The 71776-nt window shown below is 41.8% G+C and overlaps 3 protein-coding genes across 7 annotated transcripts; 1 reads left to right on the forward strand and 2 right to left on the reverse strand.

The window, feature by feature from the left end:
* The first annotated feature begins 9004 nt into the window (after positions 1-9004).
* On the forward strand, positions 9005-29131 carry LOC122008676 (protein SEMI-ROLLED LEAF 2-like). The gene is made up of 22 exons (XM_042564498.1): positions 9005-9292; positions 9499-9635; positions 10235-10377; positions 12082-12156; positions 13108-13223; positions 13758-13872; positions 13966-14094; positions 14729-14776; positions 17661-17737; positions 17909-18105; positions 18177-18472; positions 18656-18805; positions 18892-19293; positions 19398-19547; positions 19869-19941; positions 20616-20743; positions 21081-21281; positions 21385-21519; positions 21593-21715; positions 22087-22314; positions 22759-23284; positions 29015-29131. The coding sequence occupies exons 3-21, from the start codon at positions 10243-10245 to the stop codon at positions 22921-22923; spliced, it is 2943 nt and encodes a 980-aa protein (XP_042420432.1). The 5' UTR covers positions 9005-9292; positions 9499-9635; positions 10235-10242; the 3' UTR covers positions 22924-23284; positions 29015-29131.
* Positions 23452-23953, reverse strand: LOC122010726 (auxin-responsive protein SAUR32-like). Its single transcript, XM_042567221.1, has one exon. The coding sequence runs from the start codon at positions 23951-23953 to the stop codon at positions 23525-23527; it is 429 nt and encodes a 142-aa protein (XP_042423155.1). The 3' UTR covers positions 23452-23524.
* Positions 27696-32202, reverse strand: LOC122008677 (WRKY transcription factor WRKY51-like). Of its 5 annotated transcripts, none has more exons than XM_042564503.1 (5): positions 31440-32202; positions 31228-31353; positions 30988-31133; positions 28953-29055; positions 27696-28049 (listed from the first exon to the last, which is right to left on the reverse strand). In XM_042564503.1, exons 1-3 carry the CDS (start codon positions 32117-32119, stop codon positions 30989-30991), a joined length of 951 nt encoding a protein of 316 aa, XP_042420437.1. In that variant the 5' UTR covers positions 32120-32202; the 3' UTR covers positions 27696-28049; positions 28953-29055; position 30988. The 5 variants fall into 5 exon arrangements, with proteins under 5 accessions (XP_042420437.1, XP_042420436.1, XP_042420435.1 ...); XM_042564502.1 differs by having other exon boundaries at positions 27696-28398; XM_042564501.1 differs by having other exon boundaries at positions 27696-28398; positions 29417-31133.
* Positions 32203-71776: the final 39574 nt, after the last annotated feature.

Here is a 71776-nt window from a genome sequence, read left to right on the forward strand (position 1 = left end):
AAGAGGAAGTGCAGATTCACCCAACCCGATCGGAGGCCACGACTTTTATAGCGTCCGATCTGGAGGAGAAGCAGAAAGGAGAACTGATACAATGCCTCCGAAGAAATCATGATGTCTTCGTTTGGTCGACACATGAGCTGCCCGGAATTTTGCCGAGCATAGCGCAGCACGAGCTACATGTCCGACCGGACGCACGGCCAGTAAAGCAAAGAAAAAGGGACTTCAGCGCCGAGCAGAATTCCATCATCCGAGCGGAGGTGGAAAAACTTCTGGAGGCCGGCCATATACGCGAGGTGCAGTTCCCGAGCTGGTTGGCTAACGTAGTATTAGTCTCCAAGCCAGGCAACAAGTGGAGAGTGTGCATAGACTTTCGGGATCTCAACAAAGCTTGCCCGAAAGATTTTTATCCTCTGCCCCGGATAGATCAGGTGGTGGACTCTACGGCCGGCTGCGAATTAATCTGTATGCTCGACGCCTACCAGGGCTATCACCAAGTGCCGCTCGCCCGTGAAGATCAAGAAAAAGTCAGCTTCGTGACGACCGACGGCACTTATTGCTATAATGTGATGCCGTTCGGATTGAAGAATGCGGGGGCCACATATCAGCGCTTGATGAATAAAGTATTTAAAGAGCAGATCGGGCGGAATCTAGAAGTTTATGTGGACGACATTCTCATTAAGTCCGTCCGAGCGGCCGATCTCTTCAAGGATATGGAAGAAACCTTCCGAACGCTGCGCAAATATGGAGTCAAGCTAAATCCCCAGAAGTGCCTGTTCGGAGCAAAAGGAGGGCGCTTTCTGGGGTACATAGTGACCGAGCGGGGAATCGAAGCAAATCCCAGCAAGGTGAAAGCTCTATAAGATATGCCGCCTCCAAGAAATACAAGGGAAGTGCAGCGTTTGACCGGTCGGATAACCGCTCTGTCCAGGTTCATCTCCAAAACCGCCGACCGGAGCCTTCCTTTTTTCAAGATCTTACGCAAAGCTACAAAATTTCACTGGGATGAAGAATGCGACCGGGCGTTCGAAGATTTGAAGGCATTTCTGAACTCTCTCCCGGTATTAGCCAAGCCGACTGCGGGTGAGCCACTTCATATGTACTTGTCTTCAACCGAGCATGCAATCGGCTCAGCTTTAGTGAGGTCGAGCGGAGAAGAGCCTGTGTATTTCCTTAGTCACATTTTAAAAGATGCTGAATCTCGCTACACTGGGCTCGAAAAGCTAGCCTTCGCTCTGGTCCTCGCCGCTCGGCGCATTCGTCCATATTTTCTGGCGTATACCATCATTGTCAAAACCAATAGTCCTCTCGGGCGCGTATTGCTAAACCCAGAGGCATCCGGACGGCTCATCAAATGGACGACGGAGTTAAGTGAATTTGATATCCAATACCAGCCCCGCTCGGCGATCAAAGCGCAATCCTTGACCGATTTTGTGACTGAGGTGCAAAGGCCAGAGCCGGAAGCTATGTGGAGAATATATGTGGATGGGTCGTCCACTCGGCTCGGAAGCGGGATTGGAATATTGTTACTCTCCCCTCAAGAAGAGAAGATGCACTTATCCATCGGGCTGGATTATAAAGCTACCAACAATGAAGCAGAGTATGAGGCCCTCATAGCCGGCTTGCAGGCAGCTCGGCATGTGGGAGCCGGTCGGGTAACAATTCACTCGGATTCCCAGTTGGCCGCTCAGCAACTCTCTGCACCTTCGAAATCAATAGTGCTCGGCTCAAGCTCTACGCTGAAACCTTCGAGAAGCTCAAAGCTGATTTTAGAGAAGTTATTGTCCAGAAGATACCCAGAGCAGAAAATCAAGCAGCCGATGAGTTAGCCAAACTCGCGAGCTCAATAACATCGGTCGCCATTCAGCAATCAATTGAAAAAGTACTGTTGGTGGCGCACGTCGACCGGATGGAAGGCCTCACATTTCCAAGCGACTGGCGGACACCCATCATAGAGTTCCTCCGCTCGGGAGTCACACCGTCCGACCGGAACGAAGCACAGCTGTTGAGAAGGAGGACCGGTCGGTTCACACTCATCGGCGATCAACTTTATAAGAAGGCTTTCTCTCGCCCTCTGTTGAAATGCGTGAGCTCAGAAGACTCGGCTTACATCCTCCAAGAGGTACATCAAGGATCGTGCGGAGGGCATCCGGGCGGACGATCGTTGGCCAAGAAGATCCTCTTGGCCGGGTACTTTTGGCCGACTTTACAAGCAGACGCCGCTCGGACCGTGTCGACGTGCCTTTCATGTCAGAAGTGCCATAACTTCAACCACCGACCGGCAGAGGAAATAAAGGCATCAACAGTTTCATGTCCGTTCGATCAATGGGGAATGGATATTGTCGGTCCATTTCCGATGGCGACCGGGCAACGAAAATTTTTACTTGTGGCGGTCGATTATTTTTCCAAGTGGGTAGAGGCCGAGCCGCTAGCCAAGATCACCAAACAGATGGTCAAAAAATTTATCTGGCAACACATCATCTGTCGGTTCGGCATCCCTCGCCAATTGGTTTCAGACAATGGGCGGCAATTCACAGGGAAGATGCTGGAGGAGTGGTGCAAAAGCTACGGCATCGAGCAACACTTCACATCCGTGGCCTATCCCCAGAGCAACGGTCAAGCCAAAGTAGCCAATCGGGAAATTCTTCGTATTCTGCACGCTCGGCTCGACCATTTGGGGGGAAGTTGGCCGGATGAAGTGCCGGGCATCTTATGGGCCATCCGAACGACGCCGAAGGAAGGAACGGGCGTCACGCCGTTCCATTTGGTGTATGGCGGCGAGGCGGTCATTCCGGTCGAAGTTGGCGTTGAGTCCGTCCGGATCCAGAGTTATGATGATGGCAACGCCGAACGGAGGAACATGGAGCTGGATTTGGTCGACGAGGAGCGAGCCAAGGCGTTCGTTTGGCTGATGACATACCGACAGCGGATGAAGCAAAATTACAACCGCCGCGTAATCCCCAGATCATTCCAGGTCGGCGATCTCCTCTGGAAGAAAGTAAAGCCGGTCGGCGACGTCGGCAAGCTTGAAGCTCCTTGGGCGGGCCCCTTCAAGGTTATTGAAAAGCTCCGCTCGGGAGCTTATTATTTGGAGGATGAAGATGGGCGGCAGCTGGATCGACCGTGGAGTGCGAATCATCTCCAGCCTTATCGAGTGGGGTGAAAGGTGCACGAATGTAAATCATTTTTGTATATGTTAGTCGCCCGTGTCCTTGTAATGCAGGAAGCAAAATTAATTCAAAGAATTGCCAAGGGTTCTGCCGATCGGCAGTGTTGAAGTTAGCCGTGAAGACCGTCGAGCTCCGACGTTAAAAATCGAGAGACGAGCCGGCGTCTATAAATGTCCGAGCGGAAGGCCGTCGAGCTCCGACGTTAAATATCGAGAGACGAGCCGGCGTCTATAAACGTCCGAGCGGAAGACCGTCGAGCTCCGACGTTAAAAATTGAGAGACGAGCCGGCGTCTATAAACGTCCGAGCGGAAGACCGTCGAGCTCCGAAGTTAAAAATCGAGAGACGAGCCAGCGTCTATAAATGTCCGAGCGGAAGACCGTCGAGCTCCGACGTTAAAAATCGAGAGACGAGCCGGCGTCTATAAACGTCCGAGCGGAAGGCCGTCGAGCTCCGACGTTAAAAATCGAGAGACGAGCCGGCGTCTATAAACGTCCGAGCGGAAGGCCGTCGAGCTCCGACGTTAAATATCGAGAGACGAGCCGGCGTCTATAAACGTCCGAGCGGAAGGCCGTCGAGCTCCGACGTTAAAAATCGAGGCGGCGGCGTCTATAAGCGTCCGGCGAAGGCCGTCGAGCTCGGCGTTAAATATCGAGACGAGCGGCGTCTATAAACGTTCGAGCGAAGGCCGTCGAGCTCCGGCGTTAAAATCGAGAGACGAGTGGCGTCTATAAACGTCCGGCGGAAGGCCGTCGAGCTCCGGCGTTAAAAATCGAGACGAGCTGGCGTCTATAAACGTCCGAGCGGAAGGCCGTCGAGCTCCGACGTTAAATATGGAGAGACGAGCCGGCGTCTATAAACGTCCGAGCGGAAGGCCGTCGAGCTCCGACGTTAAATATGGAGAGACGAGCCGGCGTCTATAAACGTCCGAGCGGAAGGCCGTCGAGCTCCGACGTTAAATATCGAGAGACGAGCCGGTGTCTATAAACGTCCGAGCGGAAGACCGTCGAGCTCCGACGTTAAATATCGAGAGACGAGCCGGCGTCTATAAACGTCCGAGCGGAAGGCCGTCGAGCTCCGACGTTAAATATCGAGAGACGAGCCGGCGTCTATAAACGTCCGAGCGGCTCGCATTGCGAAAATCTATCGAAAACTCCTTTGAGGTAAGGCGCGAAGCAAAAGATAATTAATTGGAATTAAAAATGCGAACAAGTAAACGCGCGCGCCGAGCGGCTACTCAGCCGCATGATGAATGACGTTATTAAAGACAATCGACTTTAGTCTGACAGAGCGTGGTGCCGAGCGGAGGAGCTTTAAAGATTAGTTATAATGAGAGGAAAATTTCTTGCCAAAACAAAAGCTGAAGGAAAGGAAAAGATTATCTATTAAGCACAAGGCTAACCAAAAAAGTTGGGCCGAACGGCCTGAATACAAAAAAGTTCATAAGAAACACTCCTCATGCGTCGAAATCAAAAAGAGCATCAGGGATGACGCCCATCACGGTCGCGAGGTCCTCGGGAGGAATGGTCAGCTCGGCGGGCAGATGGCCTTTGGCCTTTAAGTGATCCACAGCCGCTTTGATCGCCTCTTCAAAGGTGAGGGAGATCTTGTCAGTAAATTTCTCCCCAAAGGCATCCGAGTGGACGAATGCCTTCCTCATCTCGTCGGAGCGAGCCGACTCCCCCTCTTGATACTCTTTGAGCTCGGCGTGGGCAGCGTCGCTGGCAGCTTGGAGATCCTTCAATTCTCCATCAAATCTTAGGAGATCGGCCGAGCGGCCCTCCTTCTCGGTGGCCAGAAGAGCATCCAGATCCTTGATGCGTTGCTCCAGCCCTCTGATATCCACCTTCATTCGGTCCATGTCATCGATGGCCTGGCGCTTCCGGGTGATCGCCGTCTTGATCTCTTTATCTCGTTGTTTGACCATCGCTTCAAGCCGAACGACCTTGCTCGCCAGATCGGAAGCCCGTTTCCGTTCGGCTTCCAGTGATTTTTTGGCCTTCTCCAGAGCGGTCGTCGATTGTTGGCTATCCCCCGCGGCTTTAAGTTTTCTCAGTTCATCCTCCAGCTCGACCAACCGATTGCTAATGGCAATCTGTTCCACCCAGTTCTACGAGCAAAGGTGAATAGGTTAACAACTTAACTCAATTACACGAATAAAGAAGAAGAGCATACCCCGGTAGCCTGTTGGAGGTTGCTGTCGTCGAGTTGCCCGGGAGTCATCGCTTTTATGCGGCGCCGAGCGTCCTCCCAAGCTTTTGCAAGAGGGCCCGTCAAGGTGATCTGCTGCTCGGGAACCACTGGCCGATCAGCAGCAGCCATGTATGCCTCTGAGGGGAGGCGCAGAACGGTCTTAATTAAATTCGAGCCGCTCGGCTCGCTCTGAGAGGCATCGGCCTTGTCGGTGGAAGAGGAGGGAAGCTCGCCCAAATGCCTAATACGGCGCAGAGTTCTAGAAGGGCTGGATGGCGGCACCTCAGAGCTGGCCCTCGGAGAGCCATGTGGGGTCGGAGTGCTCTCGAGGGAAACCGTCCCGGACAACACCAGAGCATCCGCGCCCCGCTCGGACTGTGGTTCATCAAGTGGAGTGGAGGCAGGCGCAGATTCCGATCGTCGGCGCTTCCGAGTGACTAGCGGAACATCGTCGGCTGAACGGCCCTCCACCTCGGCTTGGGTAGAAGGATCTGTGCCGCCCGCTGCCTCCTCTTGAGAGGTAGTGGCTGCTAAGGCTTCAGGGGCATCCTGAGTCCCCTCGCCTAACTCGCCGGTCGGAGCGGCTGGACCAAGGCCCCGCTCGGCGACCTCCTTGTTCGTCGCCGCCTCAATCTGAGCGGCTTTCAATTTGAGCTTTTCGGTTGCCTTAGCGCGCCACATGACTTCAGCTGCAGAAGCAAAAAATAAATCAGTTAGAACAAAACAAACGGGAAGATAGGGGAACTTACTCATGCTGCAGGGCAGATCGGCTGTGGTAGAGGACAAGCCGAATATGTGCATTACTCCCGGGAGGAGTAGCTTGTCAATATGATAACGCTGGCCAACTAGCCGTTCGGCTGCATGAAGGTAGGCCGCGTCGCCTCTAAATTTGCCGAGCTCCGGTTGCGCTGGCATTGCCGTCTGCCACTTGGTGCGAAAAGTTGGCCGCTCGGGAAAACGTATATAGAAGAAATGTTCCTTCCAATGTTTGTTGGAGCTCGGCATGCTATCGAAGAGGACGAAACCTATCCTAGATTGAAAAACAAAAGTACCCCACTCGGCCTGCTTGGGATAGTAGAAGTAGTGGAAAATTTTTGGGTCTAAGGGGATGCCGTTCAGTTTGAACAAAACTATCACTCTGCTCAGCAGCCTAATAGAGTTGGGAACTACTTGGCCGAGCGGAATGCGAAAATAATTGTAAACTTGTAAGAAAAACTTGTGGGGTGGAAAACACAGTCCGGCCAGAAATTGGTCTCGGAAGAAAAGAACGGTGTCGGGCGGCGGTTCATGAGGCCGATCAGCCGGTGTGGCTAACACTATTTGGTGATCGGTCGGCAGGTCATAGGTTCGAGTGAGGCGCAAGGCGTCCTCCTCATCGAACCGGCTTTCCATGGTCGAATACTAAAGACCCGGAGCACCGCCGGTTGACTGCGAAGTACTAGTCATAATCGAAAGACAGGAATGTGGGACAAAAGGGGAAGGTTCAAGCAAGGAATGGAGGAAAACCGACTGAAGGAAACGATTAACAGCAAGAAGAAAACGTTGGGAACGAGAAAGAGGGTCTTACGAGCAAGAAAGATGATCGACGAGGGCCTGGGGTTGCTGAAGAGTTGAGGGGCGAGGTCGCCGGAGAAAAAAACGGGCAGAGGAGCGCCGGAGGAGGATGAAGCAACAATGCGGCGAAAACGAAGTCGTGAGCTTTATATCGCCGCCCGGGAGCAACCTCCACCGTCTGATCCAGGTCGTTGATAACGAGGTCATCATCCAGCCGTTCATTTCAAACGGCGGCTGTCCCATCGGAAGTGACGCCACCGCCATACGCTGACAAACGCACGATCGCCACGTGTCAGCAGGATATTGGCCGCAGTTAATGAGCTCCCCTTACCATGCGCAACGCACGTGATGGGTAGTAGGGGAGAGCATCAGGCATGGATTCCAAGAGAACACAAGGCATGGACAAGATACCGCCGAACGGATGAGTATCCCCATGCCTGGCCGAGCGGCCTAATGCAGTGATCATTGCTCGATCAGATCGGCAGTCCAGTCAGTCGGACTTCGCCTCCTTCGACTAGACTCGAGGGGGAGGCAAGTGATCCGACGGTTAGAACGGGGGACCTCCATTCTGAGGGGTCCCTGCCATGCTGGAGGCAAAATGCCAAGTGGCCGACCGGATAGGCAGACCAACCGGTGAATAGCTGAGGCAATAGGCGCCCCGACTAAAGTTGGGGTTCCGACGCTCAATGAAACAATGTCTAAGAGCCGAGCGGAAGGCACTCGCCCGGACGTCTCCCCAGCATTTCAACGCAAGCGACATGCGAGACGTGAGGGGTGTGCCGGCCGGACGGCGCAAGGGATGAAGGTCGTCCGGACGATGGTCTCCGTCCAGCCGGCCGGACGTACGTCCCGGCCGGCGGTGGGTAAAGGAGAACAGGAACCTCTTCTGACAGTCGTCAAGTCATATGGCTAAGCCATACTCCTAGTCTGACAACGGGGTGTCTTGTTGTCCCATCGAAGGCGCGATGGGACTGTTGCAGTATGGCGTCAGGTAAGCTTTCTGACAAGTACATACCGAGGCATGGGCTGCGGACACGTACGTGCCTCGGTAGGCGTGTAGAGGCTCTTTCACCGCTCTATATAAAGAGTCGCAGATTTCGCCGGAGGTACGCATTCTACAAGCTTTGGAGCCCCTTTCTTTACCGCTTGCTTGCCTGACTTGAGCGTCGGAGGGTCGCCGCCGGGAACCCCTTCCCGGCCCGACTTCTGTGCAGGATCGCCGGAGCTTCGCACGACCAGTCGAAGACCCACATCAGCAACCGGAGAGCGCCACGTGCCCAACATCCGTTGAGTCAACCGTTCGGATAGGATCAAGTATGTTATGCCTTATAATAAGTTTATGATAATTTTTTTTTTTATCAAAGTTCTCAATTTATGAATTTAAATTGATATATTAAATAAAGAGGCTCTTAAGAATAAATTGGTTTTAGTTGAAATTAAGAGTAGTAAATTTTTGAATAGTTAGAATAAATATCTAATGTAGAGAAGGGTATACTGAAAATGAGATAAGTAATTTTGAAATTACGAAAGTTGGATAATACTGAAATTCTTTAATTTTTTTTCGCCTATTCAGTAAAATGCCATTTATTAAAAGGATAATACTAAATGATCAGAATTTAATCATGCATACATGTATAAGGGTATTTTAATAATAACATATTTATATATTAATTACATACATGTACATACATACATTATAATTGAAAAATAGAAATTTCTACCGGGTCAGATTCTTACCAACAAGATTTACTATTATTAAAATATCAAAAAGAATATTTTATTTTTTAAAAATATCACTTTAAATATTGGTCAAAAGTGACCAAATTTAAAAATATTTTTTAATCAATTTAAAATAATTTTAATATTTTTGATATTTATGTGAATCTTTGTGGGTAATAAAATGGCCTAGAGCATTTATGCAGAATGGTCCACTCAGAATGGAAATTTTTCCTTGAAATTTCAGTTTCGCCACTAGATTTTTAGTGCTTAAAACAGAGGGTTTGGTGGATAAAAATGTAAAATGAGGAGGTAAAATTGAAAGTAAGGCAGAGGGGTTTGAATTTTAAGCTCGTCGTTCCGTGGCGCGGCTGCAGTTGGATCTCCCCGAGTTTTGCTCTCGATTGCGTTATTGTTGGGCGAAAGCAAGTCTCCGCGGATGGAGGAGAGGGCCGAGAATTCTCCGCGACGAGGTCAAGGGCGTTGCCACGATAGAGCTCGAGTGAGAGACGCGGAGGAAGGGCGAGGGAGGAAGACAGCTCTCCTCCCCCTTTCTCTTCGTCTTCCCTGCGAGTTGGAGCAAGATCCTGCGCTTCTTCGCAGGGCCTTGGCCGTCTCCGTCAACCTTCGACCCGGTCGATTATTGGTTGAATTGATTGCTAGGTACGTTTCCCGGCTTCCGACGCGGAGATGACGACCTACTTGTGCTTTTAGATTAAAAAAGCAATGGTCTTTGACGTGCCATCCTTCATTGACCTAGTTTTTGCGAAAAGAGTGAATTTTTTCTTTGTTGGTTTGATTAGCTAATGCATTTTTGAGAAAGTATACGAGCACTTTGAGTGACTAATTTGTAATTTGTTTACTTTTAGGATGAGCGAATTCCCTGCCAGTTGAAGAGGAAGGATTTAATTAACTGTGTCAGATAGGAGAAACATCCTAAATTTTATGCGCCAATAGAAGCACTCTTGGGTGATGCAAAGGTCGTGTACATAGATTGGCTAAGAAGGTTAGGAAGCTAGTCAGGCAATAGCTCTTACCTTCTTTTTTTTCATGTGCATCTTTTGAAGGCCTACTATGTAAGTGTTCAAGAAATCCTGCTTAAACTGCTTCCTGTTCTAAACAAAAAAAGAAAAGGTATAAGAGTGTTCTTGGCTTCAACATTCCTCTGTCTGTCTTCAATCCTTTTTTATTGATTTAACTAGATGTTGTATGTCTACATATTGTTTACTAGTCCTTTTAGCTTGACTCAATTTTTTCTGACTATCGGATGCATCGGCCATTCATACTCACTTTAATCACTCTTCGTTTATACTTTGCCAAAATTTTGATTTATCTTGTAGTTATCTAACATGGTTAGGCAATGATATGTAAGTTGAGAATCAGCAATTATGGTTTACAAATGCCGTGTAAGTTTGAGAATCAGTAATTTATGTTTATGATAGTAAGTAGTTTTTAGAAGAGCAATTATGGTATAGTAATGCAATGTAAGTGGAAAATTAACAATTATGGTTCATGATAGTAAATAAGTTTGAGTTGAACTGGCACAATAACTAAAATACATGTTTTTCTACTTATTTTCTTTAATTCCACAATTTTTTCTTGTAGTATACAAGATGGGTGTGATATCAAGGAAGATTTTTCCTGCATGTGGCAACCTTTGCTGTCTCTGTCCTTCACTGAGGACACGATCTAGGCAACCAGTGAAGAGGTACAAGAAGCTGCTAGCTGACATTTTTTCTCAATCTCAGGTGATATAGTTCTGACATTTTATTTTTCTTTCTAACTTCTGAATGTGAGACCTTATCCTTTACTTAGACTGTTTCTCAGGAGTAATTTTTGCGGCAGCAATTTACTTATTGAATATGCTGATAAGAATCATTGTTGTTGGTATTTCATTCTACTATAAGCCTTATTTGGACATCAATGTTCTTATGAAACTGAAGAAATATCTCAATTTAGAACCTTCAAGTGTAGAACAAACTGTGTACCATTACCATGCTATATTTACGATCATGGTGAGCCAACATCTAAATAAGGTTTAGGGGTGAGCAAATCACCTTTTACTATAATGGTGAGCCAACATCTAAATTTTACTTTCACGTTGCTTGTACATGTGAAGTGTCTTTTTCCCTTGCAACCAACTCTTTAATGGACAAGAAACTGATAATCCATTTTTGCATCATTTGGTTTAGCTATCTAGTGTAACAATTCTATTGCAACCTACAAACCATATGATTGGGATTCATTTACTTGTTTGTGTTATGCTTCTAATTGAAACTGCAAAAACAGAACCAACTTCATAGCCAATATATCAAGTACTGAAATTAATCTTGCTGCTAACCTTATATATTTTTAACTATACTAGTGTCATCTATTACCATGTCAATGGATGCCGATTTGTTACAATACAATTAGAAGATGATCAAAAAGAAAATCATTGAATGGTCCAGTGGGAGCAAGAATTTTCACACAGTCGAATCTATATAAACACTTAGCTTACATCCACTCCTAAAAAAAAAAGAGAACAGTCCGTTGCACGAAGCTCCCGCCATACGGGGTCTTGGGGAAGGATCTATTGTACGTAGCCTTACCTTACTTTTTGCAAGAGGCTGTTTCCAGGATTTAAACCCGTGACCTTTTGGTCACATGACAACAACTTTACCGTTGCGCCAAGGCTCCCCCTTCAAAAGAGTAACAAAATACAATCTAAGATATTAGATGCAAGCAAAACATGGAGTGCCTACATAAATAAATTCAACAATAGACGTGCAAAATCTCCAGCCGTAGACAAATACTATATAAATCTTTAAAAAAAATATCTTATTTTTTCAATTTTTTATCAACTGTTTTATTGATGATTTGTCTACTCCTTTATGTATAATCTACTTATTTTGGTATCATTTGGTTCCAATGCAATAACCTTGGTCTGGGCGATCCATTTGAGTAAAATGTGGCCCTTATAATCACAATTGCATAATGGTAGGGCATGTTATTTTGGTAAAATCTATATGCATACTCAGCCACACAGGGATTGTTTTCTGTCTATCACAAATAATGCCTATGGATATGCCTAATAAATCAATAGAAAACATTGACAAACAAATTTCTCATGTATTTATGAGTGTTTGTCTATATCTCAGTTTTTTTTTTGGCTAAGTGTCTTGAATCACTAAAGAATATCAACTCATTCGCTATGAGGATGTACTTGCTTCCCATTATTGTGACATTGGATGCTATACATGATATTGGTATACCACTGCCTTCTCAAGAACATGTTAGAATTCAATTTTTGAAAGCTTTATGATGTTGATACCAGATAAAATTGCTTGTTTATATATATATATATATATATATATATATATATATATATATATATATTTCGTCTTGGTTGATATTCTAGTGTCTTCAAGTAAATGCTTCCATTAATGCCTAAAACAAACAATTCTTTGCAGGATGAAGAGCCAAATGATAGAAAAATTGGGAAGTTGTGTGAATATGCGTCTAGAAACCCACTTCGCATTCCAAAGGTAAAGTATTCTCCTCTCTGTTTGGTTATTTTGGTATGAGTTTGTGCTAGGAGTTGAACATCTGCCTACCTGTTTTGACAAATAAGAAACACAAAAAAATAATAATAATAAAGGAGAGTTACAAAGATGTGTGTACGAACAAGATCAAGCAAAGACAATTATTTTTTACATGGTTTGACAAGTTTGTTGACATGCACATTTGCACAAGGGCATCTAAATGGTTAGGCCAATCTATTCCATGAGATGGTGATAAGTTGGAGCATCGTTTGATGTATTAACAACTTCCTTGAGACTAACATTCATCTTCAGAACATAGGTTTAGACAAGTTTTGATGTTAGCTGTCTAAGCTTAATGCAGTACTCAACCCTTTTCATTCGAACTTGGAACTGATCTGTAGTTTTTGTTTTTTTTTTTAAAATAAAATATCATTCATGTACTAAAAATATATGTTTATTATAATCTTACTAAAAGCAAATATCTCTAGGAAAATTAACTAAGTAAATGCTGGAAAAAAATGTATCTACAGAGAAGAAAAATTGCCCAGTATACTACACTTCAATTTCTAACTTTCTTTTTTTCTCATCCATGTTTCAATGCCTGCTGTCCTGGCTCCTTGCCCTGAAGAATGGACTAGCTATGCCTTTCAGGGATTTTTCAAGGAGTAGAAACATGCCCTTTTTGTCCCTAGCAAAACTTCACATAAGAGCAAGGGCATCAGCTAGCTTGTTTATTTCTCTGGTTATACAAAAATTCTCTCTCAAAAGATTTATTTAATTCAAGTAGTTCAGAATAGACTATAATTTTCTTTATTCCTCATTTCCTCTCTTACATTCTTCCTTTTATTCCAGCTTCTTTTATATCTAAGTTGTTGAGTGCTTTGGCTTGTCTGTGATTTTAGATTTGTTACTCATCTGTTGCCATTTTTTATATATTGGTGGTTTAATTGTCAGATAACAGAATATTTGGAGCAGAAGTGTTACAAGGAATTGAGAAGTGAACACTTTGGCTATGTTAAGATTGTGACGTGCATCTACCGTAAATTGGTGATTACTTGCAAGGAGCAAATGTAAAATTTGCTTGGGTTTATGCTTTATTGTTTATTACTTCTTGGTGGTGTTTACCTTTTATCAATCTACACTTGTGCAGCACAAAGTCATTGTGAATTTCCTCACAATTGCATTAGTGGTGAATGACACTAAGCACAGGAATTAGGATATGTACAATTGGATGAGTGTGCATGAAGTGTAGAATAAAATCTTTGGCATCTAAGAAGTGATTAGTGGTTACATATCTGATTTAAAATCCATAGCGAAGAATCCATTTTTATTTTGCAGTAGCACAATTACTTAGTCTTTTTTTATGTGAGAGAACATATACATGTCTAATAAGTTGTCAGCCTTCATAGGATGTAATTCTGAAAAGAGTTCAATCCACTCTTCCATTTATGATTCTAATATTGTATTTAAAGCTGTAATTGACTCCAGAAGAATTTTATGTCCATTGATCTTTTTGTTTGATTTTGAAATATACATGCTTATGTATGGTTATGAATTTATGATGAGTTTAAATATGACCTACTATATGAATTTATCTTCTGCAGGCCTCTGTTTGCAAGTAGCCTACTGAGCATCCTACAGAATCTTTTTGATCAAACAAGACAACAAGGAGTGCAGACTCTAGGTTGCTATACACTTTTTGACTTTATTAATAGCCAGGTAAATTTCTTCTCTGTTACACATCAACATGTTGATGTCTTAATCTACTTGCCTATTTTGCCAAATTTCACATCATGATGCTGCTTATTCCAGGTGGATGGCACATACCAGTTCAATTTAGAAGGTCTGATTCCTAAATTATGCAGTATAGTTCAAGAATTGGGGGATGATGAGACAGCTTGCTGTTTCCGTGCAGCAGGACTTCAAGCTCTATCTTCATTGGTATATCCTAGTATTCATTTTTTTTTATATTACATTTAAATTCATGATATTATTTTTTAAAAAAATGCTGAATCATAGTGTTGTTCATCTTTGAAATTTGAACTTAATTAATTACCTTCAGTTGCAGAGCTAAGGACACCTTTTAAGGTGGTGCGATCCTTATTTTGAAAACAGCCAAAATAGGCTGTTTGATTGAGAATCATTCCCAATCTAAATAAACCCAGTTTGAAAACTGGTTTACCTTGAACACTGAAATTTAAATAATATCCTCATAGACATCAAGCTATGTCAGTCCAATTTCATGAGTTCAAATATATAGATTTTATCATTTCATTAAACTCTATTAGATTTAGAGATGACAATCAGGCGGAATGGAATGAGTTTTGCAAATCTCATTCTCTCCTTGTATGATTTATCACCTTCCCCATACCCTACCAAATTAATTTTGATACTCACCCTGCTCCCCCCTCTCATACACATACAAAACAATTTGTGTAGTGATCACTTTTGTTTAAACAAGTGCTTCAAGTCAATATTTTCAATCATATTGGCATCTGAGTTATTTGTTGATTATTCTATATTCTGTAAGTGATCCGTTGAATCTCATATATTGTCCCTTTGCAATGACATGTAGGTTTGGTTTATGGGAGAGCATTCGCATATCTCAGCAGAATTCGACAGTGTGAGCACATTTTATGCTTTTTGATTTCCAATTAAACTAAATTATGAATTATATCATTACTGATTTCTTTCACGTGCAGAACATATAAATTGAACGCCACTCTTCCTCATAAGATAAATATTTTCCTTGAAGTTGTTTTCTATATGGAGAATTGAATTACAGTGGGTGAGATAAAAAATTTAACATTGATCTCAAACAGAGCCTTGTCTAGTTTCTCACTTAATTTAAGTTTACAATTGGACTTTCATGATTTATAGGCTGTACGAAATACATAGTATAATACAATATCAACTAATTATTAAGAGAATAAAAGAAAATTTAAGAGAGAGAGTCCTTAGCCTCTTTCAAGCCAAAAATGTTAAGGCAAAAATAGGCATATCTCGAATCAATTTGTTCTAAAATTTGTCTTGTCCTAACACAAACTGTTAGGGTCGAAATATGCTAGGGGAGGGAGGGGGAGGGGGGGGGGGGGTTGAGTAGCTCGTCGCGCTTCTCGTAGCTTGCTTCTTGGTGATGATATGCAGCGGAAAACACTCAAAGCAAGCTCCAACGCTAACAACGTAGATTTACTTGGTATCCACCTCAAGAAGAGGTGACTAATCCAAGGATCCACACACGATGCTCACTTCACTAATAAAATACTCCTTCTCGGTAATTACCGGAGGTGGAGAAACCTCGTACAAGACTCACACACGCATACAACTCAAAACAAGAAGAAATACAAACACAAACCTTACAAGGTTTACAACACTTATGCTCTCTTCTTGTTTGGGAATGCCTCTTGATTCTTGGGAATGCAACTGCACTTCACTCCAACACCCTTCAAGAAATGGCGTGTGTCAATAAGCTCGGTGGAGAAGAATCGCTGAGAGTGGAGTCGAAGATCTGTGGAGGAAGACGCTCGACAACAGCTATAACTTACGCAACGGTCGGATCCCAATCGATTGAATGACTCTCAATCGATTGGGGAGGCTTTGAATCGATCGGCTGATCAATTCAGAGCGCCTCTGTGCTCTCTGGAAATAACTTGAATTGATTGACCAATCAATTCTCATAGCTCTTCGCGCTTCTCGTAGCTTGCTTTTTGGTGATGATATGCAGCCGAACACACTCAAAGCAAGTTCCAATGCTAACAACGTAGATTTATTTGGTATCCACCTCAAGAAGAGGTGATTAATCCAAGGATCTACACACGACGCTCACTCCACTAATAAAATACTCCTTCTCGGTAACTACTGGAGGTGGAGAAACCTCGTACAAGACTCACACACGCATATAACTCAAAACAAGAAGAAATACAAACACAAACCTTACAAGGTTTACAACACTTATGCTCTCTTCTTGTTTGAGAATATCTCTTGATGCTTGGGAATGCAACTGCACTTCACTTCAAGACCTTTCAAGAACTGGCGTGTGTCACTGAGCTCGGTGGAGAAGAATCGCTGAGAGTGGAGTCGAAATCTGCGGAGGAAGACGCTCGACAACGGCTATAACTTGCGCTATGGTCGGATTCCTATCGATTGAATGACTCTCAATCGATTGGGGAGGCTTTGAATCGATCGGCTGATCGATTCAGAGCACCTCTATGCTCTCTGAAAATAGCCTAAATCGATCGACCAATCGATTCAGGCTTTCCTGCGATCGCAGAAGAAATCCAACTTGTCCCCAATCGATCGACCGATCGATTGGAGGTTCCCAATCGATCGGCTGATCGATTGGGAGACCTTCTGTGCGCACGACATAAGCTCCCAATCAATCGACCGATCGATTGGGCCATCTTTCTTCGTGGCGCACATCCAATCGATCAACTGATCGATTGGACTTCGGTTTAATTGATCGATTGATCGATTGAGCCACCTTTGACTTGCTTAAAACCAAGTCCAAGGTCTCCAATTCCAACATCCGGTCAACCGTGACCTATTGGAATATTATGCCTAGCATCCGATCAACCTTGACCTGCTAGGACTTCTTCACTAAGTCTCCGGTCAATCCCTTTGACCCACTTGGACTTTTCTTCTCGTGCCAAATGTTCGGTCAACCTTGACTCACTTGGACTTACTATCTCGTGCCAAGTGTCTGGTCCTTCATGACCCACTTGGACTTCCTTCCACTAGATGTCCAATCATTCTTGATCCATCTGGATTTCCTTGTGCCAAGTATCCAGTCAACCCTTTGACCTACTTGGACTTCCCACACCAAGTGTCCGGTCAACTTTGACCCACCTAGATTTCCATGTGCTTGACTTCACTCACCAGGTCTTTCCACTGCCCGGCTTCACTCACCGGGACTTCTACCTGCCTGACTTCACTCACCAGGACTTTCCACTGCTCAGCTTCACTCACCAAGACTTTTCACTGCCCGACTTCACTCACCGGGATTTCTACCTGTCTGGCTTTACCCACTAGGACTTTCCATTGCCCGACTTCAGTCACTGGGACTTTTACCCAGGACTTTCACTTAACTTTACTCACCAAGATTTTCCATCTACCTTGCTTTACTCACTAGGACTTTCCCAGTCAACTTGACTCTTCTTCACGTCAATCTGGTCAAACCCTGACCAGAGGGGAATTGCACCAGCAATCTCCCCAATCGGATGATTGCATCTGCAATCTCCACGTATTGTCAAACATCGAAACTCGAACATCTAGATTCAGACTTGAGCCAACTCAAGCCTAGTCAACTTTGACCCGGGGGTATTGCACCAACACAAACCTCTACTTATATTTCATTCAACAAATTTTTTAATGGTTAAAATTATTAAGCATTCACTGCAAAGTTGCTAAGTTATTATTCAAGGAACATTTACTATCTTTCTAGGTTGTATTTTAGCAGTGTTGCAAACCTTATTTTTTTAATTTTAAATTTTGCGTCTTTGTTGCTATAGATTGTTTTTGCTGTCTTGGAGAACTATGGAGACACCAAAAGAAAATCAGAGGATGACCAACAAAGTGAACAGAACCGGTGGGTACACAAAGTCCTTAAAACTGAGGGTCATGTTTTTCTGCTTCTCCTTTTATCATTTCTAGGATTCCTTCCTGGAAAAGTATTGTAAATAATAAAGAGAACTTAAATTGACTGACTGTGTAAGAGTTTCGTCCTAGTTTTGATCTGTTATCCATATGCATTTAACAGGGATGAAAAGAACAGCCCTAGCTTTTGGTCTAGGGCTTGTTTACATAACATGGCAAAGCTAGCCAAAGAAGCAACTACTATGCGGCGTGTTTTGGAGTCTTTATTTCGTTATTTTGATAATAATGGATCATGGTCTGCACAAAATAATCTGGCTCGATGTGTCATGTGTGATATGCAGTTATTGATGGAAAAGGATGGTAAGATATTTCTGTTTTATACTTTGTGTTTGTATTTTTCCCGAGAGTTGAATTTTTTTCTTACTTTCCAGGGCAAAATCCAAATCTACTGATATCGATATTGGTCAAGCACCTTGAGCACAAGACTGTTTTGAAACAACCTGACATTCAGTTGAATATAGTTGAAGTTACGGCTAGTCTTGCTGAGCAGTCCAAAACACAAGCATCTGTAGCAAGTATTGGAGCAATAAATGATCTTGTGAAACATTTACGTAAGTCCATCATGCATTGTACACTTGGTACTAAAGGTATTGGGGACGACATCATCAAATGGAATGACAATTTCCGCAAAGCAGTAGATGAGTGCATCGTTCAGTTATCTAAAAAGGTATTGTTGCTTTTCTGAAACTTTGAAAGAGAAATAGTGTGGGTTTATATACAATGTTCCAGTTACAGGTGTTTCTTGTCCGAATTATTGATAAACGAGGTCTTTGAAAAAGGTCCTAAAAAGACTATTTTATAGCATGAAGTGAGCTATAAAATTATGATAATGATGATTGTCTGTCAACAGATTGATGATGCTGGGCCCGTTCTCGACATGATGGCCGTTATGTTAGAGAATCTGCCATCAAATTTGACAATGGCGAGGTCAACTATTGCTGTGGTGTATCGTACTGCTCAGATAATTGCATCTGTTCCAAATTTAGCATATAGGAATAAGGTCAGCAAACTATACATATTCTAGTTTAATTTTGTGTTAGCTGTGAACTGTATTTCATATCTATGTCTCCTCGTTATGTATTTCAGGCATTTCCAGAGACTCTGATGCATCAATTGCTCCTAGCAATGGTTCACCCTGATCATGAAACGCGTGTGGGTGCTCACCGTATATTCTCTGTTGTTCTTGTTCCATCTTCTGTGTCTCCTCAACTTAATTCACTATCTCCAGAATCACTAAAAGACATTGATCTTCAGAGAACACTCTCAAGAGCTGTTTCTGTCTTTTCATCGTCAGCTGCTCTGTTTGAAAAACTTAGATGGGAAAAGGTATCTGCGACAGAAAAAACTTACCGACAAAATATGAGCAGAGCTCCTAGTCATGATGATGTGAAGCTTGTTATGCTGCAATCATCTCAAAGCCGTACTCGTAGCATGAAAGGACGTCGATCTTTAACAGCAGATTGTATTCCAGTGAACAACTCGAATAAGGTTGATATCTTTACACAGTCAAATATTAATTATTCTTTCAGTCCATCTTTACCTCACTAGCTCTTTGTATATTCACAACAAATTGTTTCTCTTCATGTATTCAGGATTCGGTTCTTTTAAGATTGAGCAGTCGTCAAATCACACTTCTTCTTTCATCATTTTGGGCCCAGGCTATGTTTCCTGAAAATACTCCAGAAAATTTTGAAGCAATTGCTCATTCTTATAGTCTGACATTGTTGTTTACTCGAGCAAAGGTAATCAAATTCTTAGTTTGTTGCAAGTACGATTAAGTTGTACTTTCAAATTCAATTAGCTCCTGGTGTCCTGCATCAAGATAGTTTTAGTTCTATCTATGAGAATTCTGTTTAGGACATACATAAAATCTTCTGCATTTGATTTTTCTCGACTGTGACAGCCCTAGTAGCATAGTTTGGTCAGGCGTTCAAATTTGTGCTTTCCATACAGTTTTTTTGCAAATGATACTGCATTAGTTTTAAAGGTTTCATAATCTAGCATCAAAAAACTATCATTGATTGTGAAACTATCATTAATTTTTTATATTTCTAATTTCGCAGTCATCAATCCACGAGCCTCTTGCACGGAGTTTTCAGCTTGCCTTTGCTTTAAGAAACATTTCACTTGCAGGGGGTAAGATATTCATTTGTTTTGTTGAGATTAAAAGTCAAGGGGAGTACACAGAATATAAATTCCTAATACAACAATGTATGCTTTTAGGTCGACTGCGGACTAGTCGTCTAATCTAATTTAAACTACCCTCAGACATGGTAGAGGTTGATGTGGAATGTATCTTTCTGATACCTGTTAGTGATTAACCATTTTTTCAGTAATGTGTTTTAAGTTGATAGCCTTATAGCACTTACACAAAGCAACAAAATGTTAGTGGTTAATTCACTTCAGATTAACTGCATGCTAAATGATCAAGAAGAAGAGAGCCTAGAATCTGATTCCTTGTTAGATCCATTCAAAGCACAGAAGTAATATTATTCTTCCAAGATAGTTAACCATGTGGAAGACAAATTGAGAAGTATTTGAATATTTTGTGAACAATTAACATCCACTCAAATTTATAATTAGTGATAAATTGAATGATTCTAAATTCAGTTATTGGATTAAGTGAAAGAAGTCAATAGTAGGATTCTCTTTCACCTAGTGGGGTTAATGAAGATGATGAAAAGCAACCATGCTTCTTATGTCTAATTGTTGTTTGCATATCAAAATCTTATTCCCTTCACAATTGCCATATGGTATTATAGTGTTGCATAAGAAATAATTGTGCTGATCTTGGGTGAGATTTTATGTAGGATCACTGCCGCCATCACGTCGGCGCTCCCTACTTACTCTATCCACAGCTATGTTCATATTTGCTTCAAAAGCATTCAACATAGTTCCCCTTATTCCGATTGTGAAGTCAGCCATCAATGAGAAAACAGTATGCACACTTGCACTTCTCTTTTACGAGCCTCTTTACCGCCTTTTGTTTTACATTCTAAAATTACACTTATTTCTCACTAATCCGTTAAAGCTTAATTGGTATTAGTGAGAAAAAAAAACTGATGGCTACTCCAAAAAAAAAAAAATCTTTTGTAGTCACTTTAAAATGTAAGGTTTGTATTAAAGTGTATCATGCTGCGAATTTCCTCATATTGTTCTATAAACTTCAATTTGACGAAATATTATGTGATTTAAGCGATGATGTATTGCTACAAAACTAGCTTTGTGTACTACTATAAAACTATTAATTCCAATAAATATCTATCCTTGTCCAGGTTGATCCATTTCTCCAATTGGTTGAAAACTCCAAACTTCAAGCTGTGAAAACTACATTTGACAATTTATTGGGAGCTTACGGGTCACAAGAAGATGATAACAAAGCATCAATATCTCTCCAGGCCGTGGAAGTAATAGAAGGCCTGACTAAAGAATCCATAGTTTCTGTGATCATGAACAGCTTTACTGATTTATCAGAGGTAATTCTCAACCGTATTGGATGTCTGTATTCATCGCAAGTCTCTAGATGCATGACTACTTGTTCACTATCAGTTCCCCATTGATTTTTAAATGTTGCTGCAGTCAGAGCAATCCGACATAAGAAACCAATTGCTACTCGATTTCATGCCTGATGATGTTTGTCCGCTTGGGCCGCAGTTCATGAAATCATCTGGACAGCTTTTGCCACTTTTGTCTGAAACTGAGAATACACAAGATGTAAGCTCATGGAGTTTTAGGGTTCCTCAAGATCTGAAACCTCCATCATCGAAACATTATTTTTATTTTGCAGGTCACTCCTGCAGCTCTTTTGGTTGATGAGGACTTTTATGAATCATTTGAAACTGGGCGAGATCATTCGAGGTTGCCCGATGACAGATCTAATCTTCTCAGTGTTGATCAGCTTCTAGAGACAGTATGATTTCCATTAATGCATTCTCCAGTACTCTTTCTTATTATGCGAGAATATTTAAGATTAGTGATATTTCTAGTCCACAGACCTAAACCATCACGCACAACAACAACTAAACCTTTATCTTACTAAGTTGGATCGATTATATAGACAATAATAACAACAACAACTAAACCTTTACCTCATTAAGTTGGATCGGTTTATATAGATCCTCCTACGCCAAAATTGTTATGAGGGAAAACTAATAAATTCCTTATTTGAGACAAAAACCATTTTCAAATAGTATGATGCTAACCTTTATCTCCTAATTACTCACTTAAGAGGTAGCTGTGCCCTATTGTCTCTCTATTATTTACTCACAGCTGTTTGTGCAGGTCCCGGATACACCATGGCAAACTGGAAGATTTTCAGTATCAACAACCTCTGATGTACCATTCAAAGAGATGGCTAATCATTGCCAGGCTCTTATGATTGGAAAACAGCAGAAAATGTCCGTCTTTGCCGACATACAACAGAAACAAGGTTTCTTAGATGTTGGCTCCCCGAAGGACCAATACGGGGTGCAAACATATCAATGCTCCAATATCGATCAAGCAGGAAAGGTACTGATGGGATTCATAAGCCATTAATTTGTGCAAGTAAAAAAAAAATCATGATGAAGATGATCAGTTACCATGTTATTCTCTTCTTCAGCTTCTCTAGGAATTTTTTTTAAACAATACCAATGCTGCATATATTCTCCTCATCTTTCAAGATGTTGCTTCTGCAACTTCTGATATTTTAGCTTTTACTCCTACTTTAGCTTTTACTCCTCATCTAGGAATTGTTTGATCTTGAGAGAATTTTAAAGTTTGGCCTTTGATCTCCCTCTCTATCAATATCTGTGATTTCTTTTGCAACTTCTCCCATGCTTATTTTGTAAGCATCAATAGCATTCATTTCTTGACTACTTAAAACTGTCTCTGGGAGTTCATTGAAAGGCAACTATGCCTCTAGGTCTTCATTTATTTGCTTGTTTAGCTAAAGGCTTGATCATGTGGGTGCAGAGTGGCAATCCTTTCCTCAACGAAAACCTTGTAGATATGCAGAGACAACACATCGACACTGGACACAATGCGTTAGCATCCATCAACTTCCATTGCCCACCCCGGTGCCTCAAGCTCCCAGCATCAAGCCCCTACGACAACTTCCTAAAGGCTGCAGGCTGCTAGAGGGTACATGTGAAAGTCAATTTTCTACAGAGTGGAAAGATAAGGATCTCTTCTTTAGGAGTAGCTCCCACATTTATCTTGTGTATACGGTATAGCACTACAGGATTTTCGCATATTCATTTTGCTGAGAACTATAGAAGAAAAAAAAAAAAGGTTTTTCCAGATGTAACCTGTATACAAAATAAATGCAATAAATTCCTGTAAACATCCATCATCTCAGATGGAGAGTTTTAGTGAATTTTAACCTCTAAATTACAAAACTTATTGTTCGACAATTCAATTTCAGGTCACCTTATCCTCCACCCTCATTCAGTTTCAGGTTTATGCAGTTCCCTCGAGACTAACTCACATTTTTCACAAGGTACATGCTCCTAAACTTATCTTTCTCTTCATTTAGTTAAAAGTTTTATTTATAAGATTTAGGAGTGTGTTTTTTTTTTTTTTTCCAAATTGTTGTTTGCCAACCTGAAGAAAGAACAAAAAAGAACATTTCATAATCAGAATACAGAATCCTTGTAGGAACCTGTCCTTAGTTTCATCTGCTAAACTAGCACTTGCAGTTCTCTCCTAGAAAAAACAAAAGGAAGAGGACTCAGGACAATTATCTGCACATCAACTTGTCATGGAGATTAGCCAACTGTGTCTGAAACTCCAGACTCCCATAGCAGAGTCCTTCCTTCCTCTCCACCCTCACGAGAACTCTCTCGAACTCTGCGATGCTGCAGGGTATCCTTAGCACGCCTGCCTGCGCGAATCCGTACTCCTCCTCTGCTCCTCGGAGCAGGACCCCAAAGGCCTCATGGTGCAAGTAGCACGTAGGGATCACATACCTCTTCAGCTCAGGTCCTACACACACAGCAAGGGACCCCTTGGGCACCCCATTGTTCTTCAGGCCTTTATGGGACACAACAGCAAGCTTCTTCCACTTCTTAAGCACATCCATTGGTTGCTGCTGCTTTTGCAATGCTTGGAGGAATGCAGATAACTTGATAATGCAATATATAGGGGATGGAGAGAAGTTTAAAATCATTTTCAAAATTTTCTGGAATTCATTTACTTTTTTGGCGTTCAGTTCTATATTTTGGTTAGGATTGTTATTGTATGAGCGTCTGCTGGCAGTTGCACATGTCAAATGGCTGTTGGCTCATGAATTCCTACCCCTTTGAGCTCCAGATGACATAGAATTGATTGATAGGTCATTCATTAATATACATAAATAAATATATATGAACCTGGGTACTGCACATGTTAATCATCTCGACGAGGATGTTTATTTAAGAAGCCAAGTGGTGTTTCTGGAATGCAAATATTGTGGGCAGCCGCAGTGCAATTTAATGCTCTGATTCAGTCAAGATTTGAGTTAGTTCAATCTCGGTAATCGCCTATTCATTAACTAACCTTCAACGGCTGAAAGGGGCATGGGTCCCTCTCATGATTCGCATTCGTGTGCTTTTGCCTGCAAGTGAACTGAGACAGTATATATATATATATATATACATTATAAATTCCACGTGAATGGAGTCAGTAACCTGTACAACTCCATACATGATTCAGATATCAGGTTTACTTTATTGACCACATCATTCACTCCAATAATCTCTCTCTCTCTCTCTCTCTCTCTCTCTCTCTCTCTCTTTGTCCATATCAAAGTGTGTGTATTTTGCTAAGGCTATATGTCCCAAACATTTGCAGGGTTTTACAAGATGTTAATCATGTTTGTGGTTCGGTCAGCATGTGATCGAAGTTCAGGTAAGTGGTTCCATATGTTTGTTGTTGAAAAGGTCGAGTTTGAGGAGATACAGTTTGATTGCCTCTTCGCCTACAAAATCAACACTGGATGGGGTAATTTGGTTGGCTATTTATAAGATTTTATTATAGTAAAAAGGTAATCATGGTCATCCTAGACGTCCTTCATAGTCCATTCCTAGGTTATATGAAGAGGGGCAAATCGCAGGATAATTTATAGCCGACCATTAAATTTATTTATAAGATCTTATGCTATGACCTCAGTTGATCCTACTTTAGTTCAACATGGCACAGGGATAAGAATGTTGTTTCATCCTAGTTCAATATAAGGCAATCGTATAATATGTAATATGCTACAATATCTTACTCAGTGAATCTTAATTACTAACAAATATTATCGATAGTTAATTAGTGACTTCATGATCAGAAACCATGCATGTTTCAGAAATAAACAAGTTTATTCTAGATCAAACCATTACCTGGATCAATATTTTTCTCTTTTTTTTTTTCCTTTTCCTTTGAAAGAGAGGAAACTCTTTTTTTGTTCTGTTTGCTTCATTCAGTGTACAAACTGACAACTATCGTTTTCAGCCTACCGATCATCATCATCATCATCTGCCATCCAAATCTAAAACACAAACCGTTCGTCACATCTTCCTCAATCATTTGTCACACACACCAACCCACTACCATCTCCAATTATACCCATCTTTTCTTTTTTTTTTCTTGGGAAAAAAAAACTCACTATAGAAATCAATCTGCCACAGCAACAAGAAGCGCAGCAACGCTAACAGGAATAAAAATATAAATGTAAGGACAAGAATAATAATAGATATAAAATATAGCAACAGTATCAACAACAAAAATAAAACATTACAAAGTGTTTCAAATGCTCATTGTTATATTAGAGTTGAAATTCGATCGTTCCATTAGGTGAAATAAAGATATGAGAGACTAAAGTAAAGTGAATAAAAAGAATTTAAAAACTAAGTGCGTAAGGGGGCATTTGGTACGCGCGTTTTCCATTTTCATTTTCTGGAAAACGCGCGTTTTCTGGAAAATGGTGTTTGGTTTACGTTTTCCGCGCGCGTTTTCTAAAAAATTGGCTATCGTTTTCTAGAAAAACAGAGAATGACAAAAAGTCGTTTTCTGTTTTATAGAAAACGCGCGTTTTCCAGAAAATGAAAATGAAAACGGTGCAAACCAAACGCACCCTAATCTTTTTGAAAATCTCAGTGATAGTACAGAAACTTCAAACTGAATAATATGATTATACTGAGAAGGAAACACAATTATTACCATGCATAGGGTGCAACAAAGTACAAGCTATATAATATGACTTTAGTGTGAACAAAATGTGATTAGAATAACATTTGAAAAAAAAGTGTGAAGATATCAACTTATATTACAATTGTATTTTTTTTAAATAACCATTATACGTGATCCCGTCTGAAAGTGATGAGCAATAGACTGCTAATGAGCTGACTTGGAAGTTGACAGGAAGAAAACTTCAAATTGGGAATGCCTGCGAGCAAGAGCAGAAAAAGAAGAAAAATCATCAATAAGCAGACCAGGAGATCCCTGGCGCAACTACTCCGAAGATCAAGTCAGGATCCTGGGAAGAAGAATAATAATGGAGTAATGGAAGAAAGGTCGTGGACTCGCGTACTTGCACCAGCAGAGAGGGACCTCATTTTATAATGCCTCTTATGATCTCTATACATTTAATAAGACATCACATCGCTGCTAAATAACTTGTCTAATTGTCATGCTTCCACCGTATCCTACAATCTCATCGCAGATATAGGGGTATTGCGTATTTATGCAAAAATACAATCCTTTGATCTTTTGACCAATTCACGTGGTGTATTAATGGCGAAACAGGCTCATGGGCCGGAAGACCTATTGGGCTGCTAATCAGAATGATGAGTCTGAAAACAAGGAGTTCAGTCTCTCATGAGAAGTGACAAGGGCATGATAGGATCCCAACGGGGAGCTAGGCCCGGGGGAGTATGTCTGATCGACATTAGGAAAAGGGGGGGGGGGGGGACAGAGCCACATAAACATCTAGCTGGGTGAGGAGTTGAGCCCCTGAGAGTATGTACGATTGACATTAGCCGATCAGAATGAGATGGGGAGCAGAGTCCCGTGAACTTCTGATTGAGTGGGGAGCTAGACCCTTAAGAGTATATCCGATCAATATTAACTGATCGAGATGAGATGGGTAGTAGAGCTCTGTAAGCATCTGGCTGAGTGGGGAGCGAGACTCTTAAGAGTATATCCGATCGATATTAGTCGATTGGGATGAGATGGAGAGCAGAGCTCCCAAGAGTATATTCAATCGGTATTAGTCGATAGGGATGAGATGAGGAGCAAAATCTCATGAACATCTGGCTAAGTGGGGAGCGTACCCTCGGGGAAGGTTGATCGGTGTGGGGAGATCCTACTAGATAGGTTACTCAGGTTTTAACCCAACTTGTACTTTGACTGCCACCTACACCGGTCTGTTGACCTCCAGACCCCACTTGGGGGCCTCCCCATTCAAAATATCAATATGCACCTTCTATGTTGGTCTAGCAGAGGTCGGCAAGAGGGGCGTGAATTGCCTGAGAAAAAAAAACTATACCCTCCTCGTGCTTTCAACTCAAAAATGCAATAGTAATAATAAAATAACTGAAATAAAGAAACAGAAATAAAACAAAGACTCAACAGTTAACCTGGTTACAACCAAGAAGGTTGTTAATCCAGGGCGAAGAAAAGCGCACTAGAAAAAGTCTCCTTTACTGAAGGCGGAGAAGCCTTTTACACTCTAACAGCTCAGAACTATTGCTAGGAATGAATACAGAGTTGATTGAACAATCGATGATTAATTCCTAGCTTCAGGGGCCTTTATATAACCTCTGGAAATTCTATCTCGGATATTAAAGGCGCCTCCAATAGAGGTCCAAGGTGCCTCTATCGAGTGGGCGGATAAAACTTTATCCGAAAGCTCAACGACCACTTTGGCCAGGTCCGAGGCGCCTCCAACAAGCATTGAAGGCGCCTTCAAGATGAAGGGGCCTTCAAGCTTTGATGAAGGCGCCTTGAGCTTGAATTCCAGCTCACTTTTTCCTTCGCTTTGACTTCCGAAGCTCCGTTTTTTTGGATGATTACGACCAACCGAAATATGGTTCACCCGAACCCAATTTCCGGCTTTCTACTCGAGCAGCCTTCCTCCTCGGCTTAACGCCCCTTGAACGCCGCGTACGTTTTTCTCGCCCACCGGTGTACTCTTCCGCAGCTCTCTCGTCCTTCAGACGCATCGAACCCGTCGGCTCCCTTCCCGTGCCGTTCTTCTCGCTAGCTGTGTCTTCCGTTCGACTTTCTGCGCTTCTAATCTCCTGCACACTCAGACACAAGGATCAAACACAAAGCAAGATTTAACAAACTTGGTTGATCATATCAAAACAACCACGGGGTCCAACATTCTATACTCAAACAAAAATACTAATTCTATAGTTTTAATAAATAATTTTATTATAACACTATATATTCTAGGCTAACTTATATCTTGTTGACCTATTTGAACTTATATAATGGAGGTATATGTTTAAAAGTTGGCGAAAAAACATTGTTTGGCAACAATTATTATACACAAAATAGAATATGTATATAGAAATTGTACAGAAGGATGGAAGCTGAAGGTGCTTTAATTTGCATCCGTGCCCTGGTGCAAGAAGTCTAGAATCTCTGCAACAATTATTATTATCATCATTATTTTTTTTAAAAAAATAAATTTAATAATTATTTGGCAAGTAAATTAAAGTGTGTGGGTGGGTGGAAGCAGCAAGAAAAAGTGTGGCTGATGAGGGAGCTGCCTGATGCCAATTAATGTGTGCATCAGAACTTGTGACAAGACATCATTCTTTTTCAGCAACTTGCAATGCAAATCTCTCTGTTGTTTGATATTCTCCCAGCATTATTTTTTGTTGGATTTTTTATCAAATCACCACGTATTCAATTTGATCTTGATCAAATCATATATCAATATTGACATTTCTAAAGTCAAATCATGCTTGTCATCCATATTTTTTTAGATTATCAAATGCAAATATTTAGATGTTCTTCCAGAGGCTTATATGTCTTCTCAAGCAGTTGCAGTGTATTAGCATTATTATTATATCTGCCACCACAAAATTATTATGGCCTTACCTTTGTTTTTGTCTTGTATCTTTGTTACAAACTAGCATCAGATTTGTTTAATGCATTTCAAGATGGTATACAAGATGAGAACAAATGGATACCTGGATGCTGTTAACACCACCGATATCTCTAATCATCTTCCAACTCCATTCTTCTTTTCCAGTTCAGCACTCGACCGGGAGTGTTTTTCGTTGCCACACTAACCTGTATGCAAAGTGTGTTTGGAGAGGATGCTTTGGTGAACATAAGTGCACTGATGGAACTTGAAAGGATACATCAGGATAAGGAGCAAAACACAAAGAATTGCCCTCAGTTTAGGCAACAAGATTACTCTCAAACAACAGAAACTGGCAAGTTAGTAAGCCAAACTCATCCAATTCACTCTTTCTTTTTTCTCAAGCAGGTTTTTTGTTGAATTGATTCACTTCGATTGTTTCTTTCACTTGGGCTCACAGTTCAGATGCTACAAAATTTTGACAAAATCAAACTAGAATCAATCATTTCATTCGTGGTTGTTTTACATTAGCACAACTCAATATATACGTAAATAATTAATGAAACGGACCATTTAAAGTATGGTTGCCTTGCATTCCATGCTTTCTGCATGAATCATCTTGCGGGATGCTAAGCCATTGCGCGCAAAGCAAAGCAAATTTCTTTAATTCTGATGCTTTACAAGGCGGTCGATGAACAATTTGAGCATTCAAAAAGACCTGGTGATTATCTTCTCACCAATAATCTCACTTAAATGAGATTATTGGTGAGAAAATCATGTCCATCAACAAGTTAATTGAGCCATCAAATTCTATGCTTAATAGAGTGATCAAGTAGAACAAGTAAGGCAAATCAAACAAATTGAAAAATTAGCTAATCGGAATGGTCAAATTAAATGAGCTAGGCAAACATGAGAGGTTGAATAGGCAAGTTAATGGGTCAGGTCTAACTGAGTTATCAAACCAAGCAAGTAAACAACGTGCTAATTAAGCAAGTGAGTGGAACTCGATTTGAATATTTGCCCATTTGGCTCTATCCACGATGTTTTAATCAACTTGGCTACCTTCCTGGTCATCAAAATAAATAAGGCACATGCCCCTCCAACCACTCAAAAGCAAATGAAGTGGGGGTTGGCTTTTTCCTCACAAGCATCATCCAATACCGGTATTGCTATTAGGTTCAGATGCCAACCTCCACCCACTAGATGTATTGTAGTAGTTTCAAGACAGAAGTTGAGAATAGAGGCATTTTATTTAATAAATAAAGACCAACTTAGAGTCCTGGACAGTCATCAACTTGGAGAAACTTGGCATATATGCACGAGTCAAAATACTGTGGTGGCATAGCCTTTGTTTATTGAATCGAAGTGTTGCAAGTAGTGTTTTTCACAAAGAAACAGCAGATGAACCAGTTGTGAGTTGAGACTAACTTGCCTTCTGATTTGGTTGATCCGGTTCGACAAAATGAATTAAAAAATTTATCATAAATAAACCCAATGGATTATTGCAATTGTATTTCTAAACCATTCATTCAAAGCAAGCAATTGATAAAAGAAGTCGAGCATCAGGAAAGTCTGTGAAAGTTAAAAGGCCATGTCATCATCCATTATCTACATTATCCCCGACTAATGCAAGCTTCCTTCTTCTATCTATATAAGATATTTGACCTAACTACACGCACCATTTAATTCCCACACTAAATTAACTCCTAATGACTAAACCCACCCACTTCACCAAACATTAAACCATAATTAACCACACCCACGTGTTGCTTTGTCAAATGTTATGTTTATTATCTTTAATAGACAACACTCATAGTTTGAAAAATCTCCAAGTACCTTTTTAAATTGTTATTATTTCATTCTCTAATTATTAAGATTGTTGTTACTCTAATTAACTGGAAAAATAACGTAGCAGATGCATGAAGTTTAGATAGATAATAATGTAAATGATTGAAAGCAAAATGCTGAGAATTTGAATCTCTCAGAAGTATTTTGACAATTCTTTTCAACGAGGCATTTGAAAATAAAATAAATGTCAGGGCAAATAAAAAATTCTCCTTTTCATTTCGTTTTTTTTTTCATTTCGGGGAAGATGAAATGAACAGGGGAAATTGAATGAAGACTGCGTGAGAAGGGACGACCTCAGATGACGGAGTCGGCGGCGCCAACCGCCGTATGGAGGTGCTCCCCCTCGTACGTTACGATCAACATCGAAGGGTCTTCGCGTGCCCGCTCCACCTGCTTCCTGGCTGGGCAACCGTGCAGGGTGTTGCACTTGTAGTAGCCCCTGCTAGAGCGGTCAAGGTTAGGTCGATGATCGGAGGCTAGCGGTTCGTTGGAGATCGGGCGATGGCGGAGAATGAGGAGGCGGCAGCGATTACCTGGGGTAAGGGGTGCCCTTGATCGGCTTCTGGCCGTACTTGCGCCACGAATACTGGTCAGTGGGAATGTCAGAAACCTTCGCGCTCACTGCCGGCACGCGGATCATCCGCTTGAGGCGAGATTTACTGCTTAAATCGGATTAGGGAAGTATCGGATTAGGGCAAGTGTGTTACATTGTGAGCTTGAAGTTTTTTGGGTAAGTTCCATTTACCTTCTCTTGGAGCAGTGGCATTGCTCGCTAGGAACGGCGTACTTACCGTCGATATGCTCCGAGTGTGCGCGAACATGCTCGTGGCACCGTCGATCGAGCGTTGAGAAGGAGATCAGCGGCTTGCCGGCGGAAACGGACGGGGAGAGGATGAGGGATGTCGCAGCACCGGTCCTGCTGTTCCGCACGCTGCCGTCACCGGTGACGAAAGACACAAAAGAAGCGGTCGCCGAGATGTTGAAACACTCTTTGTTGTACCGGCTCCGCGGCGACGCCTCGCTCGCCGAGACGTGAATCGGCTTGGTGAAGTCGAGGGTCCGTGTCTGGGTCGGCAGCGGCGAAGGCGGCAGGGAATGCCGGGGAGGCTTGGTCCGGAGAGGTACGGGGGAGAGGATCAGGGTTTCCGCCATAGCACTAACCTGCTTCGGCTCTGCCGCCGTCAGGTGCGGCGCGGTAGGACCGCGGCGGAATCGGGCGTGCCCAGTTCGGTTGAGAACGGAGATGAACTTCTTGAAATTGGACACGGTGACGTCGGCGATCTCGCGGCAGTCTAGCTGCTGCTGTGATCGACAGTCGGAGAGGCGGAGGATGAGGTGCTCCATGGAGCGGAGTCCTGCGGCGCCGGCTTCCTGAATGGAGATCTGCTCCTCCGCCTTGCCGTAGCTCATCAGATCGACCGCCATCGCCGCAGATCTGAGCCCTAAAAACTACCACGCAAGCATTTGGGTGAACAAACGGCAGAGCAGAGAGCAGAGAGCAGAGAGCAGAAGACGAGGACAGTCTAGAAGGAGGCGGCATTTTATAGGCAGAGGAAACTCAGGAAAGACCCTTCATGGTTCGTGTTAAAGACAGTTTGTTTCAATCAAACGGCTGAGATCGCCCAACTCACTTCGTGATGTGGGTATTTATAACTATGGGTAAAACTGAAAAGGCATACAAATGGTCCTATATGGATTTTTTTTTTTAAATCACCTTTTGCCATGTAGGTGTAGACCTGATCACGGGTCAGAACCGATGGTTCCAGGAAGGTCGACCTTTAACTTTAACCATCTAAGATGGTTACGATTCACGGTTCAGAACCGTCGGTTCACGATTCGATTCACGATTCGTCACGGTTCGCCACGGTTCAAAATTAATATATTAAAAAAAATTAAAAATTAAAAATTAAACATTAAACATTAAAAATTAAAAATTAGAAATTAAAATTTATTAAAAAAAGGGCTTGCACTTATTTAAGTTGTCTACGTATCCCTTTAGGGGAATCAAAGCCCACGTAGTTCTTTTACATTTTTATCCTTTTATATTTTCATTCACTTCCATTCCTGTTCCTGTCGTATTTGTTCCTTCAGTATCAAAATCTTCAACTTCGTCATCTGAAAGTTGCATTCCTTGGATTCTTTTCTCCGCTCTGGTCCAATCGTCCAGTAATGCTTGAGCTTCCAATGAGTCGGGAGATAAAGTTGATCGTCGTTCATCTAATATGTTGCCGTCGGCACTGAACGTCTGCTCCACAACAACAGTTGACACTGGACAAGCTAAATTTCTTTTGCGATCACGGAGAGAACGGGAAAGCTTTGAGCCTTCTGTGATCACCACTTTAAGATATCGAAGTTTTCACTATCTGCTTCATTAAAATCAAAAGAAGTCGTAAAATAATTCTCAAGTTCCTGTGTAGAACTTGAGGATCCTCGTGGACGTTTTGTCCGTTCTTTTAATAAGAGTTGTGCTTTTGTAAGTTTTAAATTACTACTAGTAGTTTGTTGAATTTCAGAAATATTAATTTGTGTTCCATATTTTACATAATATTGATTATAAATATCATATAAATAAATTCTAATATTATATATAATATTAACTGGATCAGGGGAAAAAAAATCTTTAATTGGAATTAAAGCGTCATAATATAAAGTTAACATTTCTGGTAAAACTTCTAATTTAAATCTAGGATATAAATTAAATGCAATTAAATAAATTTCAGGAATTAAATAAAAGTATTTTTCCCATTTAGTTTTCATAGCTAAGATGCAAGGAGATAAAGATTCATTATTAATATGTTCATTTAAAACTAATACTATATTAGAAAAATTTTCTAAAACTAATTGAGCAGTGAGATAATAAACACCGAAAAGTTATTCGGTTGCATCATTAAATATTTTTAAAATTTCACAAATACTATTACAAATATTCCATTGTTGTGAAAATAAATATATATTAGTATTAGTGTTTTGTGCAAAAAATGAACATAATAATTCTTTATATTGAAATGAATCTTGTAATATTTGGTATGTTGAATTCCAACGTGTTGGTACATCACGTGGAAATTTTTTAGGTCTTGATCCTGTCCGAACGCTAAATCAACGGACGCTGAGCACGTGGCGCTCTCCGAACTGCTGACGTGGATCTTCGACCGGTCGTACGGACCTCCGGCGAACCTGCAAGGAAGTCGGGCCGGGAAGGGGTTCCCGGCGACGACCCTCCGACGCTCAAGTCAGACAAGTGGACAACAAAGAAGTGACTCTCAATATCGGAGAATGCGTACTTCAGGCGAAGTATGAGGCTCCTTATATAGAGCTGTGAAGGATCTCACGCACACATACCGAGGTGAATATGTGTCCTCAGCCCATACCTCAGTATGTGCTTGTCAGACAAGCTTACCTGACACCATACTGCTACAGTCCGAGCATGTCTCTGATGGGACAACGGAACCCTCTGTCATAAGCTCCTGCGTATGGCCTGGTCGTTGAGCATACCTGCTGTCAGAAGATGTTCCCTTGTTCCCTTGTCCTTTTGTCTCTTCTTACCCCCTGCCGAGCGTCGAGCCGGTCGGCAGTCCCTCACGCCCGACCGGTCGTAGGTGCTGGTCCGCTCGGGCGATTCTCGGTCGTGTGCTCGGCTGACTATTTACAGTAAATGCTACTTTATGCCTCCGGCCGATCGGGCTCCCCGATCGGCCAGACGACCCTATACCCCATGAGCGTCGGATACCCGACTCCCAGTCGGGTTGTTTTTGATTCTGCTGAGACCCTGTTCGGCTGAGCGGTCTTCCCTTCTCCGTTCGGCCGAGCGGTCTCCCCTTCTCCGGTCGGCCGTTCGACCCTTTGACTTCCACATGGCTTTGACTTCCCTCGAAAGGGGGGTCCCTGTTCTTACCACCGGATCACTTGCCTCCCCTTCAAGTCTAGTCGAAGGAGGCGATTAGTCCAACTGACTGGACCATCAGTTGGGCCGAGCGACGTCCTGCAACAACCATCCGCTCGGACACAAGGGGCAGCCAAAACGCCAGTCAACGCTAACTTTATTCAGCATCTCTTCGAAGTTTCCGCCAATCTCCTTCATTAAGGTCGAGCACGCGCTCATTAAATGCGTTCTAGTGACTGAATGCCACGTGGCGGTGCTGCCGTTATTGTACGACGACGGCGTGGTGTTCTGATGGGATCGAGGTGGTTCGAAATGAACGGCGCGATGCGTGCTCCGATTCTCGCAACTTGGATCTGACGGTGGAGGCCGCTCGGGCTCCACCCTATAAAAGCTTCTCTTCTTCCCTTCGCCTCAGTATTGCCGTCGCGTGCTCGCCTCTTCTTCTCGCGTTCCAGCTTTCTGGCGATCTTGCATTTCTGTTTTCGGCGATCTCCGGTGCTCTTCCCTCGATCCTCCTCTTCGTTGTAAGGTTCTTCTTCTTTCTCTCTTTGGTTCTGGCGTTTTCTTTGCATTTCTTTCCCAAGTTTCCGTCCTCGGGGTACTGTTTCGTTGCCATCTTCTTCCTTTCATCCTCTTTTGTCTTTTTTGGTTTCGTCCGCTCGTCCAATGGCTAGCTCTTCCCAGCCACAAGACCAAGTCTTCGGCCCATGGTATACCACCACGGAGTCATGCTTCGATCGGCGCGACGCCTACATTCTGATAGATAGTTTTGACATCCCCTCCGACCTTGAAATCATCCTACCCACAGATTCCGCTCGGCAACACAAACCGCCGCGCGGAGCTTTTTGTGTTTTCCGCGACCAGTTTACTGCCGGTCTGCGATTTCCGATCCATCCCTTCTTTGTAGAAGTTTGCAACTATTTCGGCATTCCGGTCGAAAGCCTAGTCCCCAATACCTTCCGCCTCCTATGCGGCGTTGTCGTCTTATTCAAGATCCATAACATTCCCCTCCGACCGGAGGTCTTCTATTATTTCTATTACCCTAAACAGTCCGAGCCGGGCACTTACATGTTCCAGGGTCGGCCCGGTTTAGTTTTCTTCAATAAACTACCTTCTTCTAATAAGAATTGGAAAGAATTCTACTTCTATATTCGCCTTCCCGAGCGGACCCCCTTCTTAACGAAGTGGCAGATCATCAGACCACCAACTTCACCAGAGCTGAAGAGATTCAAGACCCGACCAGAGTATCTTCACGCTGCTAATATGTTGGCCGGTCTGAAGATCGACATCAACAAGTTCCTTCCGGAGGGGGTTATGTACATATTCGGCCTGAGCCCGATTAGAACCCCACTCCCGAGCGGCTTCGGTAATAATTTTATTTGGGCATTCATTTTAATTGCTAATTGATTTTTTTTGTTCTCCTTTGCAGCCACCATTGTCATGGAGTCGGTGATGGCTGGAATTCTGAAGAGGAAGGCAGCGGCGCTCGAAGTCGCGGTGGCCAAAGAAATGGAGACCCTCGGCATCCAGCCGGTCGGCTCTAATGAGGGGGAGAGCGGGACCAATGCTGGGGAGTCGGCTGCTCAGACTTCTCTCTCAGAGCCAGCGGCTGGCGCAACTGCTAGTCGAGAGCTTTCCGCTCGGGAGGAGGGCTCGGCGCAAGAGGAAGAGCGCCCCCTCCTACAAAAAAGATGTCGGGTTGAAACGCCACTCCGCTCGGCTACTTCCGCGATTCATCCATCCGAGCGGGTCGCCACCGCTTCTCGAGGCAAAGCTCCAGAGATCGAGGCGATTTCGTCCGATCGGACTCCCTCCCAACTTGACGCGTCTGCGGACCCTCTTGAGGCCGTTCCAGTCAGCGTCCTTCCGCCCGCTCCCCGCCAAGTCCACCGCTCTACAATTTTGTCCCAGTTCTCTGCGCCGGCTTCCGCTCCTTCTCCGTCTTCCGCCCAGACGACCCCCGGTCGGCGCCGCACCGTCCGAGTCTCACTTCACCTCCCGACCGAAGAATTGCTGCCCGAGGCCGATCGACCCACCGCGCCCGAGCATATGATCGCAATGAAGGGGCCCTTAGCCGAAATGTGGGCCGACGCTCGGGCGCGGGTGACGATGATTCCACTCAGCAACTTGGCCAATAGCCACATGCAACAGGCCACCGGGGTATGTGCATTTTCTTTAAAGTCCTTTACACATTATTTCCGATCGGCTACTAACAATTTTCCTTTTGTCAGAGATGGGTGGAGGAAATTGCTGTCTCCAATCGGCTTGCCATGGTGAATGAGGAGCTCAAAAGGCTACGGAGTTCGGGCGGCGCTCCTTCCCAAGGCCCTTCATATGCCGATCTTCAGAAGGAGCACAAAAGACCCAAGATCTGTTGGAAGCCGAGCGGAAGAAGACGGCCGACCAGGCTCACAATTTGGCTGAACTTGATCGCGTGAATAAATCACTGGATCGCAAGATAAGCCTGGCGACCGAGCGGAAGAACACGGCGATCTCCGATTTGGAGAAGAAGAATGTAGAGGCTCGGGGCTTGGAGCAGAAAGTAAAGGAGCTGATGGATCAGCTGTCCGGCGAGAAGGCAGCCCGCTCGGACGAAGTGAAGAAGCTTGAAGCCGCTTTGCAAGAACATCAGGCAGCCGCCGAAGCTTCCCGGGCAGCTCTCAAAGAATACCAAGAGGCTGAGCCTGGCCGAGTCTCGGCCCTGAGGCTAAACTACATCCGTTCGGCCGAATATTCAGAGAAAGTCTGCGAACGGATGTACACTGCCTTTGACCTTGCTATGACCGCCACCACAACATATTTGAAGTCCAAGGGTCTTCTTCCCGACTCGGCTCTCATCCCGGCCGCAGATCAAGTGGCGCTCCTTGATAACATCCCGAAGGCTCTTTACGATTATCTAGAATAGGAGTTTACATGTAATTAAGCCGCTCGGCTAAAAACGGTCACTTCTTTGTAATTCAGGCGCTCGACCTTATGGTTTTAAATGTTATCCTTCTGCTTGCTTTTTCACTTATTGATCAATATGCATGCTGGCCGCTCGGATTTCCAACTACCGTTCGTATTTTCTTAACTTTCCTCGTTATTCGCCTTTCCTGCCATCTTTCTTGTGTTCGAAAGGAATTTTTACGAAGTATTTTGCGTAGCTAGGCCGCTTAGCTTAATATATCATATTTCGACGAGAGGTTGTTCTCTGGATGTTGACGAAGTACTTTTGGGTACTTGGCCGATCGACAGAACGGTTCACCAGTTAAACCTCTTTATTGCCTTCCGCTCGGAGGGTTTATAGTCGCCGGCTCGACTCTCGATATTTAACGTCGAAGCTCGACGGTCTTCCGCTCGGAGGGTTTATAGTCGCCGGCTCGACTCTCGATATTTAACGTCGGAGCTCGACGGTCTTCCACTCGGAGGGTTTATAGTCGCCGGCTCGACTCTCGATATTTAACGTCGGAGCTCGACGGTCTTCCGCTCGGAGGGTTTATAGTCGCCGACTCGACTCTCGATATTTAACGTCGGAGCTCGACGGCCTTCCGCTCGGAGGGTTTATAGTCGCCGGCTCGACTCTCAATATTTAACGTCGGAGCTCGACGGCCTTCCGCTCGGAGGGTTTATAGTCACCGGTTCGACTCTCAATATTTAACGTCGGAGCTCGACGGCCTTCCGCTCGGAGGGTTTATAGTCGCCGGCTCGACTCTCGATATTTAACGTCGGAGCTCGACGGTCTTCCGCTCGGAGGGTTTATAGTCGCCGACTCGACTCTCGATATTTAACGTCGGAGCTCGACGGCCTTCCGCTCAGAGGGTTTATAGTCGCCGGCTCGACTCTCGATATTTAACGTCGGAGCTCGACGGTCTTCCGCTCGGAGGGTTTATAGTCGTCGGCTCGTCTCTCGATATTTAACGTCGGAGCTCGACGGTCTTCCGCTCGGAGGGTTTATAGTCGCCGGCTCGACTCTCGATATTTAACGTCGGAGCTCGACGGTCTTCCGCTCGGAGGGTTTATAGTCGCCGGCTCGACTCTCGATATTTAACGTTAGAGCTCGACGACCTTCCGCTCGGAGGGTTTATAGTCGCCGGCTCGACTCTCGATATTTAACGTCGGAGCTCGACGGCCTTCCGCTCGGAGGGTTTATAGTCGCCGGCTCGACTCTCGATATTTAACGTCGGAGCTCGACGGTCTTCCGCTCGGAGGGTTTATAGTCGCCGGCTCGACTCTCGATATTTAACGTCGGAGCTCGACGGTCTTCCGCTCGGAGGGTTTATAGTCGCCGGCTCGACTCTCGATATTTAACGTCGGAGCTCGACGACCTTCCGCTCGGAGGGTTTATAGTCGCCGGCTCGACTCTCGATATTTAACGTCGGAGCTCGACAGCCTTCCGCTCGGAGGGTTTATAGTCGCCGGCTCGACTCTCGATATTTAACGTCGGAGCTCGACGGTCTTCCGCTCGGAGGGTTTATAGTCGCCGGCTCGACTCTCGATATTTAACGTCAGAGCTCGACGACCTTTAAGGCTAATTTTAATGCTGCCGCTCGGCGAAGATATTTGCCATCTTATATCATTTTGCTTCCTGCAATACAAGGATATAGGCGACCAAAACATATATAAAATTACATCAGTGCACCTCTCACCCAGCTCGGTATGGCTGGAGATGATTCGCGCTCCATGGTCGATCCAGCTGCCGTCCGTCTTCATCCTCCAGATAATAAGCACCCGAGCGGAGCTTATCGATAATTTTGAAGGGGCCCGCCCAAGGAGCCTCCAGCTTGCCAACATCTCCAACCGGCTTTACTTTCTTCCAGACAAGGTCACCAACCTGGAATGCTCTGGGGATTACTCGTCGGTTGTAGTTTTGCTTCATCCGTTGCCAGTACGCCATCAGCCGGACGGACGCCTTGGCTCGCTCTTCGTCGACCAAATCCAGCTCCATGTTTCTCCGCTCGGCGTTATCATCATCATAATTCTGGATCCGGACGAACTCGACTCCGACTTCGATCGGAACCACCGCTTCTCCGCCATACACCAAATGGAAAGGCGTGACGCCCGTTCCTTCCTTTGGGGTCGTGCGGATGGCCCATAAGACGCCTGGCAGCTCGTCCACCCAGCTTCCTCCCATGTGGTCCAGTCGGGCTCGAAGAATTCTGAGGATTTCTCTGTTGGTTACTTCCGCTTGGCCGTTGCTTTGTGGATACGCCACGGAAGTGAAGTGTTGTTCAATGTCATAACTTTTGCACCAGTCTTCGAGCTGCTTCCCCGTAAACTGTCGTCCGTTATCAGATACGAGCCGACGAGGGATGCCGAAACGACAAATTATATGCTGCCAGATAAACTTCTTGACCATCTGCTCGGTGATCTTGGCCAATGGGTCGACCTCCACCCATTTGGAAAAATAGTCGACAACCACCAGTAAAAACTTCCGCTGACCGGTCGCCATAGGAAATGGACCCACAATATCTATTCCCCACTGGTCGAACGGACAGGATACGGTAGCTGCTTTCATTTCCTCCGCCGGTCGGTGGGAGAAGTTGTGATACTTCTGGCAGGAAAGGCACGTCGCGAAGGTCCGAGCGACGTCTGCTTGCAAGGTTGGCCAGAACTATCCGGCCAACAAGATCTTCTTAGCCAACGATCGTCCGCCCGGATGCCCTCCGCACGATCCTTGATGCACTTCTTGGAGGATGTATGCCGCGTCTTCCGAGCTCACACATTTCAAGAGCGGGCGGGAGAAAGCCTTCTTGTAGAGTTGATCTCTAATGAGCGTGAACCGACCGGCTCTCCTCCTTAATTGCTGGGCTGCTTCCCGATCGGATGGTGTTGCCCCCGACCGAAGAAATTCTATGATGGCTGTCCTCCAATCACCCGGAAACTCGAGTCCCTCCATCCGGTCGACGTGGGTCACCAAAGATACTTGTTCAATTGGTTGCTGGATGACGATCGGCGTCATTGAACTTGCTAGTTTGGCTAACTCATCTACCGCCTGGTTTTCCGCTCGGGGTATCTTCTGGATAATGACTTCTCTGAAGTTGGCCTTGAGCTTTTCTAAAGCTTCAGCGTAGAGTTTGAGCTGAGCGTTGTTAATCTCAAAAGTGCCGGAGAGCTGCTGAGCGGCCAACTGAGAATCTGAATGCAGCGTCACCCGGCCGACCCCAACATGCCGGGCGGCCTGTAAGCCGGCTATAAGGGCCTCATACTCCACTTCGTTGTTTGTAGCTCTGTAATCTAGCCGGACGGATAAATGCATCCTTTCTTCTTGGGGGGAGAGTAATAGAACGCCAATCCCGCTCCCGAGCCGAGTGGACGATCCATCCACAAATATTTTCCACATAGCTTCGGGCTCTGGCCTCTGTACTTCGGTGATAAAATCTGCCAAGGACTGCGCCTTTATCGCCGAGCGGGGTTGGTACTGAATATCAAATTCGCTCAACTCCGTTGTCCATTTGATGAGCCGTCCGGACGCTTCTGGATTCAACAACACTCTTCCCAATGGGCTATTCGTCCTGATGATGATAGTGTAGGCCAAGAAATAGGGACGGAGGCGCCGAGCGGCGAGGACCAAAGCAAAAGCCAGCTTCTCGAGACCGGTGTAGCGAGATTCTGCGTCCTTTAAAATATGACTTAAGAAATACACGGGTTCTTCTCCGCTCGCCCTCACTAATGCCGAGCCTACTGCTTGCTCGTTCGAAGATAAGTAAATACAGAGCGGCTCACCCACAGTTGGCTTGGCTAGCACAGGCAGAGAGTTCAGATATGCCTTCAATTCTTCGAACGCTCGATCGCATTCTTCATCCCAATGAAACTTGGTGGCTTTGCGCAAGATTTTGAAAAACGGGAGGCTCCGATCGGCTGTCTTCGAGATGAATCTGGACAATGCTGTTATCCGACCGGTCAAGCGCTGTACTTCCCTCATATTTCTTGGGGGCGACATATCTTGTAGTGCTTTCACCTTGCTGGGCTTTGCCTCGATGCCCCGCTCGGTCACTATATAGCCTAGGAAGCGCCCGCCTTTTGCTCCGAACAGACATTTCTGAGGGTTGAGCTTGACTCCATACTTCCTCAGCGTTCAGAAGGTCTCCTCCATGTCTTTGAAAAGATCGGCCGATCGGACGGACTTGATGAGAATATCATCCACGTATACTTCCAAATTGCGTCCGATCTGCTCCTTGAACACTTTGTTCATCAAACGCTGGTAAGTTGCTCCTGCGTTCTTCAGTCCGAACGGCATCACATTGTAGCAGTACGTACCGTCGGCTGTAACGAAGCTAACCTTCTCTTGTCTTCTCGGGCGAGTGACACTTGATGGTAGCCCTGATAAGCGTCGAGCATGCATATCAACTCGCAGCCGGCTGTGGAGTCCACCAGTTGGTCGATCCGGGGCAGAGGATAAAAATCCTTCGGGCACGCTTTGTTGAGATCCCGGAAGTCGGTGCACACTCTCCACTTGTTGCCCGGCTTAGAGACTAGTACCACGTTCGCCAGCCATCTCGGGAACTGAACCTCGCGTATGTGGTCGGCCTCCAGGAGCTTCTCCACCTCCGCTCGGATGATGACATTTTGCTCGGAGCTGAAGTCTCTCTTCCTCTGCTTCACTGGCCGTGCGTCCGGTCGGACATAGAGCTCATGCTGTGCTATACTTGGAGAAATTCTGGGCAGCTCGTGCGTCGACCAGACGAAGACATCACAATTTTTCTAGAGGCATTTGATCACTTCCTCTTTCTGGCTTGCCTCCAGGTCGGCCGCAATGAACGTGGTGGCTTCCGACCGGGTCGGGTGAATCTGCACTTCCTCTTTTGCTTCATAAACCAAAGAGGGTGGTTTTTCGATTATAGCGTTCACCTCGATCCGTGGCGTCTTCCGGGCGGCATTAGCTTCAGCTCGGACCATCTCGACGTAGCATCGTCGAGCCGCCAGCTGATCTCCTCGTACTTCTCCCACTTTATCTTCCACCGGGAACTTGATTTTCTGGTGGAAGGTGGAGACGGCCGCTCGGAACTCGCTGAGCGCCGGTCACCCCAAAATGACATTGTATGCTGAAGGAGAGTCGACGACGACGAAGTTGGCGGTCCGCGTCCTTTTGAGCGGCTCCTCTCCCAGCGGAATAGCCAGTCGGACCTATCCGACCGGCAGAACTTCATTGCCCGTAAACCCGTAGAGGGGGGTTGTCATGGGCAGTAGCTCGGCTCGATCAATTTGTAGTTGGTCGAAGGCCTTTTTGAATATGATATTGACCGAGCTTCCTGTATCAATGAAAACGCGGTGAATAGTGTAGTTGGCTATTACCGCTTTGATGAGGAGAGCGTCGTCATGTGGCACTTCGACTCCCTCCAAGTCCCTGGGCCCGAAGCTGATTTCAGGTCCGCTCGCCCTTTCCTGGCTGCAGCCGACCGCATGGATCTGAAGTTGTCTTACGCTCGCCTTCCTTGCTCTGTTTAAGTCTCCGCCGGTCGGCCCCCTAGCAATGATGTTGATTTCGCCTCGGGAAGTGTTACTTCTGTTTTCTTCTTCCCGAGCGGACAACCTAGGCTGCTCCCTAGACCTCCTGGGATTGTCCTCGCGCCTCGGAGTATGATACCGCTCGGGAGTCTGTCTCTGTCGCTGGTCGGATACCATCCGATCGGATTCGCTGGGGCGCTGTCGCCTGTCGGATGATGGCGATCGACGGTGGCCACCTCGGGGCACGGGGTGGGCGATCAAGGGAAGGCTTCGGCAATCTCTTGTATTATGCGTGCCTGTCCGGTGGAATGAGCAAAACATAGGGGTCCATACCTTCTTCTTAGGTTTGGGCCGCTCGGCAGCTACCTGTTGGACTGCTTGGGACCTCGCGTTGTGAGGGCGGGCTGCTTCAGCTCGCGGTCCTCTGGGCGGCTGATGAGCAGTCTGCGGCTTCCGCTCGGCAGGGGGCGCCCGTTCGGTTGGAGTTTCCTTCCTTCGGGCCGCTTGGGCTTCCTCCACATTGATGTATTCATTGGCCCGGTGTAGCATATGATCGTAGTCTCTGGGCGGCTTCCGAATGAGCGAGCGGAAGAAGTCCCCGTCCACGAGGCCTTGCGTGAACGCATTCATCATCGTTTCCTAGGTGGCAGTTGGAATATCCATGGCCACCCGATTGAATCGCTGAATATAAGCTCTTAGCGGCTCCCTGAGCTCTTGCTTGATGGCGAACAGGCTGACACTTGTCTTCTGATACCGCCGACTGCTTGCAAAGTGGTGGAGGAAGGCCGTGCGGAAGTCTTTGAAACTTGTGATGGATCCGTCCGGCAGCCTCCGAAACCACCGTTGAGCCGATCCTGAGAGGGTGGTAAGAAAAACCCGACACTTCACTCCATCGGTGTATTGATGAAGGGTAGTTGTGTTGTCGAACTTACCCAAATGATCATCCGGGTCGGTGGTTCCATTGTATTCACCAATCGCAGGGGGCACATAGTGCTTTGACAGAGGGTCCCGCAGGATGGCCTCTGAGAATTGACGGTTGATCCGCTCGGGGGAGGCGTCCGCTCGGGGAGCCTTGCCTTTTCTGCTATCTCGTATTGGTACTTCATCTGATGAAGATCCTCGATCACGATTAATGGCTGCGACTTCAGGAGGCGTACGGAACAAGGCCCGGTGAAATGGAACCGTGGCATGAGGTGCTTCCGCTCGGCCCCCTGATGCTGATGTCACTTGCTGCTCAATCCGCTCGGCTTGCGACTTCTGCCTTTGTTGTTCCACAAGCTTAGCTGCTCTTGTCTCGATCAGAGCGTCGAGCTCCTCTGTGGAGAGCATCACCGAGTGTGGTCGTCCATTGCTTCCGATCGGATGCAGGAGCGTTCCCACAGACGGCGCCAAATTGATCCTGTCCGAACGCTGAATCAACGGACGCTGGGCATGTGGCGCTCTCCGAACTGCTGACGTGGATCTTCGACCGGTCGTACGGACCTCCGGCGAACCTGTAAGTAAGTCGGGCCGGGAAGGGGTTCCCGACGACGACCCTCCGACGCTCAAGTCAGGCAAGTGGACAACAAAGAAGTGGCTCTCAATATCGGAGAATGCGTACCTCAGGCGAAGTATGAGGCTCCTTATATAGAGCTGTGAAGGATCTCACGCACACATACCGAGGTGAATACGTGTCCTCAGCTCATACCTCAGTATGTGCTTGTCAGACAAGCTTACCTGACACCATACTGCTACAGTCCGAGCACGTCTCTGATGGGACAATGGAACCCCCTGTCATAAGCTCCTGCGTATGGCCTGGTCGTTGAGCATACCTGCTGTCAGAAGATGTTCCCTTGTTCACTTGTCCTTTTGTCTCTTCTTACCTCCTGCCGAGCGTCGAGCCGGTCGGCAGTCCCTCACGCCCCACCGGTCGTAGGTGCTGGTCTGCTCGGGCGATTCTCGGTCGTGTGCTCGGCTGACTATTTACAGTAAATGCTACTTTATGCCTCCGGCCGATCGGGCTCCCCGATCGGCCAGGCGACCCTATACCCCATGAGCGTCGGATACCTGACTCCCAGTCGGGTTGTTTTTGATTCCGCTGAGACCCTGTTCGGCCGAGCGGTCTTCCCTTCTCCGTTCGGCCGAGCGGTCTCCCCTTCTTCGGTCGGCCGTTCGACCCTTTGACTTCCACGTGGCTTTGACTTCCCTCGAAAGGGGGGTCCCTGTTCTTACCACCGGATTAGGTCTCATTCCATTAATTTTACAAAATCTACCCCATTGTTTCATTATAGATGGATGAGACCATAAATAAGAAATTACAATTCTAATTGGTTTAATATAACTTTCTAAAATTTTTAAACCATCTTGAACACATAAATTTAAAACATGGCATACACAACGAATATGAAAAAATAAACCTCCAATAATAGGTTGACAAACAAATTTTAGATCATCTATACAAGATGGTATTAGAACTAGCATTATCTAATGATATTGAAAATATTTTATGAGTTAAACCATATTCTTCTAAAATTAAACATAATAATTATGCGGTATTATGAGCATTATGTGATTCATCAAAAACTCTATAAGCTAATAATCTTTTTTGGAGGTTCCAAGAGTTATCGATCCAATGACAAGTCACACCCATATACGAATGTGTTTGCCAATGGTCACTCCAAATATCGGAACATAAAGAAACTTTATTATCTAATTTACTAAATTCATCAATTAAATTCTTTTTTCCTTGTTTTACTAATTTTTTAATTGTACGAGTAAGTGTAGTCCTAGGAACACGTTTAGCACATGGATTAAGAGATTCTTTACAAAAATCTTCAAATGTGCATTTAGATCCAAAACTAAAAGAAAGATGTTCTACGGAAACAAATTTAGCTAATGATTCTCTTAATTTATTATCCGAATATACAAATAAACCGGAATCGTTACTACCGCTAGTTGAAGAAAATCTTGATAATTGTGTTTGAGAACGATCGAGTCCATATTCCGCCGGGTGCTTCGTTTCTACATGTGTTTCAACGACCCATAGCCGCCACCGGCTTGGAATTTGTAGGAATCATTGCAGTGCTTACATTTTGCACGCATTTCTCCCGACGGAAGAGTGACCTTCTCAAAATGTTTAGTAAAAATAGAAGACTTTAGAGGAGGAAGTTCCTGAACCTTAGAAGTAATTGCATCGGTACTTCCTTGTGTTTCGGGTGTCGGATTCGGAAGATGCTCGATCTCATCATCGGTGGATTGAATGTTGGGGGTCCTCTTCCCGCGGATTCATTATTTGCTTTCCCTTCCGAGCTCGAGATGATGCACCTCCGCGGCCTCCTTCCATTATAATTGAAAATTGAAAATGAAAGCGTGTAGAGATTAGAGAATACGAAAATGAGATTAAGAGTAGAGAAGATGTGTGTGCAAAAATGATGAAATGAGCTCTCTATTTATAGAGTTTTGATAGTAACGGACACTAAATCATAGCCATTGATCAAAAAACGATCAAATAATCCTAACCGTTGAAAAAAAATACTCAAAAAACCCTCCCAACGGCTACGAACCGCCGGTTAACCGGCGGTTCAATCCGTTAAAAAAAAAATAAATAAATTGCGGCTGAACCGCCGGTTCAACCCGCCGGTTAACCGGCAGTTCGCCGGGTTTACAACCAATGAACCGGAACCGGCCCGGCAACTTGCCAGGCCGGTTCCGGTTTGACCCGGCGAACCGGGTCAACGGGCAACCGACCTGTTGACCCGGTTACTGGCCCAGGTCGGGTCCGACCCAGACTCGGCCCGGGGTCGGGTCTACGTAGGTGCATCTCAACTCTTTTAGAGTTCCTAGACAAAATATAAATATTTAAAAAAACATAATTTTTAAATTTTTTTTTTGTATTTTCTTAGAAGTAAAATTACTAATAAAATTTTATATTCAAAATTTTGATAATAACTTTTTTAATTAATAAAATTATTAAATTATTGAATATTTAAATATTATTAAAATATTATTAATTTATTTTTTTTAAAAAAAATCTTTTTATTGAATATATACTAATAGGCATTGAAAATAAATTTAAATCATCAAAATCAATAACATGTTTTAAAAAGATTCCAAGATTCAAGCTAATTGTAACAAATTTTCATCTAAAACGTGGAGAAATTAAAATTGATCCTTTTTAAATTTATGTAATAATAATAATAATTTAATGCTTAAAAAACTAGCATAATATTTTACATTAAATGAATGAAAAACTCCTTATTTTTTATTCTCATCGAAAAAAAAGAGAAAAAGGAAGGAAGAGAAATCATCCTTTAAGAGAAGAAAGGAGCCTCCTTTAAAAGTATCATTAGAAAGAAGAAGGGAACAAGATCAATGGACAAGTTGAAAAGAGCATATGAACATCGATAAGAGATGAAAAGTGTTGGATCAATGGACTGACTAAGGGGATGAACAACTCGTAAATTGAAATTATAACTTATCTTGTTAACTTGTTAGTAAGGACACACTTATCAATTAAATAAAAAATACTATAAAAGAAAAAAATAGGCAGATAATTTACATGGTTACAATTTGGATGGTTGTTAATCCAGGATTGTAAAAATCAAACCAAGAATCTCCTTCTTGTTGGTCCCTTGCGACCAGCAAGAGGGGGATAAATTGTCTGAAATTAAAAATAAATCTTTCTCCACTTTTCAAACCAAATTATGACACACTTATTTAATAATAAAATAATTAACAAGAAAAAAAAGACAGATCTTTTTACTTAATTTGTAATCAGATGATTGCTAATTCAAGGCAAATGAAGCTCACTAAAATTTTCTTTGGGTGGAGTAGTCTCTTACAACGTTGATAGCTTACAAATAAAGTAGTAGAATAGAAAAAGAATTCGTTTACAAGTGTTGTTTTGAACTACTTAGACCAGAGTTGTATTTATAGCTCTGCTCCGGGCGCCTGGAAGGTTTTCGGACATCTGAGTGTGAATAAAACTTTATCCACGTTGCATTGGATCGCAACAGTTCGATCTGGATAAAACCACTGTGGTCCGGGAGCCTGGACCAGCTTCGGGCGCCCGGACCATTGTTGACTTTTATCTGCAGCGTCATTGAGTCAAGGCGCCCCCGGGCTACCCCGGGGGTCTAGGCGCCTGGACTGTCCAAGCGCCCGGACTGTCCAGGCACTTGGATCAGTCAACTTTAGCTGACTGATTCATCTTCTTCTTTGATCGCTTAGGTGATTTCGGCCATCCGGAATTGGGCTCACTCAAGATCATCTTCTGGCCTTCTCGAGCAATCTTCCGCTCCGGCTTCTCGTCCCTCGGAAACATCACAGCTCCCTTCTTGTCCGCTAATGTATTCTTCCACAACACCTCGTTCCTTGGACGTACCGAACCTGTAGACGCTTTCCCGTGTAGCTCCTTGCTAGTTGTATCTTTCGCTCGACTTTCTGTACTCCTAAGTTCCTGCACACTTAGACACAAGGTATCAAAAGACAACAGGATATAACTTGACTCGGTTGATCATATCAAAAACTAGCATTGATACTTACAATCTCCTTTTTTTTTTTATATGAGCAGTCCAAGTTAAGTTAGGGTAAAACAAAAACAAATAACAGTAAGATAACAAGTATAAATTTTGCAATTAAAAAATATGCAAAAATCAAGATGTACCCTCCCCTAGACTTAACCTCTAATTCTGCCTCTTTGATTACATTAAAAATAGGAGTATACTATAAAATTAACTTAAAGTAAATTCAAAATAGAGTCTAAGGGATAAAAATACAATGACTATCATCAAAAAAAAATTATGAACTTTAAATTTCGAAAATCTGAATTTTACAATTTATAAACTACTTTGGGAAAAAATAATTTGAAAAAATATTTTTAATCGCGAGAAAATTCTAAACAGACATATCCAAAGCAGACATAAAATTTTCACGAAAAATTAGAATTAATTTAAGTAGTAATGAATTCTTTTCTACATAAAGATATATTTTAAAAAAATTACTTAAAAATAGTTTCTAACCTCAACAAATCATGAAAAATTTGCTAAGAATGTAATAGAGCAAGTATTTTATAAAAAAAATTAAAAAATTGAGCATTCAAGAAATTTTAATATGAAAATGTATTATTATTTTTTTAAAAAAAATTATAGAAAATTCAATATTAGTAAAAAAAAAAATCTAAAATATTTTCTTGGATAGAGAACATGATAAAATTTCACAAAAAAATAAAATTTTTCAAAATTGACTCGGTGTAAAAAATTTTAAATTTGAAAAATATAATTTTTGTTCAAAATTCATAAAAATAATATAATGAATAGAAAATTATAAAAAAATTTCTAGAGATAAGAAATGAAATCATCTTCCTTAAAAAAATTAATATCTAATTAATTTTGAATAGAAATTAAACAAACAATTTATTTAGAATGTTAGTCAATTTTAAGTAAAAACTATTAAATCAGTAATACATGCATAAAAATTTAATTTAAGCAAGATTTTGTAATCTAATATAGGTTCCTTTCTACCGAGTTAATAAAAAATTTTCTAGGAATATATTTTCATGATAATTTTCTAATTTGGCCATGATGATATCTAAAATGACAATTTAGTCCATTATAATTTCTAACTTGTTGAACAAGTGAGCATGCAAAATTCTTTAAATTTTTTATTGCTACTTTCAATTTTTCATTTTTCATTTTTCATTTTTATCTTATCAAAATCTTCTAATCAACAAAATGTTGCTAAGGTTAATTTTAACTCCTCATTTTCTTTTTTTAAAATTTCCATTTTCTATTTCTAATTTACAAGCATTTCTAGACAACATTTTTTTAAAAATTTGTATAACCGGTCAGGAGGTAGGGACAGTACCTGACTTTCCTTATCGATTTTATTATCTAAAGCTCCCCCTGTAGTGCTGCTTCCTTCTAATGCTACTCTCTCTTCATCGATGCTCTCGATGCTCGTTTCGGATGAGCTTGCTTTGTCTTCTTCTTCTTGGTGACTTGCCATCAGCACAAGTTCGGTGTGGGCTTCGATCTCTGACTCTGACGACGTTTCATCCTACGTCACCTTTAGGTTTCTGTGCTTTGTCTGGGTCGGCTTCTTGTCCTTCTCCTTGTTTTTTAATTTTGGGTAGTTGTCTCTGATGTGCCCTTCTTCATTGCATTGATAACATCTTACTTTTCTTCTCCTTTTCTTGGCCTACACTTGATTGAAATTATTAACTTAAAATTTTTTTTTGAACTCCCTTGCCAAAAACGTCATTTCATTATTGTCAAGGGATGTCTTGAAATCTAGTTCGTTCATTTTTGTCTTTAAGGCAATGTTGTACTTTGACTCCTTTAGATATGTATATCTTGACTCATGAATTTCAAAACTAGAGAACAATTCTTCTAAATTGCTTACCTCTAAGTCCTTAGAGATGAAATATGCATCTATTAGGATTTCCTATTCAGGAGTCCTAGGAAAAGCGTTAAACGCGTATCTTAGTGAGTCTCGGTTGGTTACCTTTTCTCTGAGATTCATGAATCCGGTGATGAGTTCCGTGATCCTCGAATTGAGGTCTATGATGTTAGAGTGTATACTAAAAGCCTAGCTTTTGGTATAAACATTTATCTAGAAATAAGAATCACATTGGTCAAATGTCTACATTTATGATAAATGTAGTTGTTCAATTAATTTATATTGTAGATAACATGGTGTGTGGTGTCACACACAGAGGATCATGTTATCAGTACCTTATAAATTATAAACAGTAGCTCACGACCATAATGGAAAGGAACAAACCATTGGAAGGTCATAGTGTAATTAGGTATTAGTTTATCTTAACTATATAATTACATTAGTACACTTAGAGTGTATTGAGTAAGACCATTAGAGGTCGTTTCTTTTATACTGACTTTATAAAGAAACAAAGACCTCAGTTATTATGGAAGTGTGTGCTCTTAATCCTAATATAATAACAAGCACATATATTTGATATTTATTTCTTTAATTTATCAATGGGTGAGATTTAGTTCGATGAATCAATAAGCCCGATAAGTTGGGAAATGATATCACTTATAGTGTGTGTTGTTGATTATAGAAGGAAACTGTGTCCTAGTGATCTAGGTTGAGAATGTTCCCAAGAGGAGCTCATAAGGATTGTCATGTTAAACCCTGCAGGTGGACTTAGTCCGACATGACAATGAAGTTGAGTGGTACTACTCTTGGAGCTAGATATTAATTAAGTGAGTTGTCAGTAACTTACTTAATTAGTGAACATTTGTTATCTTAAACACAGGGAGACTAACACACTCATAATAAGAAGGAGCCCAAAATGTAATTTGGGATTGGTGCGGTAGTTTAATAATAGTTCTTTAGTGGAATGAATTATTATTGATGAAATTAAGTTGTGTGTTCGGGGCGAACACGGGATGCTTAATTTCATCGGGAGACCAAAACCAATTCCTCCTCTCGGTCCCTATCGTAGCCTCTAGTATATAGAGATTTATACCCACCGCATACCCACCTTCTTACCCATCCAATAGGGCCGGCCAAGCTAGCTTGGAACCCAAGCTAGGGCCGGTCAAGACCAAGTGGATGAGCCATGTAGGTGGCCGGCCAAAGCATGGGTCCCAAGCTTAGGTGGTCGGCCACTAGAATATTAAAAAGGATTTTTATTAAAATTATTTCTTATGTGGATATCATGGTTTTAAAAGAGAGTTTAAAAATTAAAAATTTCCTTTTATAGCTTTCTACAAAAGATTAAGAGAAGAGATTAATCTCTTTCCTTATTTGTAGTTTAAAAGGATGGTTTTAATTTTTGGTAAAAACTTTCCTTATTTGTAAATTATCTACATGTTTAAAAGAAAGTTTAAAATTTGAAATCTTTCCTTATTTGTTGATTAAAGGAGGATTTTAAATTTTAAGAAAACTTTCCTTTTTAACCATGTTCATGATTTAAAAGAAAGTTTAAAAATTAATAATTCTCTTTTATTAGTTTCTAAAAAAGATTAAGAAAAGATTTGATATCTTTCCTTATTTGTAGATTAAGAGAGATTTTAATTTTTTAGAGATAACTTTCTTTTTATCCACATGTTTAAAAGAAAGATTTTAATTTATTAAATTCCCTTTTTATTAACCACCATGAAGGGAAAAATTATTTGAGAAATTTTTATAAATTTCCAAAAGCAAATTAGGAAGTTTTAATTCTTGTGTGAATTAAAATTTCCTTGATTAAAGGGATTAAGGTGGCCGGCCATTACAAATAGAAAAGAAAAATTATTTTTAATTAAATAAATTTTCCTTTTTAATGGCAAAAGAATTAAGGAAGTTTTTTATTAAATTTTCCTTATTTGCCAAGATCAAGGATTATAAAAGAGGGGGTAGAGGAGGCTTCAATGTGAATGTCTCTATTTATTTTTCTCCCTCTTTTCTTCTTTGGGTGTGGCCGGCCCTTTCTTTTCTTTCCTCTCCTTTGTGTGGCCGAAACTTTCTCATGGTGGAGTTAGCTTTGGTGGCCGGATCTAAGAAGGAGAAGAAGGAGAGAAAAGAAGCCTCTTTTCTAGCATCCCTTGGAGCATGGTGGTGGTGGCCGAACCTCTTCATCCTAGAAGTTTTGATGGCCGAAACTTGCAAGGAAGAAGAAGGTGCTTGGTGGTTCTCATCTCGGAAGATCGTTGCCCACACAACGTCCGAGGTTAGAAGAGGAATACGGTAGAAGATCAAGAGGTCTTTCTAAAAGGTATAACTAGTAATTTTTCTTTCCGCATCATACTAGTTATTTTTGGAAATAATACTAAATACAAGAGGCATACGATTCTAGAGTTTCGAATTTGTTTTCGATATAGTGTTCTTTTGTTTTTCTTTCCCTTGTGATTTGATTGTTCTTTTCGGTTAACCTAAAGTTATTTTAGGAAATTAAATATTAGCTTTCCATAAAAGGTTTTGTCTAGTCGGTGGTGGTTGCTCCCATATCCAAGAAGGCCGTGTGCCTCGCCACGTCAGTACTGGGAATCAATTATGGAAATTAATATTTAATGGAATTAATAACTTAAGGTGATTTGGGTCGAACGTGTTAAGTTCCGCAGGAGACCCAAGTCAAAACCTAAAAGAACGAATAGATTAAGTTTTGGATCAAACGTGTTAAGTTCCGCAGGCGATCCAAAATTTAATTTAAAAGAACACATGGTAGCTAGGAAAAGGTTCAGACCTTTGTACAAAATTTTTGTACAGTGGAACCTCTAGGCTTTCCGAGTAGCAACCAACATATGACAGTTTCATCTTCTTCTAATCGGAGGTTGTTGATCTGGTTCTCGAGCAAATCTCGTCTAGTGAGTTTTGCCTCCGAGATCCCTTCACGTAGTTCTAGGAATTTATCGTAGATCTCTTTGGCTAACTCGTAGGCTCTGATCCGGTTAACTTCTTGTGGAGGTAAAACACTCAATAAATGGAATTCTACCTTGTCGTTTGCCATGAAGTCAGTTTGTCGCTTTTTCATCTATTGATGTTCTTCTTTATCATTCCCTTGTTGATCCTTCAGTGTTACAAAACCATACTTCATTATTATTAATAATTCAAAGTCAGTTTTGAAAAATACCTCCATCTTCTTTTTCCAAATCACGAACTTCTCCTCGAACTTAGGCGGGTAGATTCTTAGTCTGACCATCATCTTTTGTGCTTCAGTTGACGGTTAGTCCTTCTGAAGTGGTTGGGCTCTGATACTACTTGTTGGTCCCTTGTGGCCAACAAGAGGAGAGTAAATTGTCTGAAATTAAAAATAAACCTTTCTTCACTTTTCAAACCAAATTAAGACACTTGTTTAATAATAAATTAATTAACAAGAAAGGAAGAGGCGGATCTTTTTACTTGGTTTGCAATCAGATGATTGCTAATACAAGGTAAATGAAACTCACTAAAATCTCTTTTGGGGGGAGTAGTCTCTTACAACGTTGACATCTCACAAATAAAGTAGTAGAACAGAAAGAAATATTCATTTACAAGTGTTGTTTTGAACTATTGAGATTATGTCTGTATTTATAGCCCTACTCCGGGTGTCTAGAAGGTTTCCGGGTGTCTGGGTGTGGATAAAACTTTATCCATGTCGCAACGGATCGCAACAGCTTGATCTGGATAAAACCTCTCTCGCCCAGACGCTTAGAATAGCTCTGGCGCTCGAACCCTTGTTGACTTTTATCCGTAGCGTCACCGAGTTAAAGCACCCCCAAGCTGCCCCAGGGTCCGAACGCCCAGATTAGTCAGCTTCAGCTGACTGGTCCGACTCCTTCTTCGAACATTTGGGTGATTTCGACCATCCGCAATTGGGCTTACCCGTACCCATCTTCCAACCTTCTCAAGTAATCTTCTAATACAACTTCTCGTCCCTCGGAAATGTTGTGTGCTCTCTTCTCGTCCGCCAGCGTACTCTTCTACAACACCTCGTCCCTTAGATGCACCGAGCCCGTCGACTTTCTCCTGTGTCGTCCTTCTTGCTAGCTGCATCTTTCGTTCGACTTCTTGTGCTCCTAAATTCCTACACACTAAGACACAAGGTATCCAAAAATAACAGGATCTAACTTGACTCGGTTGAGCATATCAAAAACTGTCATATGTTGGTGCAATATTCCCTAGGTCAAGGTTGACCTGGTTGACTGAGCTTGAATTGGTTCAAGCTCGAGTCTTGATGTTTGAGTTTCAATGTTTGACAATACATGGAGACAAGACATGGAGATTGCAGGTGCAATTGTTCATGTGGTGAGATTGTGAAGGAGAGTCAAGTAGGTCAAGGTTGACTGGATACTTGACTGAAAAATCCTGGTGAGTGAAGCCAGATGAAAGTCCTAACTGGGAGGTCAGGCAGACTGGAAAATCCTAGTGAGTGAAGCTAGGTGAAAGACCTAGTAAGTAAAACTAGGCAGCTGGGAAGTCCTGGTGAGTGGAGCCAGGCAGAAGGAAAATCCTAGTGAGTAAAGCTAGGTGAAAGTCCCGGTGAGTGAAGTTGGGCAGCTGGAAAATCCTGGTGAGTGAAGCCAGGTGAAAGTCCTGATGAGTGAAGCCAGACAAATGAGAAAGTCTTAGTGAGTGAAGCTAGGCAGATGGAAAGTCCTGGTGAGTGAAGCTAGGTGAAAGTCCTAGTGAGTGAAGCTAGGCAGATGGAAAGTCCTGGTGAGTGAAGCTAGGTGAAAGTCCTAGTGAGTGAAGCTAGGCATATGGAAAGTCATGGTGAGTGAAGCCAGGCACAGGAAATCCAGATAGGTCAAGTTTGATCAGACATCTGGTGTTGGGAAGCCCAAGTAGGTCAAAGGGATTGACCAGATACTTGGCACGGGAAATCCAGGTGGATCAAGACTGATCGGACACCTGGTGGAGAAAGTCCAAGTAGGTCAAAGGGATTGACCGGATACTTGGCACGAGGAGAAAAGTCCAAGTAGGTGAAAGGGATTGACCGGATACTTGGCACGAGGAAATCCAGATGAGTCAAGGTTGACCAGACATCTGATGGAAGTTCAAGTGGGTCAAAGGGGTTGACCGGACGCTTGATAAGGGAGTCCTAGCAGGTCAAGGGTGACCGGATGCTAGGCATGATGAACCAACAGATCATGGTTGACTAGATGTTGGTTTAGGGGACTTTGGACTTGTTTTTGGGCAAGAACAAGAAGCTGGATCGATCAGCCGATCGATTGGCACATGCCAAATCGATCGTCCGATCGATTGGGTGAGTCCCCGTGACAAGATTTCTCCCAATCGATCAGTGGATCGATTGGGGAGAAGTGTCACGCGAATAGAAGAGCTCTGGATCGATCGATCCAGAGCCCCCAATCGATCGGGCGATCGATTGGGAGGTGCAATTTTGCACGATAAGCCCTGGATCGATCAGCTGATCGATCCAGGCAATTCCCGAGAGCACAGAGGCACTCTGGATCGATCGACCGATCGATCCAAAGCCTCCCCGATCGATTGGGAGCAATCCAATCGATCGGATCCGACCGTTGGCATCGTATTTAGCTGTTGGCAAGCTGTTCCCTCGGTAGAGAACTCACGACCTTCTTCTCCAGCGAGCACAGATCTTCACAGGGTTTCTCCACAGAGTTCTCACCGTCAGATCTTGAAGTTCTTGGAGGTTCTTCCTGTTGGATCGTGAAACGTCGATAGAGGGGGGGGGACTGAATATCGATTCGAAAAATAATGAGTATAAACACAGCGGAATAAAAATTGGACACAATGAATTTTACTTCGTTCGGAGCCTGTGACGACACCTACTCGAAGGCCCGTACTTCGTGAGTACTTTCGTTGGGCAATTACTAGCAGTTCGAAAATGATTACAATTTAAGGTACAGTAATGCTTAGCAAAATAAAGAAAATACCGACAAGAATTAAGAACAGAAAAGGAGTATATCGTCGGATCTTCGTTAGCGTCGCAGGAGCGCAGAGCAGTAGAGCAGGCAGTCTGAGAATTCTGAGTTGATATCGAAGCTCTACCCTTGCCCCTTCTTTTATATGAAGCTCAGGGCGCCCCGGATCCCTTCCGAGCGCCCTGGTGAGATGTGGCAGGTCCAACCAGTGAGCTCCACGTGGCGACGCGCAATCGGGATAAAACTGTTGGTTGCTACTCGGAAAACCTAGAGGTTCCACTGTACAAAAATTTTGTACAAAGGTCTGAACCTTTTCATAGCTACCATGTGTTCTTTTAAATTAAATTTTGGATCGCCTGCGGAACTTAACATGTTTGATCCAAAACTTAATCTATTTGTTCTTTTAGGTTTTGACTTGGATCTCCTGCGGAACTTAACACGTTCGACCCAAGTCACCTTAAGTTATTAATTCCATTAAATATTAATTTCCATAATTGGTTCCCAGTACTGACGTGGCGAGGCACATGACCTTCTTGGATATGGGAGCAACCACCACCGACTAGACAAAACCTTTTATGGAAAGCTAATATTTAATTTCCTAAAATAACTTTAGGTTAACCGAAAAGAACAATCAAATCACAAGGAAAAGAAAAAAAAAAGAACACTATATCGAAAACAAATTCGAAACTCTAGAATCGTATGCCTCTTGTATTTAGTATTATTTTCAAAAATAACTAGTATGATGCGGAAAGGAAAAATACTAGTTATACCTTTTAGAAAAACCTCTTGATCTTCTACCGTATTCCTCTTCTAACCTCGGGCGTTGTGTGGGCAACGATCTTCCGAGATGAGAAACCACCAAAGCACCTTCTCCTTTCTTCAAATTTCGGCCAAGCACAAAGCTTCCAAAAGATGAAGATCTTTTCCACCAACCAAGCTCCAAGGGATGTTGGCTTTCTCTCCTTCTTCCTCAAGCTAGATCCGGCCACCAATTAAAACTCCATAAGCATGAAGAGGTTCGGCCACAAAGAGAAGAAGAAGAGAAGAAGGAAGGGCCGGCCACACCACCAAAGAAAAGAGGAAGAAAAATAGAATAGAGTCGTTCACCTTGAAGCCTCCTCTACCCCCTCTTTTATAATCCTTGGTCTTGGCAAATAAGGAAAATTTAATAAAAATTTCCTTAATTCTTTTTCCATTGAAAATAAAAATTATTTAATTAAAAATAATTTTCTTTTTCAAATACAATGGCCGGCCACCTCAAGCCCCAAATCAAGGAAAGTTTTAATTAAAACAAGAATTAAAACTTCCTAATTTGTTTCCGAAAATTTATAAAAATTTCTCCAATAATTTAATCCCTTCATGATTGGTTTATAAAAAGGAAATTTAATAAATTAAAATCTTTCTTTTAAACATGTGGATAAGAAGAAAATTATCTCTAAAAATTAAAATCTCTTTTAATCTACAAATAAGGAAAGATATCAAATCTTTTTTTAATCTTTTGTAGAAACTAATAAAAGAGAATTATTAATTTTTTAAACTTTCTTTTAAATCATGAACATGGTTAAAAAGGAAAGTTTTACCAAAATTAAAATCAACCTTTTAATCTACAAATAAGGAAAGAGATTTAGCTCTTCTCTTAATCTTTTGTAGAATCTTATAAAAGGAAAGATTTAAATTTTAAACTCTCTTTTAAAACATATAAGAAAATTTAAAAAAAATAAAAATCCTTTTTATTTTAATTTGGGCCGGCCACACCAAGCTTGAACCCAAGCTAGGGCCGGCCACCTTGAAGCACCCATGAACCAAACTTTGGCCGGCCCTAGCTTGGTCTCCAAGCTAGCTTGGCCGGCCCCTTATGGGATGGGTAAGAAGGTGGGTATAGTACTCTATAATTAAGAGGTTACGATAGGGACCGAGAGGAGGAATTGGTTTTGGTCTCCCGATAAAATTAAGCATCCCGTGTTCGCCCCAAACACACAACTTAATTTTATCAATAATAATTCATTCAACTAGAGAACTATTATTGAACTACCGCACCAATCCTAAATTACATTTTGGGCTCCTTCTTATTATGAGTGTGTCAGTCTCCCTGTGTTTAAGATAACAAATGTCTACTAATTAAGTAAGTTACTGACAACTCACTTAATTAATATCTAGCTCCAAGAGTAGTACCACTCAACCTTATTGTCATGTCGGACTAAGTCCACCTGCAGGGTTTAACATGACAATACTTATGAGCTCCTCTTGGGGACATTCTCAACCTAGATTACTAGGACACAGTTTTCTTCTATAATCAGCAACACACATTATAAGTGATATCATTTCCCAACCTATCGGGCTTATTGATTCATCGAACTAAATCTCACCCATTGATAAATTAAAGAAATAAATATCAAATATATGTGCTTGTTATTATATTAGGATTAAGAGCACACACTTCCATAATAACTGAGGTCTTTGTTCCTTTATAAAGTCAGTATAAAAGAAACGACCTCTAATGGTCCTACTCAATACACTCTAAGTGTACTAGTGTAATTATATAGTTAAGATAAACTAATACCTAATTACACTATGACCTTCCAATGGTTTGTTCCTTTCCATCATGGTCGTGAGAGCTACTGTTTATAATTTATAAGGTACTGATAACATGATCCTCTGTGTGTGACACCACACCCCATGTTATCTACAATATAAATTAATTGAATAACTACATTTATCATAAATGTAGACATCTGACCAATGTGATTCTTATTTCTAGATAAATGTTTATATCAAAAGCTAGGCTTTTAGTATACACTCTAACAATCTCTCACTTATACTAAAAGACTAAGCTGTCATATCTGCTGCCATACATCTGATTCCAATGCCTTTCAAAAAACTCTTGCCTTAACGACCTTAGGTTATCATCTGATGCAATCTAGGCGGCAACAACTTCTTCTCGTTATACAATTTCTCGTATTGGGTAGTACTTGTGCTCTATTGTGTTTACTTGCCTTATAGACTCATGGTTTCTACGAGTTTGCTACTGCACCATTATTATTACAATAAATTGTAATAATCTTTGGACAAACTAGAAATCATATCTAAGTCTATCTTGAGGTTATTAAGTCATTCAGCTTTTATGGCTACCTCAGAGGCTTGCCATATACTCAGCTTCTATGGTGGAGTCCAGAAAAACACCTATGCTTATCACTCTTCCATAGTTATGACTTTTCCTCCTAAAGTAAACACAAAACCCCGAGGTTGACTTATTATTGTTCCTATCCGATTGGAAGTCAAAATCCATGCAACCCACAAGAACCAAATTAACTGCCTTGTGAGCTAGCATATAATCTCTAGTGCCTCTAAGGTACTTCAATATATGCTTTACTGCAGTCCACTGTCCTTGTCCAGGGTTAATTTGATATCTGCTAACTATGCCCTTGGCAAAACAGATTTCTGATCTCGTGCATAGCATACATTAGGCTTCCGACAGCCGAAGCATAAAGAACTGCCTTTATTTCCTTTATCTCCTTTGATGTCTACAGAGACATATCTTTAGATAAAGTTACTCCATCCTGAAAAAGTAAAAAACCTTTCTTGGAGTTTTGCATGCTTAAAACGAGCAAGGATTTTTCCGATGTATGAAGCTTGGGATAAGTAAAATATTCTTTTCTTGCGATCCCTTATTACTTTGATCTCAAGAATATATACATTCTCCCAAGTCCTTTATATAAAATTATTTGGACAACCATACCCCTACTTCTGACAACATTTTGATATTGTTTCTAACTACCAAAAATGCTATCTACGTATAGTACAAGAAATATCACCACGTTTCCATCACACCTTTTGTATACACAAGACTTATCCGTTTACTCAATAAATCCATAGGTCTGGATTACTTTGATAAACCGGATATTCCAAGACCTTGAAGTTTTGCCTCAGTCCATAGATTGACTGAGCTTGCACACAAGATGCTCTTAGCCCTTTGCAATGAACCCTTCTGGTTGCTTTATATGGATGCTTTCATCAAGACTTCCATTAAGGAATGCTGTCTTGACATCCACTTGCCAAATAGATAAAAGAATCCAGATAGACTTAAGCATGGCTACCAGTGAAAAAGTTTCCTTTTCCATCAAGCCTTGCTTTGAAAGTTACTACCTTCCTTTCTATCCCTCTTTTCCTATTATAGACCTTTTAACACCCAGAGGCTTTTACACCATTTGGTGGTTCTACAAGCTTCCAGATTTTATTAGAATACATATATTCTAATTCTGTTATTCATTACTCTTTGCCAAGATGTTGCATCTTTATCTTGGAGTGTTTCGTCATATGTCCGGAGATCAGGTTCATGTCCTCCAGGGATCGAGTCCAAAAACTCTCCCAAAACATGAATCTTTTTAGGTTGCCTAACAACCCTCCCACTACGACAAGGCACTTTCTGCAATTGTGTATCATTTGTGATACGTGTTGCAGTTTCCTTATGGTATCTCATCTTGTACAGTTGGTACTAGATTAGACATGCCTTTTATTATTTCCTTAAGAACAAATTTTCTTATGGGCATATGGTTTATTACATAGTCATTTTCTAAAAATCGGTCATTGATGCTAACAATGACCTTCTGATTTTTAAGACTATAAACCTACTTTCATTTCACTAGGATAACCCACAAACAAGTGAATTCCTGTCCAACTTATCATTGTCTCTCTTCTGCATATGTGCTGGACTACCCGAATCCGAATATGCTTCGAAATAGGCTTACGCCTATTCAGCATTTCTATATGAGTAGAGAGTTCTGACTTTAGAAGGTACTATATTCACTCCCGTTTCCAGAGTATATCCTTAAAATGATTTTGATAATATTCTTAATAACTTATCAATCTACTTATTTCCATAAGAGTCCTATACCTTCCTTTTCCTACACCATTCTGTTGGGGTGTACCAGGTGCAGTTAGTTGGGATTGAATCCCTACTTCTGTTAAATGACTCCTAAATTCTCCCAAGAGGTACTTGCCACTACGATCTTACCGTAATGTCTTGATACTTTTACTTTGTCGTTTCTCCACATCAGCCTCGTACTCTTTGAACTAATCAAAGCACTTAGACTTGTGGCACATCAAGTAAATATATTTGTATCTCAAATAGTTGTCTATAAAATAGATGAAATATTTGAAACAACCTCTTGCCTAGATGCTCATAGGATCACACAAATCAGAATGAACCAATTCCAATATATCTTTGACTCCGTACCCCTTAGACTTAAAAGCTTCTTGGTTATTTTTCCTTCCAAGTAAGACTCGTAGGTTGGAAAGATTTCCACAACTAATGAACCCAAAAGTTCATCAGCTACCAATGAATCCTACTCAAGTTAATATAACCTAGCCTTAGATGCCAAAGATATAATTGGTTCATTTTCGAAGGTTACTTTCTCTTAAAGTTAGAAGATGTGTTACTAATTTCCATTTGTTGCATCGTGAGAGTTTTTGGATTTATAAATTGCCAACCAACGTACCAGAACAGATAACTTCCCTCTTTTCCTTAATAACAACTTTGTTATTAAAAGAGGCAGAATATCAAGTTCTTTGAATAGTTTAGAAACTGAAAACTAGTTCTTTCTAAACTTGGTGCGTAAAGACAATTACTCAAAAATCCATGTTTTATTATTATCAAAAGATAAACATCTCCCACTGCCACAACTACCATTTTTACAGTAGTGCCCATGTAGACGGTGTTTTAATTTTCATTTAGTTGCCGGGTTTCCTGGAACCCTGCAATGAATTACGGACATGATTAATGGCATCTGTATCTACACTCCAGGTTCTGGTAGATAACACCACTAAACATGTTTCAACTAATAAATTAAATACACCTATATTGTTCTTAGTTCTAAGAAGACAGTCTACCTTAATGTCCAAGTCCCATTTCCAATCATTACAATTGGGATTACTAAGTCTTTTCTATAGTATGACTACTAGGGGATTGATAAACATTTTAAATCCTAAGAATCACAAAAATATTTGGTCAAGATCAACTCCTTAAAAATCCCCATGAATTTTGTATGCCACGATAGTGTGGACGTATACAAAATCAAAGAGGAGATTTTATTCATTAATTTTATTATCTCGTCAACTTTACTTTATGACGAAATAAAATTAATAGTTGATCTGTCTTTGATCAAATATTTGGTCAAAAACTTTTGAATAAAAAAAAATATTGATTCCTCAAACAATATTATTTAAATTCTCCAACACCTCAAACACCGTGAATTTTGCATGCCACGTTAGTGTGGACGTATACAAATTCAACATTTGTAAAAGGAGGGTTTTAACCCATTAATTTTATTATCTTGTCAACCTAACTTTTTGACAAATAAAATTAATAGTTGGTATCATTTGGTTACACAAATAATAGTAGTGACTCCGATGGGGAGGATACTATTAGATGTGTCTAAGTGTATACCATTACTTGACACTAAGTCCATTAATAAGATTATGCCCCTTCCGTTAGGGAAGATCACACGCTCTTAATTAACTTCCTATAGTCATCCAAAATTGGAAGTCTGTTCTAGTGATCCACAAACATGCTCATCCGTTATGGAGGAAGGCACTCAGAGCCAACACACAAGCTTGTTTGCATCACTTACAAACCAGTAATGGAGACCATGGGATTTACTTAAAAATCCCTCTCCCACTTAGTTATTTATAAATGAGGAATTTTAACTATGCTAGCCTACTAAATATATAAACTAACATGCACACACAGCATAATATAAAAGCAATAAATAGAAAAATCTAATTTTCAACTATTATGGCTTTTATCTCTAGTTGTCCTCCGTGTGTTGTCATCCCAAGCTGTTGCCCGCCACGGGGTCTAGCTGTCGCATCCATCTTGCTCCTAGTTCCGCTGTGCCTCTGGTCCTTAGAAGGTTCCACGCTTTGCAAGATTCGATCCGCGACATAAATAGAATTTTACATTTTGATCCTATATTCCTCGAAGGAATGTACATGTAAACTAGATCGAACATAAAATAAAATTTACATCCATCGATCCTATATTCCATAAAAGGAATGTACATGTAACTAGATCAAAAAATAAAATCCTAATAAAACTAAATACAGCTCCTGCTGTATTTTATAATACAATCATGCACACACAATAAAATGCCCTTGACATGTCCAAGGGTCCAATCACACACATAATAACTATAAGCCATAATAGTTGGATCCTGCATCCATAAAGTTAGCACATCCTACTATTAACCTGCCTAAATTATGTATGACATGTGCATAATTAAACTAATACCAAATACACAGAGGCAAAACCCTAGCTCTGATATCAATTGTTGGTTGCTATTCGGAAAACCTAGAGGTTCCACTGTACAAAAATTTTGTACAAAGATCTGAACCTTTTCCTAGCTACCATGTGTTCTTTTAAATTAAATTTTGGATCGCCTGCGGAACTTAACACGTTTGATCCAAAACTTAATCTACTTGTTCTTTTAGGTTTTGACTTGGATCTCCTGCGGAACTTAACACGTTCGACCCAAGTCACCTTACGTTATTAATTCCATTAAATATTAATTTCCATAATTGGTTCTCAGTACTGACATGGCGAGGCACATGACCTTCTTGGATATGGGAGCAACCACCACCGACTAGACAAAACCTTTTATGGAAAGCTAATATTTAATTTCCTAAAATAACTTTAGGTTAACCGAAAAGAATAATCAAATCACAAGGAAAAGAAAAACAAAAGAACACTATATCGAAAACAAATTCGAAACTCTAGAATCGTATGCCTCTTGTATTTAGTATTATTTCCAAAAATAACTAGTATGATGCGGAAAGGAAAAATACTAGTTATACCTTTTAGAAAAACCTCTTGATCTTCTACCGTATTCCTCTTCTAACCTCGGACGTTGTGTGGGCAACGATCTTCCGAGATGAGAAACCACCAAAGCACCTTCTCCTTTCTTCAAATTTCGGCCAAGCACAAAGCTTCCAAAAGATGAAGATCTTTTCCACCAACCAAGCTCCAAGGGATGTAGGCTTTCTCTCCTTGTTCCTCAAGCTAGATCCGACCACTAATTAAAACTCCATAAGCATGAAGAGGTTCGGCCACAAAGAGAAGAAGAAGAGAAGAAGGAAGGGCCGGCCACACCACCAAAGAAAAGAGGAAGAAAAATAGAATAGAGTCGTTCACCTTGAAGCCTCCTCTACCCCCTCTTTTATAATCCTTGGTCTTGGCAAATAAGGAAAATTTAATAAAAATTTCCTTAATTCTTTTTCCATTGAAAATAAAAATTATTTAATTAAAAATAATTTTCTTTTTCAAATACAATGGCCGGCCACCTCAAGCCCCAAATCAAGGAAAGTTTTAATTAAAACAAGAATTAAAACTTCCTAATTTGTTTCCGGAAATTTATAAAAATTTCTCCAATAATTTAATCCCTTCATGATTGGTTTATAAAAAGGAAATTTAATAAATTAAAATCTTTCTTTTAAACATGTGCATAAGAAGAAAATTATCTCTAAAAATTAAAATCTCTTTTAATCTACAAATAAGGAAAGATATCAAATCTTTTCTTAATCTTTTGTAGAAACTAATAAAAGAGAATTATTAATTTTTTAAACTTTCTTTTAAATCATGAACATGGTTAAAAAGGAAAGTTTTTACCAAAATTAAAATCAACCTTTTAATCTACAAATAAGGAAAGAGATTTAGCTCTTCACTTAATCTTTTGTAGAATCTTATAAAAGGAAAGATTTAAAATTTTAAACTCTCTTTTAAAACATGTTATCCACATAAGAAAAATTTAAAAAAAATAAAAATCCTTTTTATTTTAATTTGGTCCGGCCACACCAAGCTTGAACCCAAGCTAGGGCCGGCCACCTTGAAGCACCCATGAACCAAACTTTGACCGGCCCTAGCTTGGTCTCCAAGCTAGCTTGGCCGGCCCCTTATGGGATGTGTAAGAAGGTGGGTATAGTACTCTATAATTAAGAGTCTACGATAGGGACCGAGAGGAGGAATTGGTTTTGGTGTCCCGATAAAATTAAGCATCCCGTGTTCGCCCCGAACACACAACTTAATTTTATCAATAATAATTCATTCAACTAGAGAACTATTATTGAACTACCGCACCAATCTCAAATTACATTTTGGGCTCCTTCTTATTATGAGTGTGTCAGTCTCCCTGTGTTTAAGATAACAAATGCCCACTAATTAAGTAAGTTACTGATAACTCACTTAATTAATATCTAGCTCCAAGAGTAGTACCACTCAACCTTATTGTCATGTCGGACTAAGTCCACCTGCAGGGTTTAACATGACAATACTTATGAGCTCCTCTTGGGGACATTCTCAACCTAGATTACTAGGACACAGTTTCCTTCTATAATCAACAACACACACTATAAGTGATATCATTTCCCAACCTATCGGGCTTATTGATTCATCGAACTAAATCTCACCCATTGATAAATTAAAGAAATAAATATCAAATATATGTGCTTGTTATTATATTAGGATTAAGAGCACACACTTCCATAATAACTGAGGTCTTTGTTCCTTTATAAAGTCAGTATAAAAGAAACGACCTCTAATGGTCCTACTCAATACACTCTAAGTGTACTAGTGTAATTATATAGTTAAGATAAACTAATACCTAATTACACTACGACCTTCCAATGGTTTGTTCCTTTCCATCATGGTCGTGAGCTACTGTTTATAATTTATAAGGTACTGATAACATGATCCTATGTGTGTGACACCACACACCATGTTATCTACAATATAAATTAATTGAACAACTATATTTATTATAAATGTAGACATCTGACTAATGTGATTCTTATTTTTAGATAAATGTTTATACCAAAAGCTAGGCTTTTAGTATACACTCTAATCCGGGCGCCCGGACCACCTTTCTCCAGAACAGGTCCTTCTCCTGCAAGACAAGGTTAGTCTGAGGCAAGTATAATAAATTTCCTGCAAAATAAAGTGTTAGCACAGTTCATGAGTTTGACATGAAAAAGTATGACTTAGATTCCGTCTTTCCGAGACCGGAATCTAGTCACGATCTCGACCTAGATATCCGAAATGGATCTAAGCCGGATGGACGCCTAATGTTCCCTTCCCGGGAAGGCGTCCTCCCAGTCACTCCCTTCTAGTGACTTACCTTTACTCATCTGCCAGACGTCCGGTCAACCCTTCGACCCGTCTGGACTTCTCGCCAGCTATCCGGTCAGCCCGTCGACCTAGCTGGACTTCTCGCCAAGCGTTCGGTCAGCCCGTTGACCCGCTTGGACTTCTCGCCAGCTATCCGGTCAGCCCGTCGACCTATCTGGGCTTCGTGCCAGACATCTGGTCAGCCCGTCGACCTGTCTGGACTTCTCCTGCACACTCGATCAAAGTGTCAGACAACACCAAACTAACTTAACCTGATTTGTCATTCATCGAAACCTGGGTTAAATCGTTAGTGCTAACCGCACCAACAATCTCCCCCTTTTTGATGGAATGACAACCTGGTTAAGTTAGTGAAAACATATGCAAGAAACATGCATTTATGTGGTTTTTAAGTTAGTTTGAATTTTCAGTTTGGTTCCAGCTAACTTAACCACCTAACCCTCCCCCTTTGGCATTCATCAAAAAATAAGTATGGATTAAGTAAACATAGACTTCAGACAAAGTAAGAAATAATGTCAAGTTAATTTGAGGGAGTTTAAACTTTTGAAAACTTGTTTAAAGCATTAGCTTTTAGCTTTTATAAAAATAGCTAAGTTTAGATAGTCTAATTTTCAAACATAAGTATATAAGTTCTAAATTTCAAGATCAAGTTTTAAAGTTTCAAAACACATTTCAATTTTGAAACGTTTTTCAAACATAAGTGTTCAAAATCAAAATTCCAAAACGTTTCAAGTTTGTAAAAGATTCAATTTTCAAAATTGAGGAAAATGATTTTGAGAAGCTTAGTTTGTAAACTTAAGTTTTGAAAAAAAAATCTAATTTCCACAATTTTTCAATAACAATAAAACTAATTTTTGCAAAATTTAACTTTCAAATCAAGTACAATCAAATTTTGAGAACTAGATTTAATTTTCAAAACTGAGTTAAATCTAAAAATCAAAAAAGTGAAACCCAATACAACTTATTGTATACGAGTTAGTTTGCAAACATAGTCGTTTACTTTCACTAGGTTGTTACAAATTTCAGCACACAGACTTATGTTTACAGGACTAGTACATTCAACAAGGTTTCGTAGGTTATAGTAGTTTATAACCTCCATAACAGGAGCACAAGAAACTAAAAAGAACGATCTATCTATGCATTTAGTCCTAATGGCCATATAAATGGTTGACTCAAATCTAAGTCTAAGTTCATCTGTGGGAAACCTAGGGTCAGTACTAGCATTAGAGGGCCCAGCACCAGTATTTGTTCGTTTCCTACTGTTATATCAAAGAGATATTCTAAATAAAAACATCAAGACAATATTTTAAAAAATATTTTAGACAAGGAAAAAGGATTTACCGAGGAGCCATCGTAAAATATAGAACTGATGACCTCGGTTGAGTCGCGGCAGCGTCTTCACCGCAAGAAAATTTAATTTTTAGAACACTCTCACACTGAGGTTCAGATAGAACCTTGGTAAGAGTGAAGGAGTTTGTGGCAAGTGTTGGGGGCACCTACTGCCCCCTATTTATAGGGAACTCCAGGCGCCCGGAGCCTTTCCGGGCGCCCGGGGTTGATTTCGGGCGGGGCGCCCGGATCCCTTCCGGGGCGCCCGGATCCCTATACCAGTGGTGCCCGACCCGTTTTTTTTTTAAATTATTTTTAAGTTAATTTAAAATAATTTTAAAAATAGTTTTTGAGGTTAATTTGGTTTTAGAATTAAAAGTAAATTAATCGTAATTCATTTTAGTTATTTAATTCAGAATTTGTTTAGTTTGAAATTTAACTGATTCAGTTCGAAATTTGATTTGAAATTCGAAATTTAATTTAATTAATTTAATTTGAGATTTAAATTATTTAATTCAAAATTTAATTTAATTAATTCAATTTGAAATTTAATTTTGATTCTTAGTTATCTCACCCGATCTAAGTTGTCAATCAGGGAATCCTATAATTTTGTGAGATGGATTGGATTTTTAATTATGAAGTTTTGGTTTAACTTGTGTTAGATTCAGTTTTAGCTTTGATCTCTACAAACAGGCATTCTTCGGATAAACTTCTAAGCTTGGTGAGTCACATGGACGTCATTAGAAGTAACCAACCTTTCAAGGTTTTCCGAATAGTCTTGTCCACGGAGCTTAGTACTAAAATTTGGTCTAACTGGTTGGGATTCGTTTAAGGGTAGCTTCGGTCAGTTCCACTTGGCCAAATGCACCAGATCGAAACCATATCTTTCTAGACATGCGATGCCCAAGCTTCCCTAACGTACTATCATCCAAAAACTTCACCAGTACCATGATTCAAGTTAAACTTGGTCTCTTTTTAACTAATCCTAATTACCCTGCCGAGTTAGTTTGTTTAGGTTACCCTGTCGGGTAAGTTAGTTTTGGAGGTGCCAGCTATTCTGGAGCCTCCCCCTGAATTATTGGGCATTAATTTAAATTTTGGTTTTAGGTTTGTGTCGATTCCTTTTATAGTTATAATTAACTTGGTGATAATTTATATTTTGTTGAGTTTTAATATTTTTAAATTTTGATTTCTTTGATTTGTGTTTTGGGTTTTGATTTAGTTTATTCGAGTTAATATAACATATTTTTTCTTTAGGTATGTAATATTGATTAATTCCTACTTGCGTGGTCAAACACGCTTTCGGAACCCAAGCTTGATTAGTTGATTTGTATTGGGTTTTTAACGATTTGAAAGTTTTATTTGAATTCGACTTGTATCCAAGTCCGGTTTTATTATAACATGCTTTTTGATTGTTCAGGATTAAGTCTAGATTTTTTGATATTGTAGTGAATTTCTCTAGTATTTCTTTTAAGTTATTAATTTCTGATTTTAATGTTGAGTTCTCTTCAAGTATTATATCTTGAGTTGGATTTAAATTCTTTATTTGTTCCTTGAGGTCTTGATTTTCCTCAAGGAGTGATTTGTTTTCATTTTCTATTTTAATTAACTTACTATTTAAGCAAGAAATAATTTTAAAGAATTTTTTGTTTAAATTAAAATATACCTCATCCGTGCCTTCGGAAACGAGTACGGACTCGTGGCTTGATTCGGGTTCGCACCCATCTTCTGATTCATCTCCATCAGCGCGAGGTGGCTCTGGTGTTTATGCTCTTCTCCCTCAGATTCGTCCGAGGAGTCGTCCCACGTTGCTTTGAGGGCCTTCTTTTTGGTTGGCTTCGGTTTGTCGAATTTCAGTCTTGGGCATTCGTTCTTGTAGTGCCCCTTTTTGTTGCATCCGAAGCACGTCACGTTCTTTTGTTCCGAGGGAGAACTGATCTTTTGAAGATACTTCTTGCTGAAGCTTCTTTTTTTCCTGGTGAATATTTTTCTTACCAGGTTCACCAGGTGTTCTTCGTCTTCGGAATCTTGATCAGAATCTTCTTCAGATTCAGGCTTGCTTTTCTTTTCTTTGGATGAGCCTGCAAATAAAGCAATACCTTTCTCGGCTCCAGCATTAGTTTGTTCGTGTAATTCCAATTCACGGAAAAGCTCGTCTAATTTTAACTTAGATAAATTTTTCAAAATTTTGTAGGCATCTACGATTGATGCCCACAAGCTATTACGAGGAAAAGCATTTAGAGCGTACCTTATTAAATCTCTGTTTTCCATCTGGTGGCCTATCGCGTGGAGTCCGTTGAGGACGTCTTTGAATCTTGCATGCAGTTGACTTGCCGTTTTCCCTTCCTGCATTTTTATATTAAATATTTTATTTAAAAGTATGTCTCTTTTTGTTACCTTTGCGTCGCTTGTTCCTTCGTGCAACTCGATCAGTTTGTCCCACAATTCTTTAGCATTCTGATGTAGTCCGACCCGGTTCAGCTCTTCTCGTGTTAGGCCGCAGTGTAGCATATTGATCGCTTTGTTTTCTGTCGACGCCTTTTTCCTCATGTCCGGAGTCCACTGTTCCATGTCTAGTGGATTTCCGGAGTTGTCGGTTGGAGCTCGGTAGGCCTTTATAACGCTGAACCACTGATCGTAATCCGTCTTTAGGTATACTTCCATTCTTTTCTTCCAGTACGAGAAGTCATCCCCGTTGAATAGGGGAGGACGTACTGTGCTAAAGCCTTCTAGTTGAGACATTCTGCACACAAGTAAACAACGAAAAAAAATATCCCAAGACTTGGTCTTGGATTAGCAGTGCGGGAAAGATAATAAGAATATCTAAATTAGTGTTACACCAATATGGATTTAATTGCAACGGAGGAAAGCAAAAAGAAAAGAAAAAACTTTCCGGATTAATAATAATAATATTAGATTAGAATTAGGCGTAAAAATTTTTCACCCCCTGTCTGATTGGTGGTTGCACCAAATTAGAGCGGTACCTGCTCTGATACCACTTATTGGATCGTGAAACGTCGATAGAGGGGGGGGGTGAATATCGATTCGAAAAATAACGAGTATAACGCAGCGGAATAAAAATTGGACACAATAAATTTTACTTCGTTCGGAGCCTGTGACGACTCCTACTCGAAGGCCCGTACTCCGTGAGTACTTTCGTTGGGCAATTACTAGCAGTTCGAAAATGATTACAATTTAAGGTACAGTAATGCTTAGCAAAATAAAGAAAATACCGACAAGAATTAAGAACAGAAAAGGAGTATATCGTTGGATCTTCGTTAGCGTCGCAGGAGCGCAGAGCAGTAGAGCAGGCAGTCTGAGAATTCTGAGTTGATATCGAAGCTCTACCCTTGCCCTTTCTTTTATATGAAGCTCAGGGCGCCCCGGATCCCTTCCGGGCGCCCTAGTGAGACGTGGCAGGTCCAACCAGTGAGCTCCACGTGGCGACGCACAATCGGGATAAAACTTGCCTCCCGGGCGCCCGGACCACCTTTCTCCAGAACATGTCCTTCTCCTGCAAGACAAGGTTAGTCCGAGGCAAGTATAATAAATTTCCTGCAAAACAAAGTGTTAGCACAGTTCATGAGTTTGACATGAAAAAGTATGACTTAAATTCCGTCTTTCCGAGACCGGAATCTAGTCACGATCTCGACTTAGATATCCGAAATGGATCTAAGCCGGATCGACGCCTAATATTCCCTTCCCAGGAATGCGTCCTCACAGTCACTCCCTTCCAGTGACTTACCTTTACTCATCTGCCAGACGTCCGGTCAGCCCTTCGACCCGTCTGGACTTCTCGCCAGCTATCCGGTCAGCCCGTCGACCTAGCTGGACTTCTCGCCAAGCGTCCGGTCAGCCCGTTGACCCGCTTGGACTTCTCGCCAGCTATCTGGTCAGTCCGTCGACCTAGCTGGGCTTTGTGCCAGACATCCGGTCAGCCCGTCGACCTATCTGGACTTCTCCTGCACGCT

This window comes from Zingiber officinale, chromosome 8A (genome assembly GCF_018446385.1).
Source record: "Zingiber officinale cultivar Zhangliang chromosome 8A, Zo_v1.1, whole genome shotgun sequence".
In the NCBI taxonomy this organism is placed as follows: Eukaryota; Viridiplantae; Streptophyta; class Magnoliopsida; order Zingiberales; family Zingiberaceae; genus Zingiber; species Zingiber officinale.

What these genes read in the sequence shown, in the direction of transcription:
- LOC122008676 (XM_042564498.1), top strand. Translation starts at nt 10,243, where the DNA reads ATGGGTGTGATATCAAGGAAGATTTTTCCTGCATGTGGCAACCTTTGC. An exon ending in ACATTTTTTCTCAATCTCAG is followed by an intron (nt 10,378 to 12,081) that starts GTGATATAGTTC and finishes AATTCTTTGCAG; the next exon opens with GATGAAGAGCCAAATGATAG. An exon ending in ATTTAGCATATAGGAATAAG is followed by an intron (nt 18,806 to 18,891) that starts GTCAGCAAACTA and finishes TATGTATTTCAG; the next exon opens with GCATTTCCAGAGACTCTGAT.
- LOC122010726 (XM_042567221.1), bottom strand. Translation starts at nt 23,953, where the DNA reads ATGATTTTAAACTTCTCTCCATCCCCTATATATTGCATTATCAAGTTA.
- LOC122008677 (XM_042564503.1), bottom strand. Translation starts at nt 32,119, where the DNA reads ATGGCGGTCGATCTGATGAGCTACGGCAAGGCGGAGGAGCAGATCTCC. An exon ending in TGCCACTGCTCCAAGAGAAG is followed by an intron (nt 31,354 to 31,439) that starts GTAAATGGAACT and finishes CGATTTAAGCAG; the next exon opens with TAAATCTCGCCTCAAGCGGA. An exon ending in AAGGGCACCCCTTACCCCAG is followed by an intron (nt 31,134 to 31,227) that starts GTAATCGCTGCC and finishes CCGCTCTAGCAG; the next exon opens with GGGCTACTACAAGTGCAACA.